Source organism: Haliotis rufescens, unplaced genomic scaffold, assembly GCF_023055435.1.
Source record: "Haliotis rufescens isolate VD_foot unplaced genomic scaffold, xgHalRufe1.0.p SCAF_8, whole genome shotgun sequence".
NCBI classification, from domain to species: domain Eukaryota; kingdom Metazoa; phylum Mollusca; class Gastropoda; order Lepetellida; family Haliotidae; genus Haliotis; species Haliotis rufescens.
Window position 1 is genome coordinate 46,464,685 of NW_025964372.1, and position 72,089 is coordinate 46,536,773.

General features: G+C 40.7%; 6 protein-coding genes across 6 annotated transcripts; all 6 read right to left on the reverse strand.

Moving 5' to 3' along the window:
- Positions 1-241: 241 nt before the first annotated feature.
- Positions 242-1,360, reverse strand: LOC124143637 (neuronal acetylcholine receptor subunit alpha-6-like). The gene has a single exon (XM_046512662.2). The coding sequence runs from the start codon at positions 1,358-1,360 to the stop codon at positions 242-244; it is 1,119 nt and encodes a 372-aa protein (XP_046368618.2).
- Positions 1,361-10,289: 8,929 nt separating this feature from the next.
- LOC124143638 (neuronal acetylcholine receptor subunit alpha-10-like) lies at positions 10,290-11,392 on the reverse strand. Its single transcript, XM_046512664.2, has 2 exons — positions 11,002-11,392; positions 10,290-10,639 (listed from the first exon to the last, which is right to left on the reverse strand). The coding sequence occupies exons 1-2, from the start codon at positions 11,390-11,392 to the stop codon at positions 10,290-10,292; spliced, it is 741 nt and encodes a 246-aa protein (XP_046368620.2).
- An 8,965-nt stretch (positions 11,393-20,357) lies between these two features.
- Positions 20,358-21,460, reverse strand: LOC125377037 (neuronal acetylcholine receptor subunit alpha-10-like). The gene is made up of 2 exons (XM_048389833.1): positions 21,070-21,460; positions 20,358-20,707 (listed from the first exon to the last, which is right to left on the reverse strand). The coding sequence occupies exons 1-2, from the start codon at positions 21,458-21,460 to the stop codon at positions 20,358-20,360; spliced, it is 741 nt and encodes a 246-aa protein (XP_048245790.1).
- Positions 21,461-32,252: 10,792 nt separating this feature from the next.
- LOC124143639 (acetylcholine receptor subunit delta-like) lies at positions 32,253-33,302 on the reverse strand. Its single transcript, XM_046512665.2, has one exon. It carries the CDS (start codon positions 33,300-33,302, stop codon positions 32,253-32,255), a length of 1,050 nt encoding a protein of 349 aa, XP_046368621.2.
- A 14,932-nt stretch (positions 33,303-48,234) lies between these two features.
- LOC124143640 (neuronal acetylcholine receptor subunit beta-4-like) lies at positions 48,235-49,338 on the reverse strand. The gene has a single exon (XM_046512666.2). The coding sequence runs from the start codon at positions 49,336-49,338 to the stop codon at positions 48,235-48,237; it is 1,104 nt and encodes a 367-aa protein (XP_046368622.2).
- A 21,162-nt stretch (positions 49,339-70,500) lies between these two features.
- LOC124143641 (acetylcholine receptor subunit delta-like) lies at positions 70,501-71,619 on the reverse strand. Its single transcript, XM_046512667.2, has one exon. It carries the CDS (start codon positions 71,617-71,619, stop codon positions 70,501-70,503), a length of 1,119 nt encoding a protein of 372 aa, XP_046368623.2.
- Between the last annotated feature and the right edge of the window lie 470 nt (positions 71,620-72,089).

Genomic DNA, 72,089 nt, shown 5'->3' on the forward strand with positions numbered 1-72,089 from the left:
AACAAACAACACAGGGACATCAGTGCCAGAAGCAGGAACAACCCGAAGAAAACGTGATGTGGGCGGCGGACGTCTGGGACAGACTTCACATGGAGACTTTCAGCGTTGTTCGTCTTAACATTGTCGTTCGCTGTACACCCGTCTGAAATAGGAAACCGTTATTGCGGACATTGAGTGTGGCCATGGTGGTGATGATAACACAGTGTGGGGTTCGGACGTCGAGCTCCGGACGAGTTCCTTCTTACACACAAAACACCAGCAGGGACATCAGTGCCAGAAGCAGGAATACCCCGAACAAAACGTGGTCTGCGCGGCGGACCTTTGACGCAGACTTCACATACGAACGTTCAGTGATTTTCGTGTTTACGAGGTCGTGTTCTGGCTGTACAACTGTCTTGGTCTGAAATAGGTGACCGTTATTGCGGACGTTGAGTGTGGCCATGGTGGTGATGATAGCCAGGCAGCTCTGACAGAGGATGAGGGTCAGGTACACAGACAGTCCACACACGTCTCCAGACTTGGGGATCGAGTCGTTGACGAAGTTCATGAACACTGCATAGGACACAAATATTGAGATGAGGTAGGACATCTTCTCTCCGGAGTCAGCTGGTAGGAGGAACACACAGGCGTTGAGCAGAGAGAGAAGAGCCATAGGAAAGATGATACTAACTATATAGAACATGCTCTTGCGTTTCAAAAAGAACTCAAACGATACCAGACTTGATATCTGTTTCATTTGGACGTCTACATTCTTGGCAAGTATGTCAACCAACTCCCATTCATTGTTCTCAATAAAGAAAGAAGGTAATCCTGTAATAATAGAACCGGTGCTGGCAACTCCAAGATCGAAAGTATTTACAGGCGTGAACAGGATGCTACAACGCTGCTGATCAAACGGGTACCGAGTGATGTCTATTTGACAACTGGTCTTTAAACTCTCAAGGAATTGAAGTGATGCAATTCCTTTACTGGATATCTTTGGAGATTGTTCTGAAGCCAAGGTAGCGCTGTCGATACCGTTAGGGATAGCAATGGTCGGTATCCATACAAACTTCTCAGAGACGGTCACTTCCGTAATATTATCATAATCAGTTTTGTTCCAAGCCAGATTTGGGTCGAGCCACGTCATGCGGATACCAGCACTGAAAGTGAATATCTGCTCGGCAGCATTGAGATTGGAGATGGACATCAGCAACATACTTATGTTGACCTGTTTGTCATCGGAGAGATCAACACTGATGCCATAAGCATCAGTTTCCCCTTGGAGATATGCCTTCAGTCTTCCTAATGTCGACTCAGCGCTATCACATATACTGGCGATTGATACTATGACGACTAAGTTAAGGATTTTAGCCGGCATGTAAAACATGATTTCAGTGTTCAGTGGTGATGTTCAAAATGACAGATATTGTCAGGCAGGTGTTCTAATTTTGCTTAAATTGTGACAATGGACCTGTGAACTGGAATACGAGTCAACACGTATCACGCAATCAATAATGCTAGGCGCCTTGCGCACACCCATTAGGGAAAATGTAAGCGCTTTATAAACAGATTGATATTAATGATTCAATAGTAATAACTGTCCCCACCTTCATTGGACAAAGCAGTATCTCTTTATAGCACCTACTGCAGTTACGTACAAATAATGGAGGTGGTAATGACAACAGAATGCTCAGTAATCAGTGTTTCCAAAGCGCCGTTAATATACTTTTAGTGACAAGTACTGTATGTTTCTTTGCTTTCTGCAATATGAGTAGACCGGAAACATTTAAATGCGTCATGTCCCTGGAATGTATGTGCAACGTAAATACGCATTAATGTATTGCCAACGAATTGATTAATGCCATTGCCTGAGAATATATGTGGCATGCACTTCAATTTGTGCAAAGGAATTACACAGACAAAGCATTTAAATGAACCTGGTGCTGGCACGGACGTTACTACACTTACATACGATTAAATATGAAATTAAAGCTGGGGTTAATACAGAGTGAGTGAGTAAGTTAATATTTAACGTAACAGCGGCAATATTTCAGCTATATTATGACGAGAAGTTATTCATTAAGAATACATATATTAAGACTAAATAAAAACCTGTCATCGATGGACAGTAAATAACTAGAATATCACAGATTAATACTTAAGACTAGCTTACAACCATAAAAAGATATCACTATATTCCACAATACAATATGAAAAAGGGCTGTAGATCGCCAGCAACTGAAGGTAGATCACCATACCCGGGGGGACTGGTTGCGAATACCAGGTATCATAACTATTTGTTAGTGATTCATTAAGAAACGCTCAAGATATAGTCGGAATTTTTCAATCCAATCTGCTTTATGCAGAGATTTCTATTGGATATTGAAAGCATTTTGTCGCTTTATTTACAGTACCTTTGCTACATGCATGGATTTACATCATGCCTTCAGCGGCTGGCGTTTGTATGTAATGTTACCCACAATTGAAATTACAAATATTCTACGCTTAAAGGAATAGTAAGCAAAATATTCTTATGAGACGAACAAACGTTATCCTCTCAGGGGAACAATAATTTTACACTACTTCAACCCCCTTCGAGGAAATAGCCACTTACAAACTCAGATAGAAATTCATTATACCAATTTTAAAGGTCTTTTATTTCTTACAAAACATATGATCAAAATGTATTATACAATTCTTTTTCCTTTAAAAAACAAATAATTAAAAGAGAACTAATATTTTTAAAAATATCCTTTGAAATAATTATCACTTGTGATGGAAAAATCCAACACAGTTAAGCAGGACATGCTTGATAGGGTGGTTCTCTCATCTTGGGTTAATGATCAGTGTTGTTTTACAATCACAAGAGGTGTTACAGATTTGTTGAGTGCTGCTTTTGCACAGTTCGTTGAGGAAGAATTTTTAGCCACAGTTTAACCAAGTTTTTTCGCAATATCAGATTTATCCGTTAGTGGTACATCCTCATTCTTGAAATGGTGGATGCTGGAATTGGAACTCTTACCTTGTATTTTTCTGAATCATGTTCCATACATTAGACATGGTAAGTATATTTTTAGACATCAGTTTGCCAAGACGTTGGCGTTTATTTACAATATAGGTAAAAATAAAAGAAATGACGGTATTAAAATTATGGATCATGGGGATGGCAACGGAAATCGTGTTCAGCCATTTTCCGTGCCTTCCTTGCTTGTTTGTTTGTAGTCATTGTGGTTTGTGGATGTGTAGAATTGCAGAGGACTTTGGAATACATTCATCAGCAATTTTGCAAAGTTCATCAGAGAGTATTCGGACATGATCAGGAACGGTTGATAAACAAATCAGGTGTTAATTTTGGTGTGTGGGAGTGACGTCCATCTCCAGGGGCTGAAACGGATTTATGAACCTCAACAGATGTTCAACAGGAGAAGGCACCGCCAAGTGTTGGAGTGTCCTGGCTTTTCTCCTCATCTGCTTTTTAGCCTGTTTTGATAAATGGGCTTCAGCCTGAAATATTTCTATTTCGGTTACAGGGTTTGGTTCTGGTTCTAAGTGGTGATATTTGATCAGAAGGTATTGATTGAAAGTTTTGTTTGGGTGGCAGATGTCGGTATCATTGGAGAGTTTTGAGAAGTCTGAATGGTGTCATTGATGGTAATTTGTCATTCTTCAACCAAGAGATAGAAGAGAGATGGTATTGTATGGAGACCATAGTTACTTTGGTTACTGAAACTGGTGAAGAAGAGACGACAGCTGAATAGCTTTTAGAAGGTGTTTGGGACGGAATGAGCAACTGTTTTGCCACGGTGTAAGAGTGAGTGAGTATGGTTTTACGCCGCTTTTAGCAATATTCCAGCAATATCACGACGGGGGACACCAGAAATGGGCTTCACACATTGTACCCATGTCGGGAATCGAACCCAGGTCCTCGGCGTGATGAGCGAACGCTTTAACCACTAGGCTACCCGACCGCCCCCTTCTGGCAGAGAACTTCATCAAGATTATTATATAATATTCTGATAAAAAAATAGTTTGATATGATATGATATTTCGAAAGTATCAAGTATTCCATGCACAGGGCATGGAGTGACCAGCCGATTGATAGAATCGGGCCAATTCAACTACACATCGAGGTATAGTAAGGATCAAAGTAGTGTGTGGGGCAAAGGGGACAGCTGTTCCTGGCTCCAGTGCCGGTAACAACTGGAATCACGTTCTCTATCGACACAGGGGCGCAACCCACGGCAAACAGGTTGCCGAATTCGGTCGCCTCTTACGACCAGCAATGGGGTGCTGAGGACATATTCTACCCCGGGGCCTCACGTGGGCTTTTTTGCAGATATTCGTGCTGAGAAACATACATTTGATTTCTCAACTTTTCAGATGAACATGACATGAATACGAACATTAAACGTTCGGTAGTACAACGGGATGAAGTAGGTGAAGGTATAACTACATGCCAGGTAACCTTTACTGAGTGCCTTGCAAATCAGAATGAGGAATACTCACAGAAGACAAATATCAGATATTTAATCAGTCGGAAACTCAAGAGAATCTCTTTGATATAGCTTCGGAAACATTTAAGAACACGCTGATCCGCTCTAAACTTGATTGTGGCTCCATCATCTAAAGTGGGACTTGTAAAACCAATTTAAAATCACTTAATACGATTCACCATCAAGGCCTGAGGCTTTGCCCTTGAGCCTTCAGATCTTCGCCAATTAATAGTTTGTATGTGGGAGCGGATGAACCATCCGTTAAACACCGTCGCATCAGATAATCTTTGCAGTATATCTATGAATTACGTTCTACTTGCTCGAATCCAGCATGTCACTGTGTTTTTCATCTGCGGCTAAAATAAATCTTGACAATATAGCCCCCACTCATCTGTTGTCTTCTCCACAATGGCATTTAGTAAACCAGAGGTGGATCTAACATTAACTGAACTAAGGCATTTTGAAACAAATCAACTAATTTATCAACGAGAATATAATCAATAAAAAGCTTTTACAATACCTACAAATCTTTACATATAGATCCAAGGATGTTGACAAACAATTTACATATATTTTCCGACTCTCTTTCCTGTCTTCATGCAATTAAAAATCAGTCTTCCAAACATCGACTTTTAATCGAAATTCTTGAATGAAATAATTAATGTGCCACTGGCCAATACGGCATCATTGATTTTTCCATCACAAGGGATACGTATTTAAAATCTTCATCTATTAAGGGTCTTTATAACAGTATTAGTTCTCATTTGTTTATTGGGTTTTTAATGTATGTAGGAACACATAATTCAAAGTACATTTATTCATACCTCAGTTTTAAACGTATTATATTTGTTTTATAGTCCCCACGGTCCCTAGAATGGTGCGTAACTTTAGTTGCTGGTGATCTATAACCCATTTATATATTGTATTGTTGAATTCATTCTTTCATATGCTCTCAGTTAGTTTAAAATCAATCGAAACTGTGTTCCTCTAGTTATTATACTTCCATCGCTAACAGGTTTCATTCAAGCTGAAAATATCTGTATTTTAAATGGCTACGTTCTCGTTACGACATGGCTAAAATACTGCCGACGTGACGTTAAATTTCGACTCACTCACTTCCTCACTCTTTTTATAGAACTTATATTCTGGTAACAAATTGTCCTACGGCTACCTTTTCGCAATACCTGTCTTCACCTTTAGAATAACAAAATATACATAGCGATATGATTAGGCATTAAAATTGATGCTGTCTTCAACAAAGAGACTGTGTTCATAAGACAGGGGGTAAGTCATTCCTCATTTTAATACTTGTTAAGTTTGTTGAAACAAAATGTTTCAACACAATCTGCTGTGAAATATCAGGTCATATCTAATCTTGACATCTGCTAAAATGTTGACAATAAAGGAATTCGTCACGTAGCAAATTGTGAAGGTCTCCAATAGATAAAACTTATAAACCAAGCAGATGGCTCTTTTTATACTGCGCCCCTCCTACGTTTGGATTGCAGCTCAATCGCACCACAATATATACTGAACAACAGTGACATTGAATAAGATTTAATGCAAAGTTATGTTTTTAACCAAGTCTGAAACAATTTCGGTTTGCAACAGATAAAAGACTCCTGTAAGTGTTCAAATGGTTTCATTTGCCATACTGACTTCAGAAAATGCGTGATTTCATAACAAAAACATGAACATGCCAAAATGTCAATTTACAAATCAATAGCTGTGCTGTGCTTTGGGATATCTGTCCATATCCGCTGTTCCTGGAGTGTCTGTGGAACACGTGGTTGACGTCGAAGGCGCCGATCCATCCCATCCGACATGTGCTCGGTTGGTGAGAGATCAGGGGAGCGAGCCGGCCAGGGGATGACGTTCACGTTGTTTTGTTGATGAGAATCCTGAACAAGTCGAGAAATATGAGGCCGGGCGTTGTCATGACACAATGATTGACGTAGCGTTCACCTCGACGTCAGTACACTCGAATCCGTCCATCGCTGTGGCTGAGGTGAAAACGAGACTTGTCAGTGAATAGAACTTGTCCCCACTGCATTGCCGTCTAGCGTAGACGCTGTCTGCACCACTGTAGACGTGCTTGACGGTGGTTTCCTGTCGAAATGGGACGTCTGGCAGGTCTTCTGGCGACAATCCCTGCACATCTGCGACGACGACGTACAATTTGTGAAGATATTCGTCGAAGGCCAGGGCTGCTTCTTGCACTCACTGTTGCTGGCTGGAATCGATTTCGTAGGTGTGTTGTTCGAATCCAGTTGTCTTGTCGATTATTGGTTACGCGTGGCCTCCTACTCCGAGGATGGTCTCTGACTGCATTCGTCTGTTGCCATCGTTGCCATAAACACCAAATGGTGTTTCTGTGGACGTTACATTGTCTTGCAACATCACGTTGACTCGATCCTGCTTCAAGCATACCAATGGCTCGCAGACGCTCATTTTCGGACAGGCGTGGCGTTTCGTAATGTTGAATAATTGCGTAATCTGGTTGTTTTTCTGAGTGGTTGTTGTCAGCACGATGCTTAATAATGCATATGGAATCCCGTTAACGCACATCTATTTATACCCATTCTTGGGTAGTGAAATGCATGGGGCTTGCATAAAAGTCAACTTTTGCATGGAATGCATGCTTTTCTGTAGCAGTTGCGTTTTTGTGACTTCCATACATGTACTACAATATTGAAAACCAAACTTGTTTGAAAAAACACTAAAATATTAGTGTCACAGGAACTTTTGTTGTTGAGTATATAATATAGTGCAAAGGTGACACCTTAGAAAACATTAGGATGGGAGGGAACAGCAATGAAACTAAAAAAGCACACGGGATAACTCTACCGGCAGTGAAACTTAATTTCTTTGAAATGGTGATCATTTGTGATTTATATGGGCTACAATTAATCTATCCCACATTGAATTACAAATAAAAGCAACAATACTCATTCCATATCCGTAAGAAATCTCGCCAAAAAGCAGAGTCGATTCTGACAAAATCCCGATCACATGTTAATAAATCACAATCAAATAGTTAAAGGGGCACTGATCTAAAACAATACCCCGGGACTGGTTGTTGCCTTTGTTATTGTTCTTTCCCGTGAGTACCGCATGATATAGCAGAGACCTAGACTAGTTCGCAACCTGTGCTGCGCATTTGTCACTTTTATTGATAGTATAAGGGCGTATGGTCACATTGATCAACAAAATGAAATACAGTTTTGGAAATAATAAGGAAATGTAGGTATCGTTGTGGGTAGCATCGGTAATGGTGACGAAGTTTTGATAAGTCACTTGCTTGGTAATTGTGCGATTTTCGTTTACACTACTTTGACTTGCTACACAAAGTAAATATTTCTCCTGAGCATTGCTTATTTTATTGTGTTTATATTTTTACAGTCAAAATGTGCAAAATTTTACACTTAGGAAATTTGTTAAACGCCTGAATATTCAGTTATTTTACAAATTGACTGAAAAATATGTCCATCTGTATTATTATGACAACGAATTCCAAACATTTTAATGTTTAATATGATCACCAAGAGACTGAAAAGTTACGATGAAAAATACATTTCTATATTGTTTGGCTTCTAATCCAACATAATAATATATTGTGATGTTTTTAGGCCCTATTGATCGTCTTAATTAATTTTGGTCAATCTGTTAAAGAAATGGACAGATTTTTCAGTCGAAATGACTTAAATATTCACACATTTTATAAATTGCCTGAGAGAATCACATTTTGCAACTTGACTGTAATATACAAAGGAAAAGACTTGTGAAAACAACGTCTATCGCGCATCGAAGAATTTCCCAACCAAGACGTAGAGGAACAAGAATGTACAAAGAAACGTTATCGATGTCACGTGTCTCTGTAACAATCAAATATTTTAAAATATATACATCGTTTCGGGATATTATAACCTGTGTTCGTTTCTGATCACTTAGATTGTTTCAGGTGTTTCACATAGGTGTCAAGTCTCATAGGTCGGCTTAGAAAGCCCACGTGACAACTATTTTCATAACGTCCACGGTTCCTAAAGAAAATTCCATTGAGTTAGATAACAATGAGCAATTAATCAACGTAGTGTCGGTTAACCCTTTGAACAAAGTATGTTGTTTTTACATCGGCACTTCACGCAAGGATATGAGAATATTCCCTTTGTTTTAGTAAACCCAGACATGTAAATACTCACTTTTGACACTATCCACCGTGCAAGATAACAGTGGTTAATCAATCAATGTATTTTCTGTTAATCCTTTGATGACTACGAACGATCCGCTGATTTACAAAAAAAGTAAATCAACTGATCATTCATCTCTTGCTGGGGTGCCACGTGCATATTTACATAACACACATTTCACCTCACTTCAAACCTGGATTTAGATTGAATAATTACCCCAGACACTATAAATGCCAAATGGGAAGCTTCCTCAGGTATTCGGAGTGATGCTACCACTAATTATACCTGTAATAAATTCATTAACTGAGCATCAAGTGAATGACGACAAATACGCAAGTGTAGGGTTATACCAGAAAACGTGGATGACAACAAGGGAGTAGTAATGGTATTATCGACGCAATCCGAAATCCGAAAATGCTTTCACTGCATTGATCCTTTTTTTAAACGATAACAAATCAAGGGTGTTTCCAAATGGCGACAACCGATGATCTCCGCCGTTCTTTTTGTCTGTTTGTTTAGGCTGAAGAAATTAATAAACATGCGCCTTTGTCGAAATCTTTATAGATCACAGTTAACCAATCAGTGTCCAAAATGGGTAAAACAAATATTGCCTCCAAGTTTATTTTGCTGTCCTTGCAGACGGTAGCCCAGTCTCTTGTCACGTTCAGTTGCGTTGCGTATCATCCGGGTGCTTACGGGGAAAAAACAATAACAAAGGCAACAACCAGTCCCGGGGAATTGCTTTAGATCAGTGCCCCTTTAAAGTACAAGTGTTCGCAAAAAGGTAAGCGTGTCGCGCGCCCGCCACAAACACATGCAAGTCAAATCAACTGTTCACAAGAAAACACACAGGAACATGTTGCACAACACCATAAAGATAATTGCATCGGACATCATGTTTACTCATTGATGCGTCAAATTTGGAAATGTCCACATGTGACGTGATACAAACAAGAAGTACGAATAACTTTATTTAAAAAACAGAAACAGACATGGAAGAAAAGGGAATATTTGTATAAATGCTAAATGAGCTAAATTTGTAGTCCTCTGGTATTCTGTACTCATAGACCATCTAACGTTAACGTACATGAATCTCAAATTGGATAATCCAATAAATAGCCAGGATGTAGCTACATTTATTTTCTCTTTTGATCACAAAGCCTACCGCTGGTACATGAAAATCCGAAAACCAAATGTTTGGCCAAGATAAAATTACAATCGTTTTGTGTGTGTTTTCATGTCATGGCGGATTTGATTATTTGCAGGTTATTAATGGTTTTGAATAGTGATGACAGTACTGCTAATCAAACTTTCTAATTTCCCAAATCATTTTAAACAACATAGTACTCACTGTAAGCACATGGTTCAGAAAGTCACATTGAAGGCAACAAGAGAGTCACACTAGCCTACACACATGCCACTGATCATAGAGTAAATAATTACTGAAGGAATCGACGTGTCACATTAAATCACTGCAAATCCACGTTTGAAAAGCTTATCACAACGGAGGCATTCCCTAACACAGTGGGGGGGGATCGGACGTCGAGCTCCGGACGAGTTCCTTCTTATACCCCAAACACCAGCACGGACATCATGATCAGTGCCAGGGCTCCAGACAAATGTCGCCTTATACACAAAACACCAGCAGGGACATCAGTGCCAGAAGCAGGAAGACCCCGAACAAAACGTGGTCCGAGCGGCGGACCTTTGACGGACGTTCAGTGCTTTTGGGGTTTACGTTGTAGTGTTCTGGCTGTACATCTGTCTTGGTCTGAAATAGGTGACCGTTATTGCGGACGTTGAGTGTGGCCATGGTGGTGATGATAGCCAGGCAGCTCTGACAGAGGATGAGGGTCAGGTACACAGACAGTCGACAAACGTCTCCAGACTTGGGGATCGAGTCATTGACGAAGTTCATGAACACTGCATAGGACACAAATATTGAGATGAGGTAGGACATCTTCTCTCCGGAGTCAGCTGGTAGGAGGAACACACAGGCGTTGAGCAGAGAGAGAAGAGCCATAGGAAAGATGATACTAACTATATAGAACATGCTCTTGCGTTTCAAACATACTCAAACGATACCAGACTTGATATCTGTTTCATTTGGACGTCTACATTCTTGGCAAGTATGTCAACCAACTCCCATTCATTGTTCTCAATAAAGAAAGAAGGTAATCCTGTAATATTAGAACCGGTTCTGTCAACTCCAAGATCGAAAGTATTTACAGGCGTAAACAGGATGCTACATCGCTGCTGATCAAACGGGTACCGAGTGATGTCTATTTGACAACTGGTCTTGAAACTCTCAAGGAATTGAAGTGATGCAATTCCATTACTGGATATCTTTGGAGATTGTTCTGAAGCCAAGGTAGCGCTGTCGATACCGTTAGGGATGGCAATGGTCGGTATCCATACAAACTTCTCAGAGATGGTCACTTCCGTAATATTATCATAATCAGTTTTGTTCCAAGCCAGATTTGGGTCGAGCCACGTCATGCGGAAACCAGCACTGAAAGTGAATATCTGCTCGGCAGCATTGAGGTTGGAGATGGACATCAGCAACATACTTATGTTGACCTGTTTGTCATCGGAGAGATCAACACTGATGCCATAAGCATCAGTTTCCCCTTGGAGATATGCCTTCAGTCTTCCTAATGTCGACTCAGCGCTATCACATATACTGGCGATTGATACTATGACGACTAAGTTAAGGATTTTAGCCGGCATGTAAAACATGATATCAGTGTTCAGTGGTGATGTTCAAAATGACAGATATTGTCAGGCAGGTCTTTATCCATTTATAATTTTGCTTAAATTGTGACAATGGACCTGTGAACTGGAATACGAGTCAACACGTATCACGCAATCAATAATGCTAGGCGCCTTGCGCACACCCATTAGTGAAAATGTAAGCGCTTTATAAACAGATTGATGTTAATGATTCAATAGTAATACCTGTCCCCACCTTCATTGGACAAAGCAGTATCTCTGTATAGCACCTACTGCAGTTACGTACAAATAATGGAGGTGGTAATGACAACAGATTGCCGTGGAAAAAATCTTTTATTAAATGCTCAGTAATCAGTGTTTCCAAAGCACCATTAATATACTTTTTAGTGAAAAGTACTATATGTTTCTTTGCTTTCTGCAATATGAGTAGACCGGAAACATTTAAATGCGTCATGTCCCTGAAATGTATGTGCAACGTAAATACGCATTAATGTATTGCCAACGAATTGATTAATGCCATTGCCTGAGAATATATGTGGCATGCACTTCAATTTGTGCAAAGGAATTACACAGACAACGCATTTAAATGAACCTGGTGCTGGCACGGACGTTACTACACTAACATGCGATTAAATATGAAATTAAAGCTGGGGTTAATACAGAGTGAGTGAGTAAGTTAATATTTAACGTAACAGCGGCAATATTTCAGCTATATTATGACGAGAAGTTATTCATTAAGAATACATATATTAAGACTAAATAAAAACCTGTCATCGATGGACAGTAAATAACTAGAATATCACAGATTAATACTTAAGACTAGCTTACAACCATAAAAAGATATCACTATATTCCACAATACAATATGAAAAAGGGCTGTAGATCGCCAGCAACTGAAGGTAGATCACCATACCCGGGGGGACTGGTTGCGAATACCAGGTATCATAACTATTTGTTAGTGATTCATTAAGAAACGCTCAAGATATAGTCGGAATTTTTCAATCCAATCTGCTTTATGCAGAGATTTCTATTGGATATTGAAAGCATTTTGTCGCTTTATTTACAGTACCTTTGCTACATGCATGGATTTACATCATGCCTTCAGCGGCTGGCGTTTGTATGTAATGTTACCCACAATTGAAATTACAAATATTCTAGGCTTAAAGGAATAGTAAGCAAAATATTCTTATGAGACGAACAAACGTTATCCTCTCAGGGGAACAATAATTTTACACTACTTCAACCCCCTTCGAGGAAATAGCCACTTACAAACTCAGATAGAAATTCATTATACCAATTTTAAAGGTCTTTTATTTCTTACAAAACATATGATCAAAATGTATTATACAATTCTTTTTCCTTTAAAAAACAAATAATTAAAAGAGAACTAATATTTTTAAAAATATCCTTTGAAATAATTATCACTTGTGATGGAAAAATCCAACACAGTTAAGCAGGACATGCTTGATAGGGTGGTTCTCTCATCTTGGGTTAATGATCAGTGTTGTTTTACAATCACAAGAGGTGTTACAGATTTGTTGAGTGCTGCTTTTGCACAGTTCGTTGAGGAAGAATTTTTAGCCACAGTTTAACCAAGTTTTTTCGCAATATCAGATTTATCCGTTAGTGGTACATCCTCATTCTTGAAATGGTGGATGCTGGAATTGGAACTCTTACCTTGTATTTTTCTGAATCATGTTCCATACATTAGACATGGTAAGTATATTTTTAGACATCAGTTTGCCAAGACGTTGGCGTTTATTTACAATATAGGTAAAAATAAAAGAAATGACGGTATTAAAATTATGGATCATGGGGATGGCAACGGAAATCGTGTTCAGCCATTTTCCGTGCCTTCCTTGCTTGTTTGTTTGTAGTCATTGTGGTTTGTGGATGTGTAGAATTGCAGAGGACTTTGGAATACATTCATCAGCAATTTTGCAAAGTTCATCAGAGAGTATTCGGACATGATCAGGAACGGTTGATAAACAAATCAGGTGTTAATTTTGGTGTGTGGGAGTGACGTCCATCTCCAGGGGCTGAAACGGATTTATGAACCTCAACAGATGTTCAACAGGAGAAGGCACCGCCAAGTGTTGGAGTGTCCTGGCTTTTCTCCTCATCTGCTTTTTAGCCTGTTTTGATAAATGGGCTTCAGCCTGAAATATTTCTATTTCGGTTACAGGGTTTGGTTCTGGTTCTAAGTGGTGATATTTGATCAGAAGGTATTGATTGAAAGTTTTGTTTGGGTGGCAGATGTCGGTATCATTGGAGAGTTTTGAGAAGTCTGAATGGTGTCATTGATGGTAATTTGTCATTCTTCAACCAAGAGATAGAAGAGAGATGGTATTGTATGGAGACCATAGTTACTTTGGTTACTGAAACTGGTGAAGAAGAGACGACAGCTGAATAGCTTTTAGAAGGTGTTTGGGACGGAATGAGCAACTGTTTTGCCACGGTGTAAGAGTGAGTGAGTATGGTTTTACGCCGCTTTTAGCAATATTCCAGCAATATCACGACGGGGGACACCAGAAATGGGCTTCACACATTGTACCCATGTCGGGAATCGAACCCAGGTCCTCGGCGTGATGAGCGAACGCTTTAACCACTAGGCTACCCGACCGCCCCCTTCTGGCAGAGAACTTCATCAAGATTATTATATAATATTCTGATAAAAAAATAGTTTGATATGATATGATATTTCGAAAGTATCAAGTATTCCATGCACAGGGCATGGAGTGACCAGCCGATTGATAGAATCGGGCCAATTCAACTACACATCGAGGTATAGTAAGGATCAAAGTAGTGTGTGGGGCAAAGGGGACAGCTGTTCCTGGCTCCAGTGCCGGTAACAACTGGAATCACGTTCTCTATCGACACAGGGGCGCAACCCACGGCAAACAGGTTGCCGAATTCGGTCGCCTCTTACGACCAGCAATGGGGTGCTGAGGACATATTCTACCCCGGGGCCTCACGTGGGCTTTTTTGCAGATATTCGTGCTGAGAAACATACATTTGATTTCTCAACTTTTCAGATGAACATGACATGAATACGAACATTAAACGTTCGGTAGTACAACGGGATGAAGTAGGTGAAGGTATAACTACATGCCAGGTAACCTTTACTGAGTGCCTTGCAAATCAGAATGAGGAATACTCACAGAAGACAAATATCAGATATTTAATCAGTCGGAAACTCAAGAGAATCTCTTTGATATAGCTTCGGAAACATTTAAGAACACGCTGATCCGCTCTAAACTTGATTGTGGCTCCATCATCTAAAGTGGGACTTGTAAAACCAATTTAAAATCACTTAATACGATTCACCATCAAGGCCTGAGGCTTTGCCCTTGAGCCTTCAGATCTTCGCCAATTAATAGTTTGTATGTGGGAGCGGATGAACCATCCGTTAAACACCGTCGCATCAGATAATCTTTGCAGTATATCTATGAATTACGTTCTACTTGCTCGAATCCAGCATGTCACTGTGTTTTTCATCTGCGGCTAAAATAAATCTTGACAATATAGCCCCCACTCATCTGTTGTCTTCTCCACAATGGCATTTAGTAAACCAGAGGTGGATCTAACATTAACTGAACTAAGGCATTTTGAAACAAATCAACTAATTTATCAACGAGAATATAATCAATAAAAAGCTTTTACAATACCTACAAATCTTTACATATAGATCCAAGGATGTTGACAAACAATTTACATATATTTTCCGACTCTCTTTCCTGTCTTCATGCAATTAAAAATCAGTCTTCCAAACATCGACTTTTAATCGAAATTCTTGAATGAAATAATTAATGTGCCACTGGCCAATACGGCATCATTGATTTTTCCATCACAAGGGATACGTATTTAAAATCTTCATCTATTAAGGGTCTTTATAACAGTATTAGTTCTCATTTGTTTATTGGGTTTTTAATGTATGTAGGAACACATAATTCAAAGTACATTTATTCATACCTCAGTTTTAAACGTATTATATTTGTTTTATAGTCCCCACGGTCCCTAGAATGGTGCGTAACTTTAGTTGCTGGTGATCTATAACCCATTTATATATTGTATTGTTGAATTCATTCTTTCATATGCTCTCAGTTAGTTTAAAATCAATCGAAACTGTGTTCCTCTAGTTATTATACTTCCATCGCTAACAGGTTTCATTCAAGCTGAAAATATCTGTATTTTAAATGGCTACGTTCTCGTTACGACATGGCTAAAATACTGCCGACGTGACGTTAAATTTCGACTCACTCACTTCCTCACTCTTTTTATAGAACTTATATTCTGGTAACAAATTGTCCTACGGCTACCTTTTCGCAATACCTGTCTTCACCTTTAGAATAACAAAATATACATAGCGATATGATTAGGCATTAAAATTGATGCTGTCTTCAACAAAGAGACTGTGTTCATAAGACAGGGGGTAAGTCATTCCTCATTTTAATACTTGTTAAGTTTGTTGAAACAAAATGTTTCAACACAATCTGCTGTGAAATATCAGGTCATATCTAATCTTGACATCTGCTAAAATGTTGACAATAAAGGAATTCGTCACGTAGCAAATTGTGAAGGTCTCCAATAGATAAAACTTATAAACCAAGCAGATGGCTCTTTTTATACTGCGCCCCTCCTACGTTTGGATTGCAGCTCAATCGCACCACAATATATACTGAACAACAGTGACATTGAATAAGATTTAATGCAAAGTTATGTTTTTAACCAAGTCTGAAACAATTTCGGTTTGCAACAGATAAAAGACTCCTGTAAGTGTTCAAATGGTTTCATTTGCCATACTGACTTCAGAAAATGCGTGATTTCATAACAAAAACATGAACATGCCAAAATGTCAATTTACAAATCAATAGCTGTGCTGTGCTTTGGGATATCTGTCCATATCCGCTGTTCCTGGAGTGTCTGTGGAACACGTGGTTGACGTCGAAGGCGCCGATCCATCCCATCCGACATGTGCTCGGTTGGTGAGAGATCAGGGGAGCGAGCCGGCCAGGGGATGACGTTCACGTTGTTTTGTTGATGAGAATCCTGAACAAGTCGAGAAATATGAGGCCGGGCGTTGTCATGACACAATGATTGACGTAGCGTTCACCTCGACGTCAGTACACTCGAATCCGTCCATCGCTGTGGCTGAGGTGAAAACGAGACTCGTCAGTGAATAGAACTTGTCCCCACTGCATTGCCGTCTAGCGTAGACGCTGTCTGCACCACTGTAGACGTGCTTGACGGTGGTTTCCTGTCGAAATGGGACGTCTGGCAGGTCTTCTGGCGACAATCCCTGCACATCTGCGACGACGACGTACAATTTGTGAAGATATTCGTCGAAGGCCAGGGATGCTTCTTGCACTCACTGTTGCTGGCTGGAATCGATTTCGTAGGTGTGTTGTTCGAATCCAGTTGTCTTGTCGATTATTGGTTACGCGTGGCCTCCTACTCCGAGGATGGTCTCTGACTGCATTCGTCTGTTGCCATCGTTGCCATAAACACCAAATGGTGTTTCTGTGGACGTTAAATTGTCTTGCAACATCACGTTGACTCGATCCTGCTTCAAGCATACCAATGGCTCGCAGACGCTCATTTTCGGACAGGCGTGGCGTTTCGTAATGTTGAATAATTGCGTAATCTGGTTGTTTTTCTGAGTGGTTGTTGTCAGCACGATGCTTAATAATGCATATGGAATCCCGTTAACGCACATCTATTTATACCCATTCTTGGGTAGTGAAATGCATGGGGCTTGCATAAAAGTCAACTTTTGCATGGAATGCATGCTTTTCTGTAGCAGTTGCGTTTTTGTGACTTCCATACATGTACTACAATATTGAAAACCAAACTTGTTTGAAAAAACACTAAAATATTAGTGTCACAGGAACTTTTGTTGTTGAGTATATAATATAGTGCAAAGGTGACACCTTAGAAAACATTAGGATGGGAGGGAACAGCAATGAAACTAAAAAAGCACACGGGATAACTCTACCGGCAGTGAAACTTAATTTCTTTGAAATGGTGATCATTTGTGATTTATATGGGCTACAATTAATCTATCCCACATTGAATTACAAATAAAAGCAACAATACTCATTCCATATCCGTAAGAAATCTCGCCAAAAAGCAGAGTCGATTCTGACAAAATCCCGATCACATGTTAATAAATCACAATCAAATAGTTAAAGGGGCACTGATCTAAAACAATACCCCGGGACTGGTTGTTGCCTTTGTTATTGTTCTTTCCCGTGAGTACCGCATGATATAGCAGAGACCTAGACTAGTTCGCAACCTGTGCTGCGCATTTGTCACTTTTATTGATAGTATAAGGGCGTATGGTCACATTGATCAACAAAATGAAATACAGTTTTGGAAATAATAAGGAAATGTAGGTATCGTTGTGGGTAGCATCGGTAATGGTGACGAAGTTTTGATAAGTCACTTGCTTGGTAATTGTGCGATTTTCGTTTACACTACTTTGACTTGCTACACAAAGTAAATATTTCTCCTGAGCATTGCTTATTTTATTGTGTTTATATTTTTACAGTCAAAATGTGCAAAATTTTACACTTAGGAAATTTGTTAAACGCCTGAATATTCAGTTATTTTACAAATTGACTGAAAAATATGTCCATCTGTATTATTATGACAACGAATTCAAAACATTTTAATGTTTAATATGATCACCAAGAGACTGAAAAGTTACGATGAAAAATACATTTCTATATTGTTTGGCTTCTAATCCAACATAATAATATATTGTGATGTTTTTAGGCCCTATTGATCGTCTTAATTAATTTTGGTCAATCTGTTAAAGAAATGGACAGATTTTTCAGTCGAAATGACTTAAATATTCACACATTTTATAAATTGCCTGAGAGAATCACATTTTGCAACTTGACTGTAATATACAATGGAAAAGACTTGTGAAAACAACGTCTATCGCGCATCGAAGAATTTCCCAACCAAGACGTAGAGGAACAAGAATGTACAAAGAAACGTTATCGATGTCACGTGTCTCTGTAACAATCAAATATTTTAAAATATATACATCGTTTCGGGATATTATAACCTGTGTTCGTTTCTGATCACTTAGATTGTTTCAGGTGTTTCACATAGGTGTCAAGTCTCATAGGTCGGCTTAGAAAGCCCACGTGACAACTATTTTCATAACGTCCACGGTTCCTAAAGAAAATTCCATTGAGTTAGATAACAATGAGCAATTAATCAACGTAGTGTCGGTTAACCCTTTGAACAAAGTATGTTGTTTTTACATCGGCACTTCACGCAAGGATATGAGAATATTCCCTTTGTTTTAGTAAACCCAGACATGTAAATACTCACTTTTGACACTATCCACCGTGCAAGATAACAGTGGTTAATCAATCAATGTATTTTCTGTTAATCCTTTGATGACTACGAACGATCCGCTGATTTACAAAAAAAGTAAATCAACTGATCATTCATCTCTTGCTGGGGTGCCACGTGCATATTTACATAACACACATTTCACCTCACTTCAAACCTGGATTTAGATTGAATAATTACCCCAGACACTATAAATGCCAAATGGGAAGCTTCCTCAGGTATTCGGAGTGATGCTACCACTAATTATACCTGTAATAAATTCATTAACTGAGCATCAAGTGAATGACGACAAATACGCAAGTGTAGGGTTATACCAGAAAACGTGGATGACAACAAGGGAGTAGTAATGGTATTATCGACGCAATCCGAAATCCGAAAATGCTTTCACTGCATTGATCCTTTTTTTAAACGATAACAAATCAAGGGTGTTTCCAAATGGCGACAACCGATGATCTCCGCCGTTCTTTTTGTCTGTTTGTTTAGGCTGAAGAAATTAATAAACATGCGCCTTTGTCGAAATCTTTATAGATCACAGTTAACCAATCAGTGTCCAAAATGGGTAAAACAAATATTGCCTCCAAGTTTATTTTGCTGTCCTTGCAGACGGTAGCCCAGTCTCTTGTCACGTTCAGTTGCGTTGCGTATCATCCGGGTGCTTACGGGGAAAAAACAATAACAAAGGCAACAACCAGTCCCGGGGAATTGCTTTAGATCAGTGCCCCTTTAAAGTACAAGTGTTCGCAAAAAGGTAAGCGTGTCGCGCGCCCGCCACAAACACATGCAAGTCAAATCAACTGTTCACAAGAAAACACACAGGAACATGTTGCACAACACCATAAAGATAATTGCATCGGACATCATGTTTACTCATTGATGCGTCAAATTTGGAAATGTCCACATGTGACGTGATACAAACAAGAAGTACGAATAACTTTATTTAAAAAACAGAAACAGACATGGAAGAAAAGGGAATATTTGTATAAATGCTAAATGAGCTAAATTTGTAGTCCTCTGGTATTCTGTACTCATAGACCATCTAACGTTAACGTACATGAATCTCAAATTGGATAATCCAATAAATAGCCAGGATGTAGCTACATTTATTTTCTCTTTTGATCACAAAGCCTACCGCTGGTACATGAAAATCCGAAAACCAAATGTTTGGCAAAGATAAAATTACAATCGTTTTGTGTGTGTTTTCATGTCATGGCGGATTTGATTATTTGCAGGTTATTAATGGTTTTGAATAGTGATGACAGTACTGCTAATCAAACTTTCTAATTTCCCAAATCATTTTAAACAACATAGTACTCACTGTAAGCACATGGTTCAGAAAGTCACATTGAAGGCAACAAGAGAGTCACACTAGCCTACACACATGCCACTGATCATAGAGTAAATAATTACTGAAGGAATCGACGTGTCACATTAAATCACTGCAAATCCACGTTTGAAAAGCTTATCACAACGGAGGCATTCCCTAACACAGTGGGGGGGGATCGGACGTCGAGCTCCGGACGAGTTCCTTCTTATACCCCAAACACCAGCACGGACATCATGATCAGTGCCAGGGCTCCAGACAAATGTCGCCTTATACACAAAACACCAGCAGGGACATCAGTGCCAGAAGCAGGAAGACCCCGAACAAAACGTGGTCCGAGCGGCGGACCTTTGACGGACGTTCAGTGCTTTTGGGGTTTACGTTGTAGTGTTCTGGCTGTACATCTGTCTTGGTCTGAAATAGGTGACCGTTATTGCGGACGTTGAGTGTGGCCATGGTGGTGATGATAGCCAGGCAGCTCTGACAGAGGATGAGGGTCAGGTACACAGACAGTCGACAAACGTCTCCAGACTTGGGGATCGAGTCATTGACGAAGTTCATGAACACTGCATAGGACACAAATATTGAGATGAGGTAGGACATCTTCTCTCCGGAGTCAGCTGGTAGGAGGAACACACAGGCGTTGAGCAGAGAGAGAAGAGCCATAGGAAAGATGATACTAACTATATAGAACATGCTCTTGCGTTTCAAACATACTCAAACGATACCAGACTTGATATCTGTTTCATTTGGACGTCTACATTCTTGGCAAGTATGTCAACCAACTCCCATTCATTGTTCTCAATAAAGAAAGAAGGTAATCCTGTAATATTAGAACCGGTTCTGTCAACTCCAAGATCGAAAGTATTTACAGGCGTAAACAGGATGCTACATCGCTGCTGATCAAACGGGTACCGAGTGATGTCTATTTGACAACTGGTCTTGAAACTCTCAAGGAATTGAAGTGATGCAATTCCATTACTGGATATCTTTGGAGATTGTTCTGAAGCCAAGGTAGCGCTGTCGATACCGTTAGGGATGGCAATGGTCGGTATCCATACAAACTTCTCAGAGATGGTCACTTCCGTAATATTATCATAATCAGTTTTGTTCCAAGCCAGATTTGGGTCGAGCCACGTCATGCGGAAACCAGCACTGAAAGTGAATATCTGCTCGGCAGCATTGAGGTTGGAGATGGACATCAGCAACATACTTATGTTGACCTGTTTGTCATCGGAGAGATCAACACTGATGCCATAAGCATCAGTTTCCCCTTGGAGATATGCCTTCAGTCTTCCTAATGTCGACTCAGCGCTATCACATATACTGGCGATTGATACTATGACGACTAAGTTAAGGATTTTAGCCGGCATGTAAAACATGATATCAGTGTTCAGTGGTGATGTTCAAAATGACAGATATTGTCAGGCAGGTCTTTATCCATTTATAATTTTGCTTAAATTGTGACAATGGACCTGTGAACTGGAATACGAGTCAACACGTATCACGCAATCAATAATGCTAGGCGCCTTGCGCACACCCATTAGTGAAAATGTAAGCGCTTTATAAACAGATTGATGTTAATGATTCAATAGTAATACCTGTCCCCACCTTCATTGGACAAAGCAGTATCTCTGTATAGCACCTACTGCAGTTACGTACAAATAATGGAGGTGGTAATGACAACAGATTGCCGTGGAAAAAATCTTTTATTAAATGCTCAGTAATCAGTGTTTCCAAAGCACCATTAATATACTTTTTAGTGAAAAGTACTATATGTTTCTTTGCTTTCTGCAATATGAGTAGACCGGAAACATTTAAATGCGTCATGTCCCTGAAATGTATGTGCAACGTAAATACGCATTAATGTATTGCCAACGAATTGATTAATGCCATTGCCTGAGAATATATGTGGCATGCACTTCAATGTGTGCAAAGGAATTACACAGACAACGCATTTAAATGAACCTGGTGCTGGCACGGACGTTACTACACTAACATGCGATTAAATATGAAATTAAAGCTGGGGTTAATACAGAGTGAGTGAGTAAGTTAATATTTAACGTAACAGCGGCAATATTTCAGCTATATTATGACGAGAAGTTATTCATTAAGAATACATATATTAAGACTAAATAAAAACCTGTCATCGATGGACAGTAAATAACTAGAATATCACAGATTAATACTTAAGACTAGCTTACAACCATAAAAAGATATCACTATATTCCACAATACAATATGAAAAAGGGCTGTAGATCGCCAGCAACTGAAGGTAGATCACCATACCAGGGGGGACTGGTCGCGAATACGTGGTATCATAACTATTTGTTAGTGATTCATTAAGAAACGCTCAAGATATAGTCGGAATTTTTCAATCCAATCTGCTTTATGCAGAGATTTCTATTGGATATTGAAAGCGTTTTGTCGCTTTATTTAGAGTACCTTTGCTACCTGCATGGATCCCAGCAGGATTTACATCATGCCTTCAGCGGCTGGCGTTTGTACGTAATGTTACCCACAATTGAAATTACAAATATTCTACGCTTAAAGGAATAGTAAGCAAAATATTCTTATGACACGAACAAACGTTATCCCCTCAGGGGAACAATAATTTTACACTACTTCAACCCCCTTCGAGGAAATAGCCACTTACAAACTCAGATAGAAATTCATTATACCAATTTTAAAGGTCTTTTATTTCATACAAAACATATGATCAAAATATATTATACAATTCTTTTTCCTTTAAAAAACAAATAATTAAAAGAGAACTAATATTTTAAAAAATATCCTTTGAAATAATTATCATTTGTGATGGAAAAATCCAACATAGTTAAGCAGGACATGCTGATAGGGTTGTTCTCTCATCTTGGGTTAATGAGCAGTGTTGTTTTACAATCACAAGAGGTGTAACAGATTTGTTGAGTGCTGCTTTTGCATAGTTCGTTGAGGAAGAAATTTTAGCCACAGTTTAACCAAGTTTTTTCGCAATATCAGATTTATCCGTTAGTAGTACATCCTCATTCTTGAAATGGTGGATACTGGAATTGGAACTCTTACCTTGTATTTTTCTGAATCATGTTTCATTCATTAGACATGGTAAGTATATTTTTAGATATAAGTTTGCCAAGACGTTGGCGTTTATTTACAATATAGGTAAAAATAAAAAAATGACGGTATTAAATTAAAATTATGGATCATGGGGATGGCAACGGAAATCGTGTTCAGCCATTTTCTGTGCCTTCCTTGCTTGTTTGTTTGTAGTCATTGTGGTTTGTGGATGTGTGGAATTGCAGAGGAATTTGGAATACATTCATGAGCAATTTTGCAAAGTTCATCAGAGAGTATTCGGACATGATCAGGAACGGTTGATAAACAAATCAGGTGTTAATTTATTTGAGGACAGTATTCCAAACAAAGGCCACTTTGTCTTCATAAAGTTCCGTCTTGATCATAGAGGAACACCAGATGGGGTAAACGTTTTTAGAAAGGTTGGAAAGTGGTCACTCGAAAAGAGGTCATCGTCGACTCATCACTCAAATTCATTCAACAGATTACAGTCTGTAATGGTTGGTTGGTTTGCTGTTAAACGCAACACTCAGCAATATTAAAGCTATATGACGGCGGTGTGTAAATAATCGAGTCTGGACTAGACAGTCCAGTGATTAATATCATGAGCGAGTTGGATTAAACTCTGCTTTTAACATTATTCCAGTTATATCACGGTGTGCCAGCTTAATGTGGGAGGAAAGCCCGAAGTGATGCAGGTCTCGGACGTTTACCACTTCGTTGAAAGCCACGAGCACGGGTATGGTGCTGACAAACCTAGAAACATAATCGGAGCGAACCGGGATTCCAAGAATCATAGGTTTCTGGCGTGCCCAAGGGACGCACCTCTGCGCAGCGAACCGCGGCGCATTAGACAACTGGGCTACGCGTGCCCCCGAGTAATATCATGAGCATTGACCCACGCAATTTGGTGAGGTGAGATGAAATGGGGTTTAACGTCGCGTCCAAGATTATTGCACTTATATAGCGACGTGCATGTACGTGTGTGTGTGTTTGTGTGGCTGCTTGTACTAGTCCCGACTGATGCCGATTTATAGTGCTAGCTCACTGAGATAACATGCCACAGTTTAACATGAATACCCCACTCAGACACAGGATCTTGACTCCAAGCCGACCAGTCCTTGTTTTCGCCCCTTAATGCCGAGCGCCAGACAGGGTACCAACAAGTACTATCTTTTCACGTCTTTTAGAATGACGCGGTCGGGTATCGAACCCCGGACCTTCCGCTCTCCGGGCGGACGCTCTACCACTAGACCACGGAGGCGGTCCCACGCAATTTGGATCCATGACATGCATCAACCAAGTCATAGAGTCTGTAATGGACAAATCAAGAAAAGAGTATGTACCTGTACCAGGATGTAAATATGTTTTAGAGTTATCGTTCAAAGGGAAAAAGCATTGTTGGAAAGAAACGTTTCTGGACTCTTCCCCTTACTGCTGGTATGATCACTACCCCATAGTGGATTATGTCCATTCTAATCCCCCATTATGATACAGACCTTAGGAAGCTGGTCATATAGTGCTGGAAGATTATTTTGCTGAATATACGAAGATGGAGGAGTATATAGAGAACACAAAGTAAAGACAATAATGTGTAATGTTATTCAGAAAGCAACGGCTTGGAGAGGAGTATCGAAAGGAACAGGACTGTAAATGACACCTTGCTCACCAACACTGAAGAACCCCCAGTGGCCTTAACCACTGGAGGTGAAAAGAAATGATTGGAATTAAACTGCCTGATGTCGATTTGATCGGTATTTTTCAGGTCGGTTTCTTGAAGACATAAAGCTGATGGTTCAAAATCTTGTTGGAGTTGGAGATCATTTTAATTGTGTTGGAATTCCATTGTATGATTGGGGGCACGGTTGGCCCAGTCGTCTAAAGCGTCGCGATTCGCTGTGCAGAGGTGCGTTATTGCCAAAAACCTATGATAGTGGGTTCGAATCCCGGTTCGCCCCGATTATGTTTCTAGGTTTGTCAGCACCATATCCGTGCTCGTGGGTTTCACCAAAGTGGTAAACGACTTAGACCTGCATCACTTCGGGCTTTCCTCCCACATTAAACTGACATGTCGCGATATAACTGGAATATTGTTAAAAGCGGGGTTAAACCCAACTCACTCACTCACTCACCCATTGTATGATTTGACTTGAGAAGCTCATGGCTGCTCAACTCGGGATATAGAGCAGGAGGTACGCCCACTCCCAAGGACTTGTTGTGTGGGAGTGACGTCCATCTCCAGGGGCTCAAACGGATTTATGAACCTCAACAGATGTTCAACAGGAGAAGGCACCGCCAAGTGTTGGAGTGTCCTGGCTTTTCTCCTCATCTGCTTTTTAGCCTGTTTTGATAAATGGGCTTCAGCCTGAAATATTTCTATTTCGGTTACAGAGTTTGGTTCTGGTTCTAAGTGGTGATATTTGATCAGACGGTATTGATTGAAAGTTTTGTTTGGGTGGCAGAAGTCGGTATCATTGTAGAGTTTTGAGAAGCCTGAATGGTGTCATTGATGGTAATTTGGTCATTCTTCAACCAAGAGATAGAAGATAGATGGTATTGTATGGAGACCATAGTTACTTTGGTAACTGAAACTGGTGAAGAAGAGACGACAGCTGAATAGCTTTTTTGGGACGGAATGAGTAACTGTTTTGCCACGGTGTAAGAGTGAGTGAGTATGGTTTTACGCCGCTTTTAGAATTATTCCAGCAATATCACGGCGGGGGACACCAGAAATGGGCTTCACACATTGTACCCATGTCGGGAATCGAACCCGGGTCTTCGGCGTGACGAGTGAACGCTTTAACCACTAGGCTACCCGACCGACCGCCACGGTGTAAGAGATGTTGTTGGTATGCTTGGGTTTCAATATTTTGGTTTCCCGATCAAAAACAGGACAGGATTTTAATGAGGACAAGTGCTCTCCATTGTAGTTTGAAGCTAGAAGCACCTTGCCTTGTAAGTGCAAGTTTTGGACCCATGACCGAGTGTTTGACACTTGTAACATAAGACTGGATTTGGAACATAGACCTCAACTCCGATGTTAAAGTAACCTGCTTTTATTGACTTATGGACGTAAGACAAAAAGTGGAACGGTAAGTTTGGGTATTGATAATGGTTCCATCTTCTGATTTTTGGGTTAACCGCTCAACTGCGGTGACACATAGAGTTTTTAGTTCTTCTATCTCTTCTTCTGTCATGTCTGACAGACAGCAATCTCGATCTCGAACGATTCCCCCACTACAGTTCAGTGTCTTGTGCACTGAGACAACAACCCGTGTACTTACAACAAGTGTATTAACAAACTGCTGAGACACGTGAAGATCCGGGGTAGAATAGGTATTCAGCAACCCATGCTTGCCGTAAAAGGCGCAACGTGATCTGGTGGTTAGGCTTGCTGACTTGGTTGATACATGTCATTGTATCCCAATTGCATTGATCGATACTCATGATGTCAATCACTAGACTGTTTTGTCCAGACTCGATTATTTACAGACCGCCGTCATAAAGCTGGAATATTGCTTAGTGCGGCGTTTAACAACAAACAGACAAACAGATTGCTGTCTCCTTGCACATTGCATACTGCTTAATCCACCACGGGAAATGTTATATTTAACCTCACCACAGGCACTTTGCATATGCAAACGGGTTGAGTTTTAAAGAACTGTCACCTAGAGTTGAAATGACTTAGAACATTGCCCTAGATTATTTAATTATTGGAGATGATGAAGAAACTTTTATTAGCTTGAGATGAACCAGTGGGTGTTCTGTTAGCCATGGTATAAACATATTATTTCACATCCCTGCTCCCCATCCGCCATCGAGGGTCAACAAGGACGATGTTTCTCCAGAAATAAAGACGTGAATAGATGTTGTTAATAGAAGGAGAATGTCAGGCTGGTTCGGACCATGGCATTTTCCTATAAAAACAAAGAAATCAGCGGTCTATAACCAGTTTGGCCCATGAGCCACCGCCTTCAGGCAGAGTGAGTGAGTGAGTTAAGATTTAACGTCACATCGGCAGTATTTTAGCCATATCGTGACGAATACAGTAATAATACGTATATTTCGACAATATAAAAAGCTGTAAACGATGGACAGTACAATAACTAGAATATCAGAGTCGATTTAAAACTAGTTGAGAATATATAAAAGGTATAAGTATTAGTGAACAACACAATATAAAAATGAGCTAGAGCTCGTCAGTAACTAAAGGGAAATCACCATCCTAGGGACCATGAGGACTGACAGTACCTTTGATTCCTGGTTGGACCCCGGCAGGATTTATATCATCCCTTTAGTCACTGGGGACAGTGTACCAATTAAGCCAAAGTTTAAAATGACGAATATTCTACGTTTAAAAACCTGGCATGCAGAAAAATACTTCGAATGATATGGGACTTACATACCCTCTTAGGGGGACAATAATTTTACGCTACTTCAACCCCCCTCGAGGGTACAGCCACTAACAATCTGATTTATTAATTAGCACTACCAATTTAAAAAACAACAATACAGTAACTACATCAAAAATTAGAATAAGCTCTATTTCCTTTAAAAACTTTACTTTACTAAAAAGGTCCTTCACAGTTTTTACACTGAAATATTTATCACTTGTGATGGAAAAATCTGTCAGAGTGAGTGAGTGAGTTTGATTTTACGCCGCTTTTAGCAATATTCCAGCAATATCACGACAGGGGACACCAGAAATTGGCTTCACACATTGTAACCATGTCGGGAATCGAACGCAGGTCCTCGGCGTGATGAGCCAACGCTTTAACCACTAGGCTACCCGGCCGCCTTCTTGTGGCAGAGAACTTCATCAAGGTTATTATATAATATTCTGATAAAAAAATAGTTTGATGTGATATGCACAGGGCATGGAGTGACCAGCCGATTGATAGAATCGGGCCAATTCAACTACACATCGAGGTATAGTAAGGATCAAAGTAGTGTGTGGGAGAAAGGGGACAGCTGTTCCTGGCTCCAGTGCCCGTAACAACTGGAATCACGTTCTCCATCGACACAGGGGCGCAACCCACGGCAAACAGGTTGCCGAAGTCGGTCGCCTCTTACGACCAGCAATGGGGTGCTGAGGACACATTCTACCCCGGGGCCTCACGTGGGCTTTTTTGCAGATATTCGTGCTGAGAAACATACATTCGATTTCTCAACTTTTCAGGTGAACATGACATGAATACGAACATTAAACGTTCGGTAGTACAATGGGATGAAGTAGGTGAAGGTACAACTACATGCCAGGTAACCTTTACTGAGTGCCTTGCAAATCAGAATGAGGAATACTCACAGAAGACAAATATCAGATATTTAATCAGTCAGAAACTCAAGAGAATCTCTTTGATATAGCTTCGGAAACATTTAAGAACACGCTGATCCGCTCTAAACTTGATTGTGGCTCCATCATCTAAAGCGGGACTTGTAAATCCAATTTAAAATCACTTAATACAATTCACCATCAAGGCCTGAGGCTTTGTACTGGAGCCTTCAGATCTTCGCCAATTAATAGTTTGTATGTGGAAGCGGATGAACCATCCGTTAAACACCGTCGCATTAAATAATCTTTGCATTGTATCTATAAATTATGTTCTACTTGCTCGAATCCAGCATGTCACTGTGTTTTTCATCTGCGGCTAAAATACATCTTGACAATATAGCCCCCACTCTTCTCCACCATGGCATTTAGTAAAACCAGAGGTGGATCTAACATTAACTGAACTAAGGCATTTTGAAACAAATCAACTTATTTATCAACGAGAATATAATCAATAAAAAAGCTTTTACAATACCTACAAATCTTTTCAGATGGATCCAGGGATATTGACGCAGTTGCAAGTTCTCATTTGTGGCATTTATTCATACCTCAGTTTTAAACGTATTATATTTGTTATATAGTCCCAACGGTCCCTAGAATGGTGCGTAACTTTAGTTGCTGGTGATCTATAACCCATTTATATATTGTATTGTTGAATTCATTCTTTCAAATGCTCTCAGTTAGTTTTAAAATCAATTGAAACTGTGTTCCTCTAGTTATTATACTTCCATCGCTAACAGGTTTCATTCAAGCTGAAAATATCTGTATTTTAAATGGCTACGTTCTCGTTACGACATGGCTAAAATATTGCCCACGTGACGTTAAATTTCGACTCACTCACTCACTCTTTTTATAGGTAACAAATTGTCCTACGGTTACCTTTTCGCAATACCTGTCTTCACCTTTAGAATAACATAATATGCATAGCGGTATGATTAGGCATTAAAATTGATGCTGTCTTCAACAAAGAGGCTCTGACGACTAAGTTCATCAGACGGTAAGTAATTCCTCATTTTAATACTTGCTAGGTTTGTTGAAACAAAATGTTTCAACACAATCTGCTGTGAAATATCAGGTCACATCTGAACTCGACATCTGCTAAAATATTGACAATAAAGGAATTCGTCACGTATCAAATTGTGAAGGTCTTAACTCAAATAGATAAAACTTATAAACCAAGCAGATGTCTCTTTTTATATACTGCGCCCCTCCTATGTTTGGTTTGCAGCTCAATCGTACCACAATACATACTGAACAACAGTGACACTGAATAATATTTAATGCAAAGTAATGTATTTTACCAAGTCTGAAACAATTTCGGTTTGCAACAGAAAAAGACTCCTGTAAGTGTTCAAATGGCTTCATGTGCCATACTGACTTCAGAAAATGCGTGATTTCATAACAAAAACATGAACATGCCAAAATGTCAATTTACAAATCAATAGCTGTGCTGTGCTGTGGGATATCTGTCCATATCTGCTGTTCCTTGAGTGTCTGTGGAACACGTGGTTGACGTCGAAGGCGCCGATCCATCTCATCCGACATGTGCTCGGTTGGTGAAAGATCAGGGGATAGAGCCGGCCAGGGGATGACATTCACGTTGTTTTGTTGACGAGAATCCTGAACAAGTCGACCAATATGAGGCCGGCCGTTTCTATGATACAATGATTGACGTAACGTTCACCTCGACGCCGGTACACAGGAATCCGTCCATCGCTGTGGCTGAGGTGAAAACGAGACTCGTCAGTGAATAGAACTTGTCCCCACTGCATGGCCATCTAGCGTAGACGCTGTCTGCACCACTGTAGACGTGCTTGACGGTGGTTTCCTGTCGAAAAGGGATGTCTGGTGGGTCTTCTGGCGACACTCCCTGCACATCTGCGGCGACGACGTACAATTTGTGAAGATATTCGTCGAAGGCCAGGGATGATTCTTGCACTCACTGTTGCTGGCTGGAATCGATTTCGCAGGTGTGCTTTTCGAATCCAGCTGTCTTGTCGACTATTGGTTACGCGTGGCCTGCCACTCCGAGGATGGCCTCAGACTGCATTCGTCTGTTGCCAACGTTGCCATAAACACCAAATGGTGTTTCTGTGGACGTTACATTGTCTTGCAACATCACGTTGACTCGATCCTGCTTTAAGCATGCCAATGGCCTGCAGACGCTCATTTTCGGACAGGCGTGGCATTTCGTAGTGTTGAATAATTGCGTAATCTGGTTGTTTTTCTGAGTGGATGTTGTCAGCACGATGCTTAATAATGCATATGGAATCCCGTTAACGCACATCTATTTATACCCATTCTTGGGTACTGAAATGCATAGGGATTGCATAAAAGTCAACTTTTGCATTGAATGCATGCTTTTCTGTAGCAGTTGCGTTTTTGTGACTGGATTCCATACATGTACTACAATATTGAAAACGAAACTTTACTTATTTGACAAATACACTAAATTATTGGTGTCACAGGAACTTTTGTTGTTGAGTATATAATATAAAGCAAAGGTGACACCTTAGAAAACATTTGGATGGGAGGGAATAGCATTGAAACTAAAAAAGCACACGGGATAACTCTACCGGCAGTGAAACTTTATTTCTTTGAAATGGTGATCATTTGCGATTGTAATAGGCTGCAATATATCTATCCCACATTGAATTACAAATAAAAGCAACAATACTCATTCCATATCCGTAAAAAATCTCGCCAAAAAGCAGAGTCGATTGTACGACTCTGACAAAACTACGATCACATGTTTATCAATCAATATCAAATAGTTAAAGTTAGTACAAGTGTTCGCAAAAGGTAAGCGTGTCAAATCAACTGTTCATAAGAAAACACACAGGAACATAAAGAGAATTGCATCGGGCATCATGTTTATTCATTGATGCATCAAATTTGGAAATGTCCACATGAGACGTGATACAAATAAGAAGTACGAATAAATTTATTTGAAAAACAGATAGAACCAAAAGACATAGAAGAAAGAAAAGAGAATATTTGTATAAATGCTAAACGAGCTAAAGTAGTAGTCCTCTGGTTTTCTGTACTCTGAAAACATAGACCATCTAACGTTAACGTACATGCATCTCAAATTGGATAATCCAATAAATAGCCGGGATAGTTGCATGTTTCTACATTTATTTTCTCTTTTGATCACAAAGCCTACAGCTGGTACAAGAAAATCCGAAAACCAAATGTTTGGCCAAGAAAACATTAATCATTTGTGTGTTTTTTTATGTCATGGCGGATTTGGTTATTTACAGGTTGTAATGGTTTTGAATATTGATGACAGTACTGCTAATCAAACTCTCTAATTTCCCAAATCATTTTAAACAACATAGTACTGACTGCAAGCAGATGGTTCAGAAAGTCACACTGAAGGCAACAAGGGAGTCACACCAGCCTACATACATACCACTGATCACAGAGTGAATAATTACTGAAGGAATCGACGTGTCACATTAATTCACTGCAAATCCACGTTTGAAAAACTTGTTACAAAGGAGATATTCCCTAACACAGTGGGAGGATCGGATGTCGAGTTCCTTCTTACACCCAAATCACCAGTAGGGACATCAGTGCCAGAAGCACGGACGTCTGGGGCAGACTTCACATGCAGACTTTCAGCGTTGTTCGTCTTTACATTGTCGTTCGCTGGCTGTACATCCGTCTTTTTCTGAAATAGGAAACCGTTATTTCGGACATTGAGTGTGGCCGTGGTGGTGATGATAATACAGTGGGGGATCGGACGTCGAAGTTCTTTCTTATACACAAAACACCAGCAGGGACACCAGTGCCAGAAGCAGGAAGACCACGAACAAAACGTGGTCTGCGCGGCGGACCTTTGACGCAGACTTCACATACGGACGTTCAGTGATTTTCGTGTTTCCGAGGTCGTGTTCTGGCTGTACATCTGTCTTGTTCCGATATAGGTGAATATTATTGCGGACGTTTAGTGTGGCCATAGTGGTGATGATAGCCAGGCAGCTCTGACAGAGGATAAGGGTCAGGTACACAGACAGTCGACACACGTTTCCAGACTTGGGGATCGAGTTGTTGACGAAGTTCATGAACACTGCATAGGACACAAATATTGAGATGAGGTAGGACATCTTCTCTCCGGAGTCAGCTGGTAGGAGGAACACACAGGCGTTGAGCAGAGAGAGAAGAGCCATAGGAAAGATGATACTCACTATATAGAACATGCTCTTGCGTTTCAAATAGAACTCAAACGATGCAAGACTTGATATCTGTTCCATTTCGAAGTCTACCACCTTGGTGTGTATGTCAACCAACTCCCATTCACTGTTCTCAATAAAGAAAGAAGGTAATCTCGTAATAATAGAACCGGTTCTGTCAACCCCAAGATCGAAAGTATTCACAGGCGTGAACAGGATGCTACATCGCTGCTGATCAAACGGGTACCGAGTGATGTCTATTTGACAACTGGTCTTGAAACTGTCAGTGATTATAAGTACAGCTCTTCCATCACTGGAAAGTTCTGGAGATTGTATTGAACCAGGTACAATGCTGTCAATCCCGTTTGAGACAACCACCAAAGGTATCCACACAAACTTCTTAGAGATAGTCACATGTTCAATGTCATCATAATCAGTTTTGTTCCAAGCCAGACCAGTGTCGAACCACGTCATGATGACCCCCGCACTGGAAGTGAATGTCTGTTTGGCTGCATTGAGGCTGGAGATGGACATTGGCAAAATACTTATGTTAACCTGTATCTCATCGGAGATGATACTAATGCCATCATTAGCAGTTTCCCCTTGGAGATATGTCTTCAGTCTTCTTAATGTCATCTGGGTTCTATTGGAGACACTAGCTCCTGATAAGATGAAGAGCAGTGACAGTGTTATCGCGGACATGAAAAACATGATGTCAGTGTTCGGTGGTGATGTTCGCAATGACATGTATTGATATGCAGGTGTTATTCCATTTAGCTGTTGCTTAGGTTACTGCAGACAGTGATTATGATTGGATAGTACGCTGCCGCATGTGATTTGAGTGCACACGGATCCATTAATCAGGGAATTAAACGCCAGGAGCATTTGATCATCTAGGTAAATGCTTCATAAACAGATGCCTATTGCTATTTCTGTTAACATTCCTGCCCTCAACTTCTGTGAGCAGAGGGCTTTAAGTTTATATTGAATTATGCAGTTATGCACCAGTACTGGAAATGGTAATGTCATCGCTGTCAAGGAAACAATCTCGCTGTACTGATAAACTGAGTATTTGCAAAACATTGTTTATTGATGCTTTGCTCACAAGTCAGACGTATTATTTACATTTCCACTTCCTGCAATATGAAGTGAACCACGGAAATGTGTGATCTATTCAATGTTAAGATTAAAGGCAATTGAACCTGAAAGTACATTAATGTTATGAGTGCTCATAGAATTGAGAATCGATCGAGAGAAGGTGCCATCGGCTGATAATTTATATTATCACACCATGGGTGGGTTTCTCGGCAGGATAAATCGAACGGATAAAATCGATATCAGGATTGTCGCTTATTTTGTTTAAAAGCACTTCGTGCCTTGGCATTTGTAATTTTATCCTTATCTAAATTATGGACTGTAGGATCTTGGCGAAAATATTTTCTGCTTTCTTCATACACTTTCTGGCCTGTTTGAATTCAGTTGTGAACCATGCTTTACGAATGTGGGGATTTGCAGAGGATTTCGGAGTGGTTTGATCAGCAATATCATTCAGTAAGTCCGAAAACAACTGTCGGATCTGGAATATTCTTGCAAATGTCATGTTTTAAGTTGCCAATACACAGTACCTCATATAAGGACAAATTAGCCTTGGTAAAGTTCCACCTGGATGATGGTGGCTCATCCCTAGGGTTAACTGTTTTAAGAATAGTAGGTAAATGATCACTCCCGCAGAGGTCATCATGGACTGACCATACAAATTCATTGTACAAGATCGTCACGATATGGCTGAAATATTGCCGATGTGACGTAAAGCATAAACTCACTCATTGTACAAGTTTGAGTCTGTGAGTGACAGATCGAGGTCAAAATAAGTTCCAGTGGCTTGATGTAAATAAGGTCTGGAATCATCATTAAAGATACATAAGTTAATGTCAGAAAGAAAATCCTCAATGATTTTTCCTTTAAATTTTAGCATCTGTACTCACCCACAGCAGGTTGGGTCTTTTCAGATCAACCGGCTCCGTGGTCTAGATGTAGAGCGTCCGCCAGGAGAGCGGAAGGTCCGGGGCTCGATACCCGGCCGCGTCATACCAAAAGACGTTAAAAGATGGTACTTGTTGTTACCCTGTCTGGCGCTCGGCATTAAGGGGCTAAAACAAGGACTGGTCTGCTCGGAGTCAGTATCCTGTGTCTGAGTGGGGTATTCATGCTAAACTGCAGCATGGTATCTCGTTGGGCTAGCACTATAAATCAGCATCAGTCCAGACTAGTACAAGCAGACACACACACACACTCACACATACATGCATGCCCGTCCCTATATAAGTGCAATAATCTTGGACGCGACGTTAAACCCCATTTCACCTCACCTCACCGTTCAGATCATCCATGATAATGCAGGGCTTTGGAAGTTGATCATATGGATTTTGATGATCAGACTGTCAGAGGAAGGAGGGATATATAAGGAGCACAGCGTAAAAGCAATGTGCAGTCAGAAGAACAGGAACAGTTTGAGGATTTGTATTAAGAGTGACAGGGCTATGTATGATGCCCTGCAGAACCAAGATAGTTGTGCCTCCCGTTGCTTTATCTCCTGGAGGAGAAAGGAATGATAATCATCGTACTGTCTTAAAGTAAACCTATCTGTACTTTTGAGGTTGGTTTCTTGGAGATATAGTGCTGACGGCTGTAAATCTTGTATCAACAATGGGATCTCATTGAAATTATGTCAAAGTCCTCTGCAATTCCATTGCATTAGATTGGGCAATTGAGTCATGGTGGCTCAATTTGAGATCTTTCACGTGAATGTGAGGAGGAGCTACTCCTCCGCCTGTCCTGTGTGTGAGTGAGTGAGTGAGTGAGTTGGGTTTAACGCCGCTTTTAACAGTATTCCAGTTATATCGCGGCGTGTCAGCTTAATGTGGGCGGAAAGCCCGAAGTGATTCAGGTCTCAGACGTTCATCACTTCGGTAAAACCCACGAGCACGGGTATGGTGCTGACAAACCTAGAAACATAATCGGGGCGAACCTGGATTCGAACCCACAATGGTAGGTTTCTGGCGTGCCCAAGGGACGCAACTCTGTACAGCGAATCGCGGCGCCTTAGACGACTGGGCCACCTGTGCCCCCCTGTCCTGTGAGGACAGAATGACCTCCATATCCAGAGGTCCAAACATGTTCTGTAGAGGAACCTCTGAAGATGTAGGGACGGTTGGTGTTTGTTTTCTATTTAATTTTTCTACTTTCTTTTCTTGTCAAAGGAACGGTCACATTTTTTTATTCTCTTTGCTACACGGGGCAGAACCTTGATGAGGCAGGATGTGGGCCATGAGAGTTAAAGTAGTTGAAATCATTTTCACAGTCAGAGTTTTCGAGGGTGCCACCACAACGATGGCATACCACAGAGTTGTTACGAGACTTTGATCCATGACCGCACTGTTGGCATTTGTAACATCGGAGTTGAATGGGGACATACACCTCCACTCCGATATTGAAATAACCTGCTTAAATTGATTGCGGAAGCGATGTACGCACAAAGGTCAAGAGATGAGTGTTTGTATTTGTGATGACATCATCTTTCTCGACAGTGATACGTTTTACTGTGGTGACAGTCTGTTCCTCAAACACTGCAGCAATGTCCTCTTTCGACATGTTGGACAAGCAACCAGTCCGGTCGCGAACGATAGCTCCACAATAATTTTATGTTCTGTGCACAGACACAGCAACCTAAATATTGGCAAATGTTTTGATAGACAAAAGATTGAGACATCAACCAAAAGTGAGCCACTACGGAGACGGGTGACAGTTTTCACCTCCCCACAAACTCCAGAAACTGCTTTAGAGATAGCAAACGTGCTCTGTTTGATAGGTAGTTGATCACTAGCCTCAATAACCAGGAATCTAGCCCAAGAATCAATGCTTGGAGAATTAGTTCAAGTTGAGTGATCTATATCCTCAATACGTCTCTTCTTTTCATTCCGAGATGAACCAGATTGTTGTAGTGACATGATGAAATAACATTATTCCGCACCCCTGCTCCCCAGCCACTACCGAGTGACAACAAGGATGGTGTCAAATTGCATCCGATATCCAGGATCCTGACACAAGGGATACAGGGATGTTGTACTCCAGGGAATATGATGCGAGCAGCTGTATTTGTCTTATTTCCATCAGTGTCTTGTGTTCTGGGGAATTCTGTCCCATTTTAGGCCTTCGTGTTCGACACCTGTCCATACGCTCAATAAATTGACTGTTGCTTTGCATGAGGTGAGGTGAGGTGAGGTGAAATTGCGTTTAACGTCGCGTCCAAGATTATTGCACTTATATAGCGACGTGCATGTACGTGTGTGTGTGTGTGTGGCTGCTTGTACTAGTCCGGACTGATGCCGATTTATAGTGCTAGCTCACTGAGATACCATGCCACAGTTTAACATGAATACCCCACTCAGACACAGTATACTGACTCCGAGCCGACCAGTCCTTGTTTTAGCCACTTAATGCCGAGCGCCAGACAGGTTAACAACAAGTACCATCTTTTAACGTCTTTTGGTATGACGCGGCCGGGGATCGAACCCCGGACCTTCCGCTCTCCGGGCGGACGCTCTACCACGGAGGCGGTCTGCTTTGCATGAGCAATGGGACAGAATTCCTCAGAATCAAATCCAGACATTGATCCACAGAACGAGAAGGCGTCTTGAAGCAGTTGATCGGGTTCAGGGAGGTTACACAAGATACTGTTGGAAAGTCAATATTTGGACTTGTTCTTCAATTCCGTGAACCAGAAGTGTACATGGTACTGACAGTTTAGTCTGTGCAACAAAAGTGACATTCGAAATTTTTTGGATGAAGTAAAAATCTGTAACATCTAAAAAATAAACACATTATTTCATGGTAATCTTGGTTATGTTCCTCCTGAACCCTTTTTTTCACTAAATAATATATTTGGTATGGAAATCCTTTACACATCATTGAGGATGCCCAGTCTGAGAATATACGGGTGTATCCATATGTCATATACATGTATGTCCTTTTGACAATAGACTGGTTTCCGGAACTGACTGATCACTTACCTTGTGACGTAATATATTAATGCGCACATTCCAGGAAAACTTGCAATGTTTGTGGGAGATGAGCGAGTGAGTGAGATTGGTTTAACGCCACGTTTAACAGTATCCCAGTTATATCACGGCGTGTCAGCTGTATATCGGAGGAAAGCCCGAAGTGATGCTGCTCCCAGACGTTTATCACTTCGGTGAAACCCACGAGCACGGGTATGGTGCTGACAAACCTAGAAACATAATTGGGGCGAACCAGGATTCGAACCCACATTCATAGGTGTCTGGCGTGCAATGTTTATGCCTAATACAGGATATTTACCATCCCAAAACACACTCGCGTGATAACCCCTTCCTCCATGCACTTTGAAGACAATAGTGGAATAATGCAGTATATGTTAAGAAAGTAAAAGTAAAAGCTTCAAATCATTTATGGAAGATAGGAAGATAAGCTAACATGTCCAGGTTCGAGTTGATTGCTTAAAAATGGTTAAAATAACACCACCACAAAGGATCGTCACTGAAGCATAACTAATGTTTTGATTACATAGCGTTATCTTTCAGTGACCTCTAACCATGTTGGTCCTTACAGTGCACTGATCAATCAGTTTCGACAGTGGTGAAAATCAAAACTTTCAATCATTATTGCTTGTATTTGTGACAAATGGATCTTTAATTGGGTGACATATGTCACAAATCCTTTTACCGCTGTGGATAAATACATCTGTATTTCTTGGTAGTTCTGTATTTTCTCGTGTTGAAAAACCTTTTTCTTTAACGTTGCCATCGTAACTACTTCCACGATTGGGGCGGTCGGGTAGTCTAGTGGTTAAAGCGTTCGCTCGTCGAGCCCAACCCCCGGGTTCGATTACCGAAATGGGTTTCAATGTGTAAAGCCCATTTCTGGTGTCCCACGCCGTGATATTGCTGTAATATTGCTAAAAGCGGCGTAAAACCATACTCACTCAGACACTTCAACGATTTGTAGACACTTAGTTTACAGTTAGTTACGCATGTCTATTTTTAGTCAGGTAATGACATGAGTCAATAAAGTCAAATGAGCCCCGATGAGCGTATGGACTTTGCGTGACAATGTTAATATCTGACATTGAAGTGATGTGTAGAGTGAGTGAGTGAGTGAGTTGTTTTATAACGCCGCTTTTAACAGTATTCCATTTATATCACGGCGTGTCAGCTACATGTGGGAGGAAAGCATAAGTGATGCAGGTCTCAGATGTTTATCACTTCGGTGAAACCCACGAGCACGGGTATGGTGCTAACAAACCTAGAAACATAATCGGGGTGAACCGGGATTCGAACCCACAATCTTAGGTTTCTGATGTGCCCAAGGGACGCAACTCTGCAAAGCGAATCGCGTCGCCTTAGACGACTAGACGACTTGGCCACCCGTGCCCCCTTATTTGAAGAGCAGATAACACAAGCCTGCGACGCATGTTGCATGAGAAATATTGCCGATGTAATCCGAATGATCATTGGTCATTGTTCGCCACTCGCTGGATTCTTTCATTGGTTAAATACAACGCAACATCATTAATCTCTAATGAACGTGAACGTGACGCAATGACGATAGAACGTAGCTGATTATGATTGTCTGTAGGGATGCAACTTAACCTGAAACATTATACACGCCGCCTAACACGCCTGAAATTCTACAAGGCCTCAAGCTGGAAACCGATTCGGACTAGCGAGGCAGTGCAAGTTGTATCCCTGGTCTGTACGTTAACTGCAGATTCCCTCGCTTATTGTTTGTCTCGGACTTATGCTACCTGTGTATGGGACGCTGGGGTAGCGTAGTGGTTGAAGCGTTCGCTATTCAGGATTCTAACAGATAATCCCAGGTTTCTGGCACGCTTTAGGGTCGCCAATCGAATTTGTCCCCAAAGAGATATGTTTTGCGTCTAGCGGAGGTGCAGACGCATACTAAGGTTATGGGGATAGGTAAGAGCAAGGTTTTAGCAGACATTAAAAGCATGCGTCCAGTATTGTGTTGTGCTTTTCCCAATGGTATTGTCTTGTGGGTGTTACTGCATGTGATAAGTTGTTTTGAGTGTGTACACTGCCCAAAATGATGAAATATGAGCATGATTGAGTCAGTCAAAAAGGACATACACTGTTAGGATCACAATAAATGTCAATTCATCCTAGATCAAAAGTACAATTAACATTTCCATTTCCATCTCCTTTCTCATTCTCATCTCATCATCAATTATCAATAATACCCTCTTTTGAATTGGAAGATTGACTGCAAAGGAAAAGTAAACAATAAAAAATTTGCAGTTCAATATGTAAACAAAACAAAAACAATGTATGCCATTTGCACTGAAAGAATGTATACATAAGTGATTGAAAACTGAACACATTATCATTACTTCAGAGAAGTTACAAATACAACATTTTGGGAAGTTTTTTGCTACAGAAATATATTTAGAATGGAAAAGAAATACAAATGCATGACAACATACCATTTTGGTAGACCCATATTCTTTTCTTACTTTTACTTCTTGCTTTTTTGTTTCTGACCACATGGGTCCTCATTCTCTCCTTCCAGAAACTAAAAAGCATGCCTGGCATGCAGCCTAAACAGAGTAACCTTCCCTGGCTAAACTCCTGAAGCATGCATTAAATAATAATCTTTCACATGCTAAATTTGGAATGAAAATTTAAGAAAAAACATTAAATTTTAATAATTTGGAAAAAAAGAAAGAGTGATTGAGTGAGTTATTATTTAACGTCACATGGGCAATATTTCAGCCATATCATGACGAGAATTAATACATTAATAACATATAAGTATATATACTTTATAAAAAACCTGCCATCAAAGGACAGTACAATAACTAGAATATCACAGAGTGTATTAAAACTAGTTGAGGAACAGATAAAAGCAGAAAGAATCAACAACACGATATAAAAATGGGCTAGAGATCGTCAGTAACTAAAGGCAGATCACCATACCAGGGACGGAAAAAAAGAAAGAAATTATTTTAGAGATGTTTTGACCGTAACATACACCACCGGACGCCTAGATTAGTAATAAACCCATAGTTCTTCCCCGAGGCAGCAGCTTTAATAATATAGAAGTGCCCCTAATTAAGAAACATGATGAAATCATTGTCTTCAGAACTACTTTCGAAGGAACAATGTCCCGGCTCCAATCAGTTTAAGAACGTCTGACCTCAGCTGGCCTGAAATCAATGCCTAAAAAATGCTACCTCTTCAAAGAGATTCTATTTCTTAGGATTGCCTATATGATGTTAAAAAATAACTGACTCACACGATTGTTTAGGACTTGTTATTTCGGCTGACGGTGTTCACACCCAGCTGGAGAAAATAGAGGCAGTGAAATGTTGCCCTACCCTCGAGTCTGGAAAGGAGACACAGTTTTTGGGTCTGGCTAACTACTATTGAAAATTCATAAAAGATTTCTCTAAAATTACCAGGCCACCGACCAAACTTACGAGTCCATTGATTGATTTCTTTTTGGACTGAGGAGACTGATCGAGTTTTCATCAGCCTGAATGAAGTACTGACTGAGCACCAGTTCTTGGATTTCCAAGGCGTGAAGGCGAGATCACTGTAGACACAGATGCATCCAGTGAAGGTATAGGTGCAGTCCTGTCTCAAAATCAAGATGGCAGAGAAGTAGTGCTTGGCTGCTACAGCAAAAGTCTCACTAGATTTACTGTGTTACCTGCCGAAAATTGCCGGCAGTGGAAACTGCATGTCGCCATTGGCATCCCTATGTAGATCCGTCACTATCAGAACTGACAAATCTGCAGTGGTCTGGGCCAAAAGAATTAAGAGGCCTGTCAACCAGATGTCTCGTTGTCTACAAGAGCTGGGCAACTATGAAGTACACCTGCCAGGCCGACTGCATTGGAATGCCGATGCCCTAAGTCGCCGACGGTAGTCGCCCTGTCCCCAATGTGAAAGAGACAGTGGATCTTGCAGCTTAGGGTTAGTAGAGTTGAATCCTAGTTGTTCTGCCATCACCAGATCGCAGACTGACAAACAGAATAAAGATACCCCCTGTTCCAGCTCAAACCAATCGGGTAGAGCTGAAGAAAACTCCTTCCGTCCTGCAGCTTCAAGATCACAATATCAGCCTAATATACAAGGCTAGAAAACAAAATACCCGGCCTGAAAGGGAAACTGTTTCAGGAGGCATGGAAAGCACTGTGGGGTTGGTTAGTTTCATCGACTGTTGATATAGGCAGGGTGTCTTACATCGAAGACGGAAGAGTCAGGGTGAAAAGGATTGGTATTGGCAGATGGTTGTAGCATAACTTATCCTCAAAGCATGTCATGACTCGCCTTTGGGAGGCCATCTTGGTGTTGCCAAGACTTTTTTGCCAAGCTTGAACAGTCCTACTTCTGGATTGGTATGAAAACTGATGTTCGTCAGCACTGGATCAGTTGTGACAAGTGAGTTGCCAGGAAGAGACTTGAAAACAGAAAGCACCCATGGAAGAGAAAACAACAGACCCACCCATGGAAGAGAAAACAACAGACTCACCCATGGAAGAGAAAACAACAGACTCACCCATGGAGAGATTGACCACCGACATCATGGGCCCACCGTACCTGCAGTGGCAACAAGTACATACTTGTTGTCACTGATTCGTTCACTAAGTGGACAGCGGCCTATGCGATTTCAAATATTGAATCGAGGGTAGACAGTAAGCGCTAATCTGTTCCAAGAACTATGTTAATTGCTGGGAGTTGTAAAAACTATGACATCTTCTCTCCGACCACAGGCAAATGGCCAGGTCGAGTCGTTTAACCGAACATTAGCAGCCATGCTTAGCATTTATACTGAAGGGAGACCAAGGTCCTGGGACAAACATCTCCCCTTCGTGATTGCCTCTTATTGAAGCCGACAGGTTGTACACCAAACAGATTGGTGCTCGGTAGGCAAGTGCGAATGGCTTACCACCTGATCACAGGAAATCCTAACAAGAATCCCTGACATGACTCTGTCGACGAGGTCAAACAGCATTTTGAACATGCTTTTGACTCTGCTCGGAGAAATCTCAACTATTCTTCCCAAGTGCGTAAGAAACGATATGGGGAGCAAGGAATCACGACTATAAGTCGGACAGCCAGTATGGTTGTTTAACCCCTACAAAGGCTGAAAACTGAGTTAGAAATCCATTTCGAAGTGATGTAAAGGGTTGGGTTGTCCCCAAGCACATATCACATACCATATTCGAAATTGTCCAAACGGATCCTCCAGGGTTGTTCAGGTTGACCGGTTGTTATCGTATGAGGGTAATGACCAATCAACATTATAGACTGGGTGTAAAGCTTGAGTGAATACCTCCAAGTCAGCCATCCTGAAACATTCCGAGATGAGAATTAGTTAAGAACAATAAAAAAATGAACAGTCCATGTCAAGGTGTAAACATGGAGGAGATATGACATGTTTTGTTTAATTGGTTCTTATTGATTTATCTGGATTTCAAATTTGGGCGTGTTTGACGTTTTCCGAAAGACATTCCAGATAATGACGATTTAGAACGAATGCGCCATATGTATTATTTTATCTAAAGGTAGTCGTTGGGGAAACGTTCAGTATTAAAGAGACTTATATGACATGTTATTGCTGTATTAACATAGGTAATAGATCTATCTGACTTACCCCTATGCCAATTACATCAAATATATCATTCTTTTGTGGACATGTACACATTCATAACTAACTTAACACATTTAAACTTATTAATAATTCTCCCAGGGCGACCGATGAGCCGGACGAGGATATCCTTGACTTTTGTGGTGAGGACATAAACTTCGACCAAGATGCTACGTCTGAGACGCCAACCACCCTGGAAGTGGTTTTTTTTCTGGAGCGGAACGGAGTGCCCGGCATGCGCTGAAAACGAGATCTTTTTAATATACATGCATTCGACAGGCACTGGTTTATGCACCATCCTCAACACTTGACTTATTTCACCCGTCAAACCTGGAGAGTAGTGAGTGAGTGAGTGAGTGAGTTGGGTTTAACGCCGCTTTTAACAATATTCCAGTTATATCGCGGCGTGTCAGCTTAATGTGGGAGGAAAGCCCGAAGTGATGCAGGTCTAAGAGGTTTACCACTTCGGTGAAACCCACGAGCACGGGTATGGTGCTGACAAACCTAGAAACATAATCGGGGCGAACCGGGATTCGAACCCATAATCATAGGTTTCTGGCGTGCCCAAGGGACGCAACTCTGCACAGCGAATCGCGGCGCCTTAGACGACTGGGCCACCCGTGTCCCCCCCCCCCCCCCCCCCCCGGAGAGTATATACCAAGGGCTGAGCTTACTACGTTCAGCACTGGAGAGGCAGCTCCGGAGCCCAGACCCGAGAGCCGACCAGATGGCAGACCAGTCCACACAGTGGGATGTGGCTTACGACAGGGCCCAACTGGAAATTCAGAGGCTCAGACAGAGCAGTTGAGGTTGAGCAACTCCATCGACGTCTTGCCAAAGCAACTCCCTCATGGCCTACTGCAGCTGACATTCCGCTGTCAAGACCAGCTCTCGTCGATTTCATTCATTCTGGCAGGGAGGCCCTTTCTGTTCTTTACATGGCCAAAAATCGAATGTTCATCGAATAGCTAAACGTGAGATGATAAGCGAATGCATATATCCGGGAGCCTGCAACACAAGTGAGACAGAGAGTATCGGATGAACACTGGAATTGTCTCAGAGATTGTGTATATTAGACTTGTGACTAGAATGTTTTGTTGTTGTGTATTGTAATTCATGGATATTCTTGTGAAAATGTAAGTATAAATAGTATGTATACTGGTAAGAGTTTTCACTGTGACTAATATAAAATGTATTAGACCTATATTCCTTAATATTATATTGTTGTATAATATCAGTTGTATTAGACCTTTATCCCCAATTATTAAATTGTTGTTTAACTTGCTGGCGTGTTAAATTCAAAAGGGGGAATATTGTAATGTATAACCTAATTATCAGGTTATCAGACTAATTATTTGTATAAAGAATGAATTGAAATTCACATAAATCTTCTGCTTGTGTGATTTAGTGATAATGTTTTCCATTAGGCATTTCGGTCATGATTTGTCATAGAATTATTGAGTAAACTGTGCTGTTATGTTTTAGTCTGGGAGAGAGATCAATAACCTAAATTTACCCCAAAGATTGCGCTACCAGTCGACAAACATCCCGATTTCCCCTTGAACCGACACAATATATATGTACATTATATATATATTTATATTGTTGGGGGAACGAAGGACAATATCAGCATAATTTATTACAACACTTTATAATAAAGACACAACAGTTATATACTGAACCAAATTAAAAACTTCACAATCCTAAAATTTTAACATTTTGACCAGTGATCATTGTGGGCCTTTATTGGGTATTTTAACAGTAATGGCCACGTATTGTCTTCAGATGACACCCGTTTTTGTGCAGGTGAATCGATCATAATCATGTGCACAGCACTTTAGTGGCAAAACTTTTTAACGTGCAACTGGTCACGTGGCCATAATACCGTACGTGTTTTCAGCCATACCTGTTAGCAGTCATTAACAAAAAAAGAAAAACACAAGAAAACAAAAGTCTTTATGGCCATTTGTCATGCCACGCCTTTCAAATGTGCAACGTGAACGTGCCATCGGCATAGCTGAAGTCGCAAGGACGATGGGTTGTAGTCGACGGACTGTTTATGATTTACAGACGCGTCTACAGCAAACGGGTACCACCGCAGATCGCCTTCGGCCAGGTCGACCACGTGTGACGTCACATGCAGAGGATCGTCAGATTGTCTTACGTCACCTCCGTAACCGATTTTTGACGGCTACATCAACCAGAAATGAACTGTTTAGGGGTAGGCTGAGTGCACAAACTGTTCGAAACCGTCTGAGGACTGCTCACCTTCAAGCACGACGGTCATACTGCGGGCCGATTCTGACTCAATTACACAGACGTCAACGTCAACGTCAATTGTGGGCACAGCGACACTTACGATGGACTTACGAATCAAGTCGTCTTCAGTGATGAATCCCGATTTAATCTTCGATTTGCTGATGGTAGGGCGAGGGTGGAGGCGCCGTCATGAACGTTACGCCCAGTGTTGTGTACAGGGAGTTGACAGATTTCGAGGCGGAAGTGTCATGGTGTGGGGTGCTTTCGCTGGCAATGCATGTTCCAGGCTTCTTGTCATCCGTGGCAACCTCAACGCTGCTGCTTACCGCGACCAGGTACTGGCACCAGAAATTCTGCCTTTTATGGCAGCACATGGACCCGATTTGATCTTCCAACACGACAATGCCAGACCCCACACAACAATTTTGACAAGGAGTTTCCTTCAGAATGCGGGAGTCAACGTCAGGGACTGGCCGTCAAGGTCTCCTGACCTCAATCCCATCGAAAACGTCTGGGATGCTCTGGGCAGACGTCTGCGCACTCTCCAGAACCAACCACAGAACTTGCAAGATCTTGGCACCATTTTGCAGCAACAATGGTGTCGTCTTCCCAATCATGTGTTCACAAGCATCACAAGGTCCATGCGGAGGCGTTGTGTGGCAGTTGTCAACGCACATGGTGGCCATACACGTTACTGAACTTGTGTGCCATCAGATTCTCATGATTGGTACTTATGATTTAAACTGTTGATGTTATTACCGAATACCGTAGGTGCTTGGAACTAATTATGGTTACCACCGTTAATTAAAATCCTTCTTTTGACATTAATGATTAAAAATTTCCTCCTCTGATACATTTGTCCGTTGTATATCATATATGGGATTACTTTTAAAAATGCACAGCCACAAAACTGATTAAAGTTGACAAGTAACCAAATAACAGTGAAAAGTACAAAATGTTTTGGAAATGTCTGGAAAAAATCTGTAAGTGTCTCTCTTTGTCGTACAGAGCACTGCAGATTCAATTCGGAGCGATATGCCCCTTAGCTGCTGCTGGTCGTGGGTTTGACTCCCAGAATTAACCTGCTTTGATCCGTGGTCTAACAACACTTTTGCCAAAGATATGGAGGGATTTTGACACCAGTCTCATATAAGTCTTATTTTGGCTGGTCAAAACGTTCCTTACAGATGCTATTGTTTGAGTCGAAACGAGTTCAGGCTGGACCTTTCTTCATATTTGAGGGCAGATGATGAGAATAAGGTGGGTACAGAAATAGTTCAAAGCCACACTCAAGGCTTGTAGCCAAAGCAATGTCTGGTTTGTGCACTAACGCATTGTCCTGGTGGAAAAGCACACGTTCTCTCAGCTTCCCGCATCTCATAGTTTATATGTCGCCCGTGATTGCCTGAAAAACATGCTGAAAAATATGCTCTGTTTATTGTCTGGCTTTTTGGAAGATAAGTTCACCAAGATGACAATCTCGGCATCCCACGGAGGCCGTAACCTTTCCAGCCTTCATTGGTGGTGGTAATGGTAAATGCTTCCACTGCATTGATTGTTGTTTGGACTTCATCCATATTTAAAAAATCAGGCCAGAGATACAGAAACAACTCTCGTCTGAGAAGAGGACACTTCTCCACTGCTGGTGGCGCCAATGCTGGTGCTGTGTTGCCCACTGAAGACGGTCCCGGCGATGAAGTGGTGTCAGAATGGGTCCTTGGTGTGGCCTGTGACAGTGGAGGTGTTTGCTCGTTAATCGTCGACGCACGGTGTCCGCACTAATGTGTCGCTGGTATGTCCCATTCGTCGAGCAGTTTCCGCAGCAATAACAAAGAAATCTTGAAGATGCTGTCGCACAATCTGACGAACCTGACGTCGGTTGGTGACCCTTGGTCTTCCAGTATGTGGTCGGTCATCTGTAGTTTTGGTGTTCTGGTACCGCTGCTGGAGCCTGTTTATGGTCCTTACGAGGACTTGAAATGCATTGGCTTTTTGCCGGGAGGTTTGTCCAGCTTGAAATCGTCCAAGGGCTTAGTGTCGCTGATGTCTTGTCAGGCTTGGCATGTGGTAGCAATTAAATAACGAATGAATGTTATCCAATCTGGGTGGATTTTTATAGGGCAAGAAATGGGGGAACGCATGTGCATTTCAATTTGCACGAAACTCTCGTGAATCGGGTAAACATGGCCGTTGCCGTGATGCGTTTAGGCGATCGGTTTTCTTGTCATCTGCTTTGTTTTTATATCATCATATTTCATTTTTCCGGAAAAGGTAATGTTGATTTTTAAGAACTTTTACAAAAATTACCCATACATTTCAATGACAACTTTTCATGCAATGTTACTTGGGGTGATGCTTCTTTTGCGGTTCAGTATACATGACCACTGCACTTTCCTCAAAGTTTTTCCATTTGCCAAAAGTCATAAACCGCTGTGTCACAGCGATACCTCTACCAAATTCCATCATGTACAATCATGCCATTGATCACAGAATGAATAATTACTGAAGGAATCACTGTCAAAACCTCATTTAAAATGCAAATAAGTCCCTCCATCCACTAGTCGGGGGATCGGATGTAGAGTTCAGGACGAATGCTGTCTTACACACAAAACACCAACAGGGACACCAGAGCCAGAAGCACAAAGACCCCGAACAATATGTGATCTGCGCGGCGGACCTTTGACGCAGTCTTCTCATGCGGACGTTCAGTTCCGTCCGTGTTTCCATTGTCGTTTGATGGCTGTAGGAGACTAGTGTTGCGGACATTGTTGCGGAGTGTGGCCATGGTGGTGATGATAGCCAGGCAGCTTTGACAGAGGATGAGGGTCAGATACACAGACAGTCGACACACGTCTCCAGACTTAGGGATTGAGTCTTTGACGAAGTTCATAAACACTGCATAGGACACAAATATTGAGATGAGGTAGGACATCTTCTCTCCGGAGTCAGCTGGTAGGAGGAACACACAGGCGTTGAGCAGAGAGAGAAGAGCCATAGGAAAGATGATACTCACTATATAGAACATGCTCTTGCGTTTCAGAAAAAACTCAAATGATACCAAACTTGATATCTGTTCCGTTTGGACGTCTACAACCTTGGCGTGTATGTCAGCCAACTCCCATTCACTGTTGTCAATGAAGAAAGGCGGTAATCTCGTAATAATAGAACCACTCATATGAACTCCAAGTTTGTAATCATTTGCAGGCATGAACAGGATGCTGCATCGCTGCTGATCAAACGGGTACAGAGTGATGTCTATTTGGCAACTGGTCTTGAGGCTCTCAAGGAACGGAAGTCTTGCGATTCCAGTATTGGAAACCACCGGAGATCGATCTAAAGCCAACGAAACGCTGCCGATACCATTAGGAATCGCTATGGCAGGTATCCATACAAACTTCTCAGAGATGGCCACTTTCGTAATATTATCATAGTCAGTTTTGTTCCAAGCCAGATTGCGGTCGAACCATGTTATTGAGAAGCCGGCATTGAAGGTGAATGTCTGCTCGGCAGCATTGAGATTGGAGATGGACATTGGCAACATACTTATGTTAACCTGTTTCTGATCAAAGAGTTCAACACTGATGCCAACTTTAGAATCCCCTTGGAGACGTATTTTCAGTTTTTCTAATGGCGTTCTCTTAAGGGAGCCTGCGCATGATGATATGGCGAGTAAGTAGAGGGTTTTAGCCAACATGTAAAACATGATTTCAATGTACAGTGGTGATTATCACAATGACTCATGTTGTCACACAGGTGTTTATCCAGTTAGGCAGTTGCTTAATTTATTATAATGACCTCGTGAATAGGAATATGAGCCAATGCGGATCGGCTAAATGGGCAATTAACAGTGCCAGCAAACATGAGCACATCAGTTAGTGAATGTTTATGTAAGCGCTTTATAAACACATGTTTATTGATATTTCTCTGTAAAACCTGTCCCCATCTTTCATAAGCAGACAAGGAGCGAGAGCTATTATTGAATATCGCATCACCCAGTTATTTGCATAAACTTGAAATTGTAACACCAACAGATAATGCCATGGAAATAATCTTATATAAATATTCAGTAATTCTTAATCATCGTTAATGAATTGTTTCGTGACACGTACTGTATGCATATGTGCATCAAGCAATTCAGAACAAACAATACAAAATATTTGATCAGTCAGAAACTCAAGAGAATATTTTTTTATGCAGTTTCAGAAAATATCAAGAAAAAGGGGAGTTATTCGCTTGAGAAAAGAGGATTGTTTCAATTTGGAAGTCAACACAAAAAATGGCAGATGTCAAGCATAAAATATCCCCTTGAACAACATGTTTTTTTGGTTTGGTTTGGTTTGTTGTTGAACGCCGCACTCGGCAATATTCCAGCTATATGACGGCGGTCTATAAAATAATCGAGTCTGGACCAGACAATCCAGTGATTGATATCATGAGCAGAGAGAGAGAGAGAGATATTTACCATCCCCAAAAACACAAGCGTGATAACCTCTTTATCATATAATGTCATTCTTTAATTCTGTGCTTGAAAATCGTTTTCCTTCTCTCACAAACATTACCGAAACGAGTTTTCCTTGAATGCGCGCATTAATATTTATTACGTCACAGGGAAAGTGATGTGTCAGTTGGACAGTGACAGTAGCCAATATAGTTCCAACTAAAATCTGTTTCTTATACAGTGGCGAAGCAACATATACGAAAAAAAAAAAAAAATTCCCTTGCATTTCGCGGCAATCCATTAGTCTATCCGCTAGAGTAACTGCCCTTAGTCAAAGGGAAGCTACTCTAACCCTAGTCTATGAGACGTCACGGCCACGTTCAGACGTTGTTGACAGTCGGCCTGTCCAGTTAAAACGTTAAGAAGTGCAATCAGATGTTCACACAGCGACAAAACGAAACATGGTACCAATTCAAACATATTTCGGCCAAATCCAACTATTTTAATTTGTGGAAAAGGTTTCAAGCCGCAGAGGTCTACAAGCACATGTATGGCTACTGATCCCGCTTGGCTAGGCCTAGTGCCCTCGGAAAATTGTTTCTAAATATATATCTCCAAAGTTGCTCAAACTTATAAAATGCCTGATCGACGTGACAGTTGGACACTGATTTTAAGTATATTAGACTGTTCTTTTGATAATGATAGCAATCATCTCAGTAGTTTATCGAGATTCCCGATGGTTAATATATATATATATATGCTTGTCAAAACTCCTTTATCAACACAAGATCTTTTGCCGTTCAAAGGCTCGTCAGGTGTAATGAAAACTTAACTTACATTGTAGTCCTAGGCGACGCATAACAGTCGTATTTGTGGCGTCATAATACCTATGATGTAATAGTGACAATACCTTTGACGTGAAACGTTTGTATACTAATATACCCAATGATCTAGGACTTCAAGTGGTGTAATGTAGTCCTAATTGTGTGTGATTGTGTGTGTGTGTGTGTGTGTGTGTGTGTGTGTGTGTGTGTGTGTGTGTGTGTGTGTGTGTGTGTGTGTGTGTCTGTGTGATTATCTCCTTTAGCAGTATGTAGTATGAAACTTTATCACGCATTGACCTTGCAATGCTGCACATCGTATCTTATTCAAGCTGTATCTGGTGGAATAAAATCATAACTGAGATTGTTAGTGGCTGTATCTTCACAGGGGGTTGAAGTATCGTAAAACAATTGTCCCCCTGGGAAGGTACATGTACGTAAGTCCGGTATCATTCAACGTATCTTTTCATTTCTCTGTGATTTTAATCTTGGCTTAGACACTCGCCCAGCGCACACGTCCTCCCAAGCTCTCCAAACCTCCAAGCTGATAATGAGAGACCTCTCAAAGTCACTCCCGAGGGAGCTTGTCTCCATCCTGGAGCCCTTGCTGGCTTACCGGGTTGGGGACTACTCCCTCAGGACTTCCTACAAGTCCAATACCTCCACCCTCTCCATCTCCTTTGACCTCGGACAAAGGAAGAGACCTCTGGTCAAAGCTAAGGCCAAGACCAAGCCTCAGGAGAAACCCACCCCGGCCCCTACCCTTGCTGCACCACGCCCGCTACAGAAGGCTAGGCCTCCTAGGGTAAAGAAGGCTCAACCAGTCTCTGTGATGGAGACATGGAAGGTAGAAGAGGAAGAGGAGCGAGATCTCCTCCCCGGCACTCCTCCACGCCCTATTCCAACGCCAACCAAGGCGATGGAAACACAAACCAGCAAAGCGCCAGCCAAAACCACGGAAACACAGACCGCCACAACACCAGGCCCCTCCCTCAACACCAGCCAAGTCCAGACTGACCCGGTCCAGGAACCAGTTGTTGAAGAGGACATCCGTGTAGAGCTCTCCCAGCAGGCCAGCCTCATCCTGGAGCAGCACAAGGTTCACCCAAACCCCTGCTACCAGAACGACAGCGGCAAGGTGTACCCAAAGAACCGCCCACGCTGTCCTTCGACGACAGGTCTTAATATATTATATAAATACATAACTTGCTCAAGTCATGATATGGCTGAAATAATGCTGATGTGACTTTATTAATGAATATTAACTCACTCACTCATTCACTCAAGCTGTATCACTGAGAGAGTGATTATCTCCCTCACCCGAACAGAGATATTGTGAACTACCTTTGCAATGTATCGTATGTTATTCAGGCAGCCATCAAGAATGGTTCCAGGGAAGAGTTTAGGTCACGCCTGTCACACGCACTCAATCTTTCAACTTCATGAGAACTTAAAAGATTGTATAATCTAACATGGTTAGTGGCTCTAACCTCAAAGGAGGTTGAAGTAGCGCTCAATTATTGTCCTCCTGAGAGGAGGTACCCTTATTCATGCCACAGTTTTAAACGTAGTATCTTTGTTATTTTACCTGATGGCTTAATTCCGTATCATCCCCAGGACCTGACGGGATGGTGTAAATCCTGCTGGGGAACCGTGCAGGTAGCAGAAGTATCGTAAGTCCACACGGTCCTAAGTGTGGTGGCCTAACTTTGGTGGCTGATGATTTATAGCCCATTTTATACTGTATCGTTGAATGATAATGTAATCTTTGAAATATTCTCAACCAGTCTAAAATCGAAACTAATATACTCAAGTTATTGTACTGTCCATCGTTTACAGCTTTTTATTTAATCTAAATATATTTATTATAACTGATTCGTCACGATATGGCTGAAATATTGCCGATGTGACGATAAATTTCACTCACTCAAAAAATTGGATAATTAGAAAAGACAACTAAGACTGCCAGTTATGTTGTCAGACTATGCTGTATGCGATAATGGTAATAACATATCTCAGTTTTTAAAGTCTTTGATAGGCATTTAGAAGTTGGGTTGGGAGAACATGAATACATGACCCTTTTTATGGATACCTCTTTTATATTTTGTCCCGATGTTTCAGAGCTAATTCTGAAACACATCATCAAAACACAATAGAAAGAACAGTAACATGCCAGGCATTACAAAGAACATCTGGGTCTATATGCATGACATAATTAAATATTCACCTGATGAAGGATTTTCTATGGCGACATATATATCCAGATACAGCTGCAAAACCAAATGGTTTTTTTTAATTACAGTAGTAAGATATGCATGAGAAAGTAGACTTTAGAGCGTGAGTGAGTGAGTTGGGTTTAACGCCGCTTTTAACAGTATTCCTTTTGTATCACGGCGCGTCAGTTTAATGTGTGAGGAAAGCCCGAAGTGATGCAGGTCTCAGACGTTTACCACTTCGGTGAAACCCATAATCACGGGTATGATGTTGACAAACCTAGAAACATCATCGGGGAGAACCGGAATTCGAACTTAAGAGTATCAGATGTCACAATAATTATTTAGGCTACAATTTGAATTTATTCCAACATATTCCATTTTGAAAGATTTGTTTGTTCCTATTCTTTGCAATCGCTCGTACTGATTAGTGTCATTTGGCAAGACTTCTTCCGAAATACACCCTTATTACTGACGCTATATTCCATAATCCTAATATTACAGTTGGCAGATAAAGTTTCTCTTATTCATATAGGTTGGACAAAGGTGTCAGTCAAATCATGGACTTTTTGAATACACAAGGAGATTATATGAACTCGTTTAAATCTATTTAAAAAATTGAAAACTTTTCAAACATGGTTGGCACTTATTATGTTAGAACAATTTTAAGTGTCAAAAAGGGTTCCCAAGTTTATTGTTTCATGGTGATGTCCAAAGGAATTTCGCTAAACAAATGCGATAAACATTTTGATAAAACTCTAGACTTGGAACAAATATATTTGAAGTCTTTCTTAACAACTCGAGAGACAATGCTGTAGTGGTTGTATGGTTGTAAAGATACTGATTACACTGACAAAGTCTTTGACTTCATCATGTTATATTCTAAATATATCATTTATGAATGCAAGGTGAGAATATTTCTCTTAACCTAAACGATTTCAAACGTGACTTACTCGTTACAGTAATAAAAATGTATTTGTTTTAATCTAAGTACTCACAGCAAGGTTTCTCCTCAATGGATGTTGTAAAATTGTCTTTTCGAGAACCATTGATACAATTCTCATGTACTTAAACATGTACAAACCTTTATACATTATGCATTGTGAGGGGTATATGAGTGCAATGTGAATGTCCTGTGTTAGCCACATCACAATACCATTGTTCGAAAGTAGTTTGTATAAAATAATCAGGTAATGGATGTTCAAGTTTACCTTGGAAAATGATCTCCATACTTTAACAGGACCTTGTGAATATGAATAGATTTGAAAACAAATCTCAAGCAGTTTCTGGAACAAGATGTTTTTCGAAACATCCCGCCGTCATATACATGTAGCTGAAATATTGCTGAGAGTGACATTAAATAATAAACAAACAAGCAAACAAACAAACATTATCATGTAATTCCAAACTGCAACCTTATTGATCGATTAGGACACATGATATTGTGCATTAACTGTCTCTTACATTAAGGAGCGGTCGGGTAGCCTAGTGGTTAAAGCGTTCGCACGTCAGGCCTAAGACCCGGGTTCGAATCCCGACATGGGTACAATGCGTGAAGCCCATTTCAGGTGTCCCCCGCCGTGATCTTGCTGGAATATTGCTAAAGGTGGCGTAAAGACAAATTCACTCATTTATTCATTCACTCAATCTTACATTGAATCCAGACATATAGCCAAAACGTATATTTAGAGACTGGTGACAAATATTCCTGAGGCTACTTTTTGGCAATAATTGTCTTCACCTTTTCAAGAACTAACTACACAAGGCAGGATGTTTGGGGAATATAATTGATCCCGTTTTCCATCTTTATTGTCTTAAAACATTAAGCCAAGCGATTGTGACGACTAAGATAGCAGGTTTTTAAACATTCGGATGTCACTTCCTACAAACGTCACCCCTCATGATAATAGTTGTTAAATTTCTTAAAACATGTTGTTTCAGCACTATCTAGAGTGGCACATCAGGTCACATCTAATCGCCAGTATCTGCTAAAATGTTGACAATGGAGGTATTCGGCAAGTAGCAAATTGGAAGGTCTGTCACACAACTATATCAAACCGATAAAACAAGCAGCTTTTTACTTTTACACTTAGCTCCCCCTACTGTTGAAGTGCAGCTCAATCATATCCTAATACATAATGAAATGCAAGGATGACACACACAAAAAACTGAAGATGTGTGGAAACAACTTTGGAAATCACACAATCACGGGGATAACTCAAGATACTTTGGCTAAGAAGTTTAACTTAAGCTTCAGGTATATCGATGATCTGATATCGTTCAATAACAATCAAATATCAAATTCTCTTCCACTGATTTACTCACCCGAACTAGAAACAAGCTTGAAATACTCATATCCCCCGCCAATATGACACGTCCGCTTGTGAGCAATGCATTAGCTCCTGTGAACAATGTTCACAGCACCTTTTTTGTAAATGGCCTACTGGCAGCACTAAAAACGTTATCACTGGTGTTGTTTTGCCATCTGCAGTTTTTGATACCTAACTGTATTTGTAATGAGTAAGGATGAGACATATGGACGAACAACTTCTTTATTACAAGTAGGAGCGACATTTCGGTGTAGGTTCTAACACCGTTATCAAGCAAGTGAAGTACAGAGTATGGTTGACAAGAATATATACAGGATGGGAAGCAGTGTTTATACAGTTGTAAAGTTTATAATGCAGTTACAATGTTGTATTTGTAATGTGTTGTGTTATTACTTAAACAATAATTAGAGAAGTAAGGGAGTTCTTACTTTTTTACGTAGAGATCAACGAGGGCAGGGGTCACCGTGAGGTGTACTGAGAAGTAAAGCACCAATCGTCTGATGATCTGAGTAGAAGACTGGAGTCTTGAATGCTACAGCACTGGCAAGACCGTGAGTTGGGAGAATGAATGAGTTGAGTCATTTTCCGCACATTAAAGAAATCTTCAAGTTGCAGTTTTTGACTCAGATCACAGGTGAAATCCCCAGTAACTAGGACATGTTCACATTCATGCTGCTTGGGGAGATCCTGAAGTTTCTGCATGAAGGTAGTAAGTGAATGCGACAACCGTGTCCATGGCACTTTTGGAGGAACATACACACAAGCAATGCAGAACTTGCCAAAAAGAAAGGAAATGTATTCAATACTGCGAGATGACATTACATCACATAGCTGGACACTGTCCTTGAATCTTGTTTAAACATACACAACACTACCATGTGCTGTGTCTCCTGGATAGATTTGATATCCTGGCAGGTCTCTTTCGAAGTCAACGATATTTGTGTATGCTATTGCTACTTGATTGGTTATGACACGGATACGTCATGATAAAGCAATGAGAAATTGACATTTGATGATATAAGAAAGCTACGCGATAAATCGCAAATAACAAAGAAGGAAGAGATATTTATTTCACGATAAAACATTGGTCTATCATGACGTCATTTATGGAGATTCGAACATGCACTCGCAACTTGAAAACGTCGTACATTTGACCTTATTTTTGAGAGGTATGTGTCTCGTGAGTTGTTCCCAATAAATGTAGCTGGGGAAGGTAGATAAACGCAGTGCCCGAACAATCGAATCCGAAATGAGAGCGATATGACAATGGGTATTGGGAGAAAAAGTACAGATTTTCGACAAGAAAATTGGGAGAATATGCGGGAAAGACCAAACGCAAACCCTAAAATGAATTTATCTTGCATGGCCGCTATCGGATTTTATTCAAGGAGTCATGATTATTTAAGTACGGGTAAATATTTTAAAGCATGTATTTTTTTCTAATTTAACACCCTCAAAGAGGCTGTACGTAATGTTGATATCTCATATAAACTAGTGTCCAAAAGAAACGATACCACCTGTTTGCAACGACATAAAAGAAAAACTAAACAATGAAGAAGTTTAGGATTGGTGTTATGCTTTTGAGAAATCCTTTCACAACATCTGTACAAAAATTTCATTTCAATAAAATCTGTACAACCAATATGACAAGCCTTTAAAGATGGGTGGGGTCGAAAAATGAACATTTCGTTAGAGCACTGATCACAGAAACAACGGGAAATGTCACACCACACGTCTCAAAGTCAAGTCAGTAGCGGGTATGTCCACCGTGAGCATCAATACATGCCAGAACACGCCTACGGACTGATGACGTCAAACGTCTGATGACGTTGGGAGTGATGCGTTGCCATTCCTCGAGGAGACATCGTTCCAAGTCCTGGACGTTGACTGGAGGCACACGGCGACGTCGGATTGCCGATCGAGGTGGTCCCATAAGTGCTCGATGGGATTCATGTTCCGGTGAACATGCGGGCCGTGGTAAAACCTGTACGTTGGCGTTGGCAAGGAAGTTTTGTGTCAATCTTGCTGTGTGTGGCCTTGCATTGTCATGTTGGAAAAGGAGTCCACGAGGCTGTTGCTGAATAAAGGGCACAACAACAGGCCGTAGGATGTCATCAAGATAACGCTGTGCATTCAGGTTTCCACGAATTACGACAAGCATCGTTTTGACGTCAACACATATACCAGCCCAAACCATTAACCCTCCACCTCCAAACGGCCGGACCTGTTGGATACAGTTAGGCGCCAAACGTTCACCAAATCGTCGGTATACAAGCTGCCGTCCATCGTTTCTGAAGATGAGGAATCTGCTCTCATCAGAGAACATAACACGTGCCCAGTCCCGCCGTTGCCAACGTCGAACTCGCCTGGCCCAGATCAGTCTGTTGTTCCGGTGTCGAGGCGTCAGGAGCGGTCCGCGGTAGGGATGACGTGGCCGGATACCATACTGCCGTAGTCTCCTGTAGACGGTCTGTCGACTGATCCTGTGTCCCAGTGCTGTAGCCGCCGTGGACGTCGCTGTTACGGTGCGGTTCCTCAGGTGTAATACCCGGATGTAACGATCTTCACGGGGCGTGGTTACTCGTGGTCTTCCACTCCTGGGCCTGTCTGACGTCTGACCTGTCTGACATAACCGCTGCATCAACCTGGTGATAGTGATGCGTGCGCAGCCCAACCTTCTGGCGACGTCGACGTGTGACGCTCCTTGTTGGACCATTCCAACGGCTCTCTCCCTCTCGATGGCTGTCAAACGTGGCATATCTTGCGTTCTTTTTGTTGCTGTGATATCAACGTGTCTGATCAGCCGTTTTATACAGTTTTTATGCACGTGCAGAACATGCTAGAGAGGGAAATGTCACTTTCACGAAATTTACGTTTTTTCCCGGAAGTGATCACGTGTTCCCGGTATTTTTTATCGACTATGCTGTGTTTGGGATGGGCAATACGAATTGGCATTTTTTCATACTAGACAATTCACTTAGTAAAAAACAATTTTGAAAATAAGTTGGTATCGTTTCTTTTGGACACTAGTTTAGAAATAAACGAGTCGTGGTCGTTGCTTATCGTACAATAAACAACTCCCACTCGTCGTTTGTTTCTTAATTGCATGACCATATGAATGAATTTGTAAACCTGTTTTCTGCTCATCAACTTCACTTTATTTCTTTCATAACAATAATTTACACAGTCTATGTGGAGTGTTGCTTTCAACAGTCAAGAAATATAACCTACTTCATCATGTATTTCACTACGTTCGAACAGGGGAATTCCCCGCGAAGACTAGGTGGAGAAAGATTGTGTTAAATAAATATCTACCAATGAGGAAGAAGTATGGAATTATAAACTATCATGTAGAGCCGACCTATCTCGATATTCTAAAATTCACACAACACTTACTCCTCATGTGTTATATAGCATATCGTAATGTTATATCCATAATTGAGAGAAAAAATACAGTATGTAATAAGGAATGGTTCCAGAAGCAAAATATCAAAAGAATGTACAAAATGTAATACTTTTGCTCATGATTTTTATCACCATGTCGACTTAAACTGTGAATGTCTACTTTCAGAGAGAGATTTATTCTTTTCAACTCTAATTGATAATCTTATTTGAAATGTATGTTAAAATAGAGATGATGGAAGACCACAATATGTTAGCATTCTTTCTTGGTGCAGACAACAATGACATTGATGAAATAACGTGGCATTTCACAATTATTGAATTTTCAAAGTATTTATATCAAATTAAACATATTCTAAATGTGGTAACCTTACCAATATTTCTCACTGTTTATAGCCTGTAAATGTATATATGTGTGTATGTATGTTTGATAATTGTGCTATTTGATTATTTAATTACATAATCTTGATATTTTGAGAATCTTCGGATTCATTCATTCATTCATTCATTCATTCATTCATTCATTCATTCATTCATTCATTCATTCATTCAATCATTCATTCACTCATTCATTCATTCATTCATTCATTCATTCATACAAAGGCAAGCCAATTGTTCACCCGAAAAGGCAGAGAATTGCATCAGACATCATTTTGGTCATTGATACGTCAAACCTGGAAATGCCGTCTACACGCCCAACACAAAGCCCAAGCCAGGACCCAAATCCTTTAAACCCGTCCAAGGTTCTGTTAATAACATACATTTCCCCCTAACCTTAAGTAATCTCTACTAGTTCTGAAGTAAATCGTATTTACCCGTATAATTCGTCTTATGTTATTTATTGCCGATAAACAGAATATGCACACTTTCTGAAAGTACTGTGTGATAAGTCACGCACCAAACCTATACTCTTGATATACATGCTGCCCTTACTTAAAACGACTATTGGGGTAACAAGATACGTATATTAAAGTGTCATGCTTTCCTGATGTGCTATCATTCTAATTTGAAATAATGACATAAATAGTTACCGATCATCTTTCAACATTTTTCAAGGTTGGGTTAATCACAAACATATTTGAATATATACAACAGCTATACTTACTTATCTTTATACTTAAAGGCATCATGTTTGTCTGTCATACTGACCCCGAAACAAATATATCCAACACAGCCCAATATTTGGCAAAATTAAGAAAGTCTCTTGGCTCATTGTTATTATATTTTATAACTATTGTTTAACAACTAATTTTTAATGTAAAATATGTTTATTTTAGAAATTAGATGTTATTCTAGCATCAGGTCTGTGTAACGTTCACTGCATCGGCATTGACATTAAAACGATAATTGCATAATTATATAAATACATACAGAGGAAATGCTTAGCATTTATCTTTAAAGGAAGAGTGTAATACGACTTGCTTCATACATTATATATATATATGGACATATATGTATGTACATTTGGATGAAATATACTAGCCACATAAAGAAACTGTGCACGGAGAAAATATAGATATAAGGGCACACCGTCCACATATGAAATATAGGTTTGAACACAGCAGTTATTGGAAACATTCAAACGCTCATGCACGTGTCATGCGATATGACGTCATTGGCGGGGGCCTATGGACGTGCAATGTGTTACTGCACGTGCATCCTGTGCAGCTGTACACAGCATGTGCAACTCAAAATTCGCTGTCACTTTGGAAAGCATGATCTGTGGTCATTCAAAAATTCAAAACTTCTCAGGCGCAGACACAAGCATATCACAAGCAAATCATGCCTAGATTGACAGCTGCACAGCGTCATGAAGCCATTGGAATGATCCGAGCGGGACTGAGGCAACAACAGGTGGCAACACATTTCCAATGCCATCGTAACACGATATCGGCATTGGTGAGGCGTTATCAGAACACAAATGACGTTGCCGACCACCCACGTTCAGGACGTCCCCGAGTAACGACGCCAAGACAGGACAGATGGATTCGAGTTACACATCTCCGACACAGGTTCCAAAAGGCAGTAACGACGTCCCAGACAATTCCTGGACTGCGCCGTATCCATCCCAACACTGTCAGGAATCGTTTACGTCATTACGGGATTCGACAACGTCGCCCTGCCATACGTCCCATCCTGACATACCGTCATCGCGTCAACCGTCTAAGATGGTGTCGAAATCATGATCGCCAACCTCGAATATGGTGGAGAAATGTTGTCTTTACAGATGAATCGAGGTTCAATATTTCCCACAGTGACGGGCGCCAACGTGTCTACCGGCGTTTCGGAGAACGTTATGCACGCAACTGTATTGTGGAGAGGAATCGTTTTGGAGGTGGCTCTGTGATGATTTGGGGTGGGATAACAGCACGGCACCGAACCCCTTTGGTGGTTGTTCAGGGCAATCTCACCGGTGTTGGCTACAGAGATCAGATTCTGAGGCCTGTGGTCATTCCTTTCCTGCAACGTCATGACATTTCAACAGGACAACGCTTGTCCTCACACGGCTAGGGTCGCAATGGATTTCCTTCACCATAACAATGTCATGTAACTGCCATGGCCTGCAAATTCTCCAGATCTCTCCCCAATAGAGCATGTGTGGGATGAAATGGAGCGCCGTCTGCGTCGTCTTCCACATCCTTCAGATAACGTCCGTGACTTGGCACAGGATTTGAGGAGGATATGGCAGGCCATTCCCCAGGCCTTCCATGCCCATTTGGTGGACTCCATGCGTCGCCGATGCACTGCTGCGATTCACGCACAGGGTGGTCATACCCGTTATTGACTTTGTGACTTTGTCGTTTGACCCCCTACTCCATTTTGAATTTCTGACGTCATCGTAACAGATGTTGTTCAGGTCCCGTTGCCATTTTCTTATGGTCCGATCATTCAGCTGCTACAGCGTCTGCATCATTTTGTTCTTGCTGTGTTGTATTTCAATCCAGAATATATTTTCTCCGTGCACAGTTTCTTTATGTGGCTAGTATAGATATACCTCCTTAAAGATAGTGTATGTAGATGACTGTAGAATATGCATGAAGTAAATGGAATATTTATGTGAGTAATCGGGTTAATACCACGTTTAGCAATATTCAGACATATTGTTGTTTTCCAACATACAAGACGGACCATGAAATTATGATTTGAATTTGGACCTTGCTTTCTGGTGTGATGTAACACCCCATAATCCCCGGTAGAAAAAGAAGCACGAATAAAGATCACGAGATGATACTGATGTGTACATCTGGACACATATTTGCGTAGTATTATCACGTTAATTCTTCAGTATATATGTATTTTGCAGAAAAGGATATTGTAGGATCGACGCTGACATGCGCAAATAACCTATTCACCAGTGCTGTAATATTGACTTCATTCGTCTTTTGACACATATCGACAGGAACATGGAGAGTCCGTCTGAAGATATATAGACACACATGGGATCTCTTGGAAAGTTGTACCTCACGGTTAGACTAACGCTTAGTCTTTGAAAACAGATCATTTTCATTAAAACGAGAAACTATATTTAAATTCAAAAGGAGCCCAAGTGGGATGGAAATGTCAGCCTGAACCTGCTGAACATCTAGGCTTGTTTCATTTTGGGCTATAGCATTGCCGTAAGGCCTCGGCGGAAGGGAATACCTGTTTGCACCCATCAGATACCAGTCACAACTTCTCTTTCCAAACAAAAATAATATACAAACGAAAGTCGGAAGTGTATATTTTAATCCTTCTAATCTTCTATTTAGATACATATTTAACTTTAAAGTAATTATATGTAACTTATGTGTTATTGGTATCTGTGATGCTGGTACCGTTTTGTCGCCATTGTGTAGTTTTAGTGGAGTTATTATGAATATCAAATACATGTCTTGAAATATGGACTTGTGAAAGAACTCATCATTGAACCATATGCAGTCTAACCCATTTAATTGGCGTGTATGGACATATTATCCATCTACTTATACACGCTTATTATGGACATGAACAGAATTTTATTGTACCTAATTATTATAAAAAAATACCCGAGAAGATCCGGGTTAGAATAGGCCTTCAACAACCCATGCTCGCATGATCGGGTGGTCAGGCTCGCTGACTTGGTTGATGCACGTCATCGTATCACAATGGCGTAGATGGGTACTCTTGATGATAATACCTGGATTGTCTGGTCCAGACTGGATTATTTACGAACCACCGTCATATAGCTGGTATACTGCTAAGTGCGGCTTTTAACAACAAATAATCAAACAAAATCTATTATTAAACACCTTCCATCAATGAGAAATTAAACTTATATTTTCTATATATTTTGTTATATTTATAACATAATTTGATTCATAATTTAATTATTGCGTTGCTTTCCTGTCATTCAATGTACATGTTCAAACCCCTAAATGATTTCACAAATGGTTAAGTTAGTGAGTTGCCTAGATCTCTCGTTACCTACTCACACAAAAAGATTAAAATAGTTTGTTTTACTATTATATTTCTGTTATTTAATTCATGATACGAAATTGATAATTCATTTAACACAGTATAGATCATATTCGTTTATATCACTATCTGATGCTAAGGTTTTATTGCCAGAATTATAATTAATTCAAAATGTAGAAAGATAGACAATTTGCCATTATTTGACTTTTAAACTGTACAAAGTGTAATACAATGACCAGACTGCCTGTTACAGGTAGTATTTAAGAAAGAAAGATTAGTCGATAAGTCCCATTTTTCAGATATGCCCTTCAATAGTATTATTGTATACTATGTCTCCAGAGAGAGGTTTACATTGTAGATCTCATTATTTGTGGATAATTCAAAAAGCAACATAGAAAATATATATTCTACCATTACGAAAGAAAACAGAGTATACAATAACTCGCAATTCTCCAAAAGAGATTTCAAATCACAATAACATATCTGATATAAAGAGAGGTGGTAATGATTTAATCTCTACATTGTGCCCTTGTTCGCGAGCTCTTGTTCTATTCAGCAAACAGCCCCAAACCGAAACTCCACAACATATCCGATTACGCTAACCCAGGCTGTCCCAGTTCTCCATCATGCGATACTGACGCCCTTGAACATCTCCCAGACCCTAGAGAATAAATTTAAAATGAATCCAGCTCAAGTCTAGAACGATTTGGCAGAGCCTAGATTGCCTCAATTCTATCCATGAAAGTATGCATTAATAAAAAATATTGTTCTTGGCTGCTTCACATTATATTTTGTAGATACATATTTTTAACTACGAACATTTTACTGACACCAGCGCTGTCCCTTTTGAAGCTATTTATAAGAATTTCGAATTGTGGTCCATTGTTCGATGTCCAAACAGCGATGACAAGGGAGGATGTCATTTTGTAATCGTTGATGCCGCGCTACACCATAATAAACATTATAATCAAGTTGACTAGTATGTACATTACTACAGTGAACATGTACATGACCATGCCCTTCGTAATATCAAATACTAATATATTATTGTGTGATGAATTTAACTGGATAAGTGGTAACATATGATATTAATATTCCATCAACTTCTTTCCTGGTTGGTCCATCCATGTCTACAAAATGAAAATAATACAATTAGAATGGAGCACAGAACAATTCTTAATTTCAGGCTAGAGCTGTGGAAATCTAGACCTTCTCAATCATAATAGACTTGAGTTGGTCTCATTGTTTACATTATTCTCTTGGGTCAACGTCACAGCTCATACCATACACTAACAAGACCAGTTTGCCCCCCGCCGGAGCTCCTGGATTTTGGTTATATCATCTAACATGGCCAACTCTGCTCTTTAGTAAACAAGAACCTGATCAGCGAGGGGTCCTTTATCATCCCTATGTGACTGCTTAAAAAAATCTGATATCTCTTTCCAAAGACCTGGTTAATAACATATTTTCTATTATACGGTTCTATCTTAACAAAGTGAGAGACACAAAAAATGGATTAACGATAGTTGAAAAACATGAATTCTTCATTGATGACATTCATGTAATGCATGCATCCATATGGGAATCGAATGTGTTCTCATACTTGCTGATATATATTTTTTTGTACATATGAATCGGAATTTCCGCTCGTACTGGAAAAATCAAAACACGGAAATTTCCCCAGACGTCTCAGGCTTCTGGTATGTCGATGGTCAGATGAGCCCCTCTAGTGAATTACCCACCCCAATAAGAAAGAAAAGAATCCAGTGACACTGCCTCATCTGTTCGACATTTAAGTTTATTACTAAAAAAAGAAAGAAAAAAAAGTACTCGCGGAAATGAAAAAAAACCTTTTTCTTCGAAATAAATGCAGTTAATATACATAATATGTAAATATTCAAACAACTAAATTAGTACTAATTGGGCCGTGGCACAAATACAGCGTATCAAATGTTTTGTATGCCTTTTTACACGTAAAAGTGTGTAAAAATGTGAATAAAGCCGACTATTGTGAAACAGGGCATAACCAGGTGTAAGTAGATCAAGGTGACCAATGATACCTTGACGACAGGTGAGAACAGGTGTATAATGCCTATAGTCTGTCCTGCTATGTCAATTTGGACTTAGTTTTATTTTCGTATGTTGAAAGTGCCGACAAATTACCTCCTCCTGTAAAGTACATTTTGTATTGTTTACTGAGATCAAACTAGCAAATCCAGACTAGTACTTTTCGACAGCACAGTACAGCAGCATGGCCGAAGCAGAGGTCCACGTGGTCCCAGAGGCTATCGACGAGATAACGCCTGTTACCACTACTCCTTCAGGAGGTGAGTCGGTGCAAATTGGTTTTTATCCTAATAATGCATATACCCCATCAGTTAACTAACAAATTTATCCTCCCTGAATTTCAAATCATGTCCCTCAATCCCAGTATCATAACCATGCTCCTAGCATGGTTAGTAACGCAATTGCTCCTCATGATTCGCAAGGCATTCCCATGTTTCAAAATGTTGACATGTTAAATATGCCACTACCTACAACCACACAAACCTGGGTTGTAATGTCTCTGTCAACATTAAAAACAAAATATGAAATGGTGAGTACATCAATTTCACACTATTGCTCAAACCAGACAGAGATTTGATGGATTATATGACAACTTCGGCAGTATTCATCAGCACAGATGGACAGCTGGAGTTGAGGCCCAAGTCTCAAGGCAAGAGAATTGAGTCATTTTTGATTGAACGGCTTTCACAACCTACATGAGTATTTATGTCCAGCGCAGGACGGACATGGTACAAGGTTTACTGAAATACTGTCCGTTTAGCAGCGTCTCGTCACACTGGTTTGGGATGGATGAACAATATGGTCTTCGCCAGGCTCGTGACCAGTCTCTACCATGGGGAAAATTGAATGTGGAATTGTGGATGTTGTTTGTACAGACACCTTACCATCAACAGGTCAGTTCTTGGTTTTCTGCACATTTCAGGGCAAATTACAACGACCGGCAAACAACACATGTAACAACTTCAATCAGAGCAAGTGCTTTAGACAAAAGTGCAAGTACCGACACAGCTGTTCCGCATGGGGAAGCGATGCCCATTCAGCCTGCAGATGTATATCTGCCAACACTCCTTCCAGAGTTATACAAGCTCGATCGAACACCAGTCAAGACACGGGTGCTGGAACGTATAGCAAAGCATTTTCCGGATCAGGCACAAGCTCAGTTTCTCGTTAATGGTTTCGAATACGGCTTCCAGCTAGTATATGATGGTCCAGTGGTAGGTTCTATGGCAAGAAATCTCAAATCTGTTGAAAATAATCAACTTATGTCACACTTAAAAATCCACAAAGGGTTTGACTTGGGTAGAATTGCAGGTCCATTTGACTTCCCTCCTCTACCACATTTTAAGGTTTCACCGCTCGGATTGGTCCCTAAGAGCACTCCAGGAGATTATAGATTAATACACCACCTATCTTTTCCAGAAGGACAGAAGATAAATTATTTTATTGATGAAAGTTTGTCTTCAGTTCAGTACACTACATTTGACCAGGCAGTTAAAAGGGTTCAGCAGCTAGGGCAGGGAGCTTTGCTGGCTAAAGCAGATGTAAAGAGTGCTTTTCGCTTAATGCCTATCTGGCCAGGAGACTTCAGGTTATTAAGTTTTACTTTGGAAAACAAATTTTACTTTGACAAATGTTTACCAATGGGTTGTTCAGCAAGTTGCTGTTTGTTTGAAAGATTTTCAACTTTTATTGAATTGCTTTCAGCACAAAGATTCAGCATTGGCAAAAGCATGCATTATCTTGAGGACTTCCTTTTGGGGGGTAAAACAGCTACAAACCACTGCCAAATCGCTCTGGATTCATTCATTTCGGTATGTGCTGATCTTGGTGTACCTGACATTTTTAGGCTTGGAACTAGACTCGGTCAACATGTGTGTACGTGTGCCGCAGGCGAAGCTCTGTTATTCGTTAGATGGTATAGATAATATTTTGGCACATTCAAAGGTTAGATTATAGGAAATGCAGTCGTTGCTTGGTTTACTTAATTCCCTGTGCAATGCAGTTCCATCAGGCAGATGTTTCCTCCGACGAAAGGTTGATGCAACATGTGGTAGGAAGCCTCACCACCACATAAGATTGTCAAAGAGTGAGTGGGTGAGTTAAGATTTACAGTCACATCGGCAGTATTTCAGCCATATCGTGACTACAACAATTTAAACATCCATACAAAATATGTGTAAACTTTCTAAAATACCTGTCAGCAAAGGACTGTAAAATAACTAGAGTGTCACAGACATATTTAAAACTAGTATGGAAGGATAAAACGTTATTACAATACATAATAATACATGATAAAAACGAGCTAGAGATCGCCAGCATCCAAAGTTAGGCCACCATACTAGGGACCGTGGGGACTTACAATACTTCTGCTTTCTTCACGGCTCCCCAGCAGGATTTACACCATGCCGTCAGCCGCTGGCGATTATAGGCAATTGTAGCTATCAATTAAAACTAACAAATATGCTACGATTAAAAATGGGGTAGACCCAAATGTACTTTGAATGATGTGGAACTTACGCACTCTTTCAGGGGGACAATAATGTTACAGTACTTTAACCCCCTTCAAGAATCTTCAGCAACCCATGCTTTCCGTAAAAGGTGACTATGCTTGTAATAAAAGGCGACTATGCTTGTAATAAAAGGCGACTAAAGGGATCGGGTGGTCAGGCTCGCTGACTTGGTTAATACATGTCATCGGTCCCAATTGCGTGGATCGATGCTCATGATATTAATCACTGGATTGTCTGGTCCAGACTCGATGATTTACAGACCGCCGTCATATAGCTGGAATATTGCTAAGTGCGGCGTTAAACAACAAACCAAGCAACCAAACTTTACGTTGAGCAAATATTGTAGCAGCTCAAGCCCTTGGTGTCGGCATCCCGTAACTTGTGAGATACAATCAAACATGCGCTCTCTGTGAAGATTTCAACATGCCTCAAAGATTGTGTGATCAGAGTTACAACATTCAAGGTTTTAGTAAAGCTATCGAAATACGAAGGACTGTTAAGATTTTACAACCATTTATGTCCGATACAATTCCCTATGTTATCGTATATATTAGGTGATTGCGTGACTTGCCTTTGCACGCGTTTGTGTCGGATGCCATCAGTGGGTCAGGATACACTTACCTTTCCGCGAACCCCCCTGGGGCGGTCAGGTAACCCAGTGGTTAAAGCATTCGCTCGTCACGCCGCAGACCCGGGTTCGTTTCCCGACATGGGTACAATGTGTGTAGACCATTTCTGGTGTCCCCTGCTGTCGTATTGCTGGAATATTGCTAAAGGCGGCGTAATACCATACTCAATCACTCACTCCGCGAACACCTGTTGTTCTTATGGTTATTGAAAGGGTTTGGTCACTTTTAGGAAGATGAAAGTGGCATAAATTAAGCTAGGACAGGTTGCAACACCTTCACCAGACGACACATTTGTTTGACAAGTTGACCATCTGACAGCAGGAATTCCTCCAGGAGATACTCTTTAATTTAACTAAAGGAATACTGCTTGGGAACGTTCATGAGTGCAGACATACCTTTTAATATTCTATTTTATGTGGACTGCCCGTGCAGCACCTGTGCACAGACGTACCGCCTGTTATATACTTGATCTGAACATAACTCTCACGCATGTGATAAGGATCGGTGTTTCATTGGGTTTGATAATTTTGTTGAATGTTTTCATGCAGATTACAGTTTCATGATCGCCCACCACATAATCGTTGACTATGTATCCAACGATTAGCAGTGGATAAGTATGACAAGATGAGTTCCTTGACCAATGGGATCATTCCTATTATAGTATACAGTTTTGTTTGACTGACTAGTGTTTGATCCATCTTTTGTTTACCGCACACGTTTAAGAAATACTGAACAGCATAGATTAAGAATTTACTTCTTGTAGTAAAAGTTAAAAATTACAACTGACAGATAACCGACCATGTGTTAACATGATATTGTTAGCAAAAACTGCTTGAGTCGATGGACTCTTCAACTGGTTTGGTAAAGCAAGAATTCCATGAAATGTCCTTCCCTTGGCAGATACTGCTCGTGGTCTTCGATATGCAAACAGTGGGGAAAATAAACAACATGACACCCTCCATGAACTTTGACATTTTATGCATTCATCCAAAGTTCACATGTAGACAAAAATATTAGAATTGCCCGGATTTAGAAGATGATAGAACAGGATTAAGCACATCACATAATGTTTTCTAAAGGTTGGGTTAAAACGGGTCAAACAGAAAGGTAGAAAGTTGACATGAACCCAATTCACAATAATTAGTACAAGTAAATTAAACATTTTCGTGTCACATTGTGTTGTTTGAAGTACTGCAATTCACTTGGAGAGTTAAGCCCCATAGAAATTACTGTTTGTGGGCTCCCAGGTTTAGTTTGATTATGATCTTTCGTGTACCCACCCCGTACCCGTTGCTTTGGTGACACTTGGTTATGAAACAAAGCCAAAGCTCTCTCTGATACATATTGGCAATCTTGGCGATAAATTTCAAATTCTAGTTAATGCTCCACATATCATATTTTTAAAAATCGCCAATAAACTTGAAACATATTTAATATTCCTCCACACCTATCCTTTAAATTACTATTCTTTTGAACATCTTGTCATCGCCTCCCGAAGATGGAATAAAACTCCGTTGAATGAACGTTTATGTTAGTTTTGACATTGGAGATCAGTTCCTTAATATTTTCAAAATATGTCAATAAACAAAAATCTACATCCTAAAACACAAAAAAGAAAGACAAAATATGTTACAACTCCAGGAAATATTTAACTGCCATTAGACATCTGTCCAAAGAAACTATGTAAATTTGTTAACATTATAATGAAAGTTGTAAAAACTCCCGGTTAACCTCAATGTAATATACTTTTTGAAACTCATATGCCGATACTAAGACAAATAAACAGAGGATATTTCATGTATCAAGTGAAATATCATGTTTCTCTCATTGAGTGTCGTGTGTATGTGTGTGTGTGTGTGTGTATGTGTGTGTGTGTGTGTGTGTGTGTGTGTGTGTGTGTGTGTGTGTGTGTGTGTGTGTGTTTTCACATTAAATCACCACACATCCCACGTTTAAAATGCTTATAACACAACGTAAACAGGCCTTCCATCACACAGTGAGGGCTCCAGACAAATGTCGCCTTATACACAAAACACCAGCAGCGACATCAGTGCCAGAAACAGGAACACCCAGAAGAAAACGTGGTCTGCACGGCGGGCCTTTGACGCACGCATCACATACAGACGTGCTGTGCTGTTGCTGTTTAATGTATCGTTCCCTGGCTGTACATCTGTCTTGGTCTGAAATAGGTGACCATTATTGCGGACGTTGAGTGTGGCCATGGTGGTGATGATAGCCAGGCAGCTCTGACAGAGGATGAGGGTCAGGTACACAGACAGTCGACACACGTCTCCAGACTTGGGGATCGAGTCATTGACGAAGTTCATGAACACTGCATAGGACACAAATATTGAGATGAGGTAGGACATCTTCTCTCCGGAGTCAGCTGGTAGGAGGAACACACAGGCGTTGAGCAGAGAGAGAAGAGCCATAGGAAAGATGATACTCACTATATAGAACATGCTCTTGCGTTTCAGAAAAAACTCAAATGATACAAAATTTGGTATCCGCCGCAGTTTTACGTTCACAATCTTGGCGCGTATGTCAACCAACTCCCATTCACTGTTCTTAATAAAGAAAGTAGGTAATATTGTAATAATAGAACCAATCGTTTCAACTCCAAGATCGTAATTATTTGCAGGCATGAACATGATGTCACATTGCTGCTGGTCAAACGGGTAAAGAGCGATGTCTATTTGACAACTGGTCGTGAAACTGTCAGTGATTGTAAGTCGTGCTTTTCCATCACTATGAAGATGGGGGGATTGTCTTGAAATCGGGGCAATGTTGTTGATGCCATTAGCGATGGTCACGGAAGGTGTCCACATGTAGTCTTTCGAGATAGCCACCTGTTCAATTTCATCATAATCAGCTTTGTTCCAAGCCAGATCAGGGTCGAACCACGTCATGGCGATCCCCAAACTAAAAGTGAATGTCTGTTCGGCTGCATTGAGATTGGAGATGGACATTGGCAACACACTCATGTTAACCTGTTTCTCATTTGAGAGATCAGTACTGATGCCATCAATAACAGTTTCACCTTGGAGATATGTCTTCAGTCTTTCTAATGTTTTCTTGGTTCTGTTGGAGATACTAGCTCCTGATACGGTGAAGAGCAGTGACAGCGTTATTGCAGACATGAAAAACATGATGTGAGTGTTCGGTGGTGATGTTTATAATGACATATCTTGATATGCAGATGTTATTCTATTTCAGCAGTTGCTTAGGTTACGACAGTGACTCTGATTGGTTGTACACTGCCGCGTGGACTGAAACAACAGTACACACGTATCCATTAAACGGGGAATCAAAAGCGAGAAGCTTTGAACGCATCTCTTAGCGGTAGTAAGCGCTTCACAAACAGATGCTTGTTGCTATAAAAATATCTCCCCCACGTATGTAAGAAGAGACTATAACTTTTAGTTGAATCATGCAGATGAGAACAGCTCTTTGAAATAATCTCACTTCGTGGGCTGAAATATGTATGCACACGGATCCATTAAGCTGCAAACAGAGAGCAGTCATTTTATATTGAATCATGCAGGTATGCACCCGTACTGGAAATGATAATGTCACGGACACAATCTCGCTGTCCTGATAAACTCAGTGT

Bases quoted from the DNA above. Each gene is read 5' to 3' on its own strand.
- LOC125377037 (XM_048389833.1), bottom strand. From the start codon at position 21,460: ATGCCGGCTAAAATCCTTAACTTAGTCGTCATAGTATCAATCGCCAGT. The intron at 20,708-21,069 runs GTAATGGAATTG...TCCTCCTACCAG, and splicing joins ACAATCTCCAAAGATATCCA to CTGACTCCGGAGAGAAGATG.
- LOC124143638 (XM_046512664.2), bottom strand. From the start codon at position 11,392: ATGCCGGCTAAAATCCTTAACTTAGTCGTCATAGTATCAATCGCCAGT. The intron at 10,640-11,001 runs GTAATGGAATTG...TCCTCCTACCAG, and splicing joins ACAATCTCCAAAGATATCCA to CTGACTCCGGAGAGAAGATG.
- LOC124143640 (XM_046512666.2), bottom strand. From the start codon at position 49,338: ATGTTTTACATGTTGGCTAAAACCCTCTACTTACTCGCCATATCATCA.
- LOC124143639 (XM_046512665.2), bottom strand. From the start codon at position 33,302: ATGACATTAAGAAGACTGAAGACATATCTCCAAGGGGAAACTGCTAAT.
- LOC124143641 (XM_046512667.2), bottom strand. From the start codon at position 71,619: ATGTCTGCAATAACGCTGTCACTGCTCTTCACCGTATCAGGAGCTAGT.
- LOC124143637 (XM_046512662.2), bottom strand. From the start codon at position 1,360: ATGCCGGCTAAAATCCTTAACTTAGTCGTCATAGTATCAATCGCCAGT.